Source organism: Rhagoletis zephyria, unplaced genomic scaffold (genome assembly GCF_001687245.7).
Source record: "Rhagoletis zephyria isolate East Lansing unplaced genomic scaffold, Rhagoletis_zephyria_1.1 Rzeph_scaffold_01430, whole genome shotgun sequence".
NCBI classification, from domain to species: domain Eukaryota; kingdom Metazoa; phylum Arthropoda; class Insecta; order Diptera; family Tephritidae; genus Rhagoletis; species Rhagoletis zephyria.
Window position 1 is genome coordinate 55284 of NW_016158514.1, and position 72089 is coordinate 127372.

The 72089-nt window shown below is 37.2% G+C and overlaps 1 protein-coding gene across 1 annotated transcript; it reads left to right on the forward strand.

Moving 5' to 3' along the window:
- The first annotated feature begins 31047 nt into the window (after positions 1–31047).
- On the forward strand, positions 31048–50640 carry tsh (teashirt). Its single transcript, XM_017617527.1, has 4 exons — positions 31048–31559; positions 31613–31692; positions 43787–47475; positions 49479–50640. Exons 2-3 carry the CDS (start codon positions 31640–31642, stop codon positions 46701–46703), a joined length of 2970 nt encoding a protein of 989 aa, XP_017473016.1. The 5' UTR covers positions 31048–31559; positions 31613–31639; the 3' UTR covers positions 46704–47475; positions 49479–50640.
- The last annotated feature ends 21449 nt before the right edge of the window (positions 50641–72089 follow it).

Consider the following 72089-nt stretch of genomic DNA (forward strand, 5'->3'; position numbering starts at 1 on the left):
TGTTTGTTACCATATTTGTTATGTTTCATTTAATATCAATATTTTTAGTTTTCACTGCTTAGAAAACATTATTGAAAATGTTTCTAAATCAAAGATTTCTCAAATAGCTTTCGTGTAATACCCATATTGTAATATATCATTTATTTTAGCAATTTAATTGAACTAAATTTTGCAATCAGGTGGAAATTCTCGTCAGAAATATTTTTGAAAGTGAAATTTCTTAATCCTCTTTAGTGTGATACACATATTGTAATATTTAGCTAATCTTATCACTTTAGTTGAAATAAGTTTTTCAAATAGGTGGCAATCCGCCTCAGAACTATTTTTGTCGATAGCAAACTTTCTTGAGCCTCCTTCGTGTGTTACCCATATTGTAATATTTCATTTTATTTATAAATTTAATTTAATTAAATTTTCAAACAGGTGGCAACTCTCCTCAGAATTTTTTTGGAATGCGAAATTTCCTAATCGTCTTTAGTTTGATACCCATATTGTAATATACATACATACGTACCTTTTGTTTTATCAGCTTGATTAAATTAAATTTTTGAAACAGTTGGTAACCCTCCTTAAACAATATTTTTAAATGTAAGCCTTGTCAAACCTCTTTCTTTTGACACCCATATTGTAATATTCACTTCATCTTATTAATTTGCTTAAACTAAAAGTTTCAAAAAGGTGGCAACGCTCCAATTTTTTCTTCTTAAACCACACCGTTATTGTAGCGTAGCGAATAAATCAAACAAGAAATCATCTAAATCAGTCAAAAAACTTCTATTTATAAATTCTAATTACACTTTTTAACTTTTCAGAAACAAAAGAAAATTACAATAAATGCAGCTTTTAGGAATATACCGATTCCAGCGCCACCTAGCGATTAAATTTTTTGAAGCTTTGAATTTTTTTATCGAAAAGCTTCCAGACAGAAGTTAAAAAAAGTACTTTTTACAGAATCGAAATCGTTTCAGCTGTTTGGTCAGGCATTGCGGTAATATTAAAGACATTTCATTTATATATATATATATATATAATATACACTGTATATACATATGTACGCCCTCCTTCCTCCGTTTTCCAAGGTTGTACATACACACCTAAATATGTACTTCTGGCTTGTGTGTACCTTCCAATTACACGATAATAAAAAATCCTACTAAATTATGCGATAAATCTGGATTTTGTTTACTTTCGACGGTTAGAAATATTCGTACATATACGTACGTATGTAAGTGTGAGCAACTAAAAACCAAAAAATGCTATTGGAAATTCAACAAAAATGTGACGAGTGATTGGTGGCTCCATGAAGCACGTAAACAACAAATACGAGCGAGTACAAGCGACAATAAATACCGCAAGCAAAAAAAAAGGGATGTGAAAAAATATTTCAATATAAACTAACAACTTTATTGAAAGTAATTTATTCCAGGGCACCCAATAAAATGGGTAACTTTATAATGATGCCCATAAATAATCCAATGGCAACACTAAGACGAAGACAAAAGCGATGCCACCGAGGCAAAGGCGGCGACAACGATGACGACGAAGCGGACGCACCAACTACGAGCCAACAGTGTTGCATTTGTTCGTTGCTGCTGTAGCAGCAGCAGCAGCAGCTTGCGGCACGTCACTATGTCACTGCGACACAAAAGTCAAAACAGCAACAACAACAACGAGAAAGGCAACTCAAGCCCGAAACAAAGCTGTGACACAAAATTCATGAAGCTGCAGATGTACGAAGAGGGCAGTGGCGCGGCGATTGATGACAGTGGAGCAGCAGCGCGCGGGCGCATTTTGTTTATTTGAAAACTCTTGTGGATGCCACATAAAGTACCAGAACATGAGCGAGAAGTTGTGCAACTATGTATGTATGTATGTACATACGAGTATGCATTTGAGCGCGCTGAAGCCATGCTTGAGAGCGAAGCGCACACGACCGAGAAGGGACGCTTGAATAGTTGTCGTTCTTGTCGCTTTTGGTGTGATTGAGGAGGTGGTTTTGTGCTTTGCAACACAAATTAAAAGAAAATATTGAATGGACGGACACAGGCGAGTTGATGTCGATGACGACGATGCGTCCGGTGTTGGAGCTTCGTTTATGGGTGGCGTGCCAATCAATTCACAATACATACACGCGCACACACACACACAAAAGTACTCGTCCAACAAACAAACAGCGCAGACGCAAATACGATTGAAAATAAAAATAAAGTTGGAGATATTGGTTGGCAAAGTCCACGACGTGTTGCTGCAAGCACTGACTTTATTGTCAACACTGCTGACGCTGTTATGCGATATATTATTGTTTGGGCTCTTGGTTACCAACCGCTCAGTTTTTTGTTGTCAAGTTAATAATTTATGCAAGTTTACGTGATTCCGATACATGCCACATTATTTGCATACACACATTCATACAACGATTGGCATGAGGAGAATATCTGTCACCAACAGCAACACCTGGGGTCTTGGACAAAAAGGTAGTTATGAAAAAACTTGGATTAGGGGCACCCTAGCCGGACTTAAAGGCACAAGAAATGGCTTACAGTGTGGGCAAAACATTTCTGAATGTATGATCTCTTGTCCCAATAATCATCAATTGTCCCCCATCGCAAGAAATTCGGCTCTTAACAATAAAGAAACTCCGTATGGCGGCAAGGATACCTAAAGATAATACATCACCGGGTTCAAATGGTGTACCTGCAGAAGTTCGAAGGATTATAGCCTCAAAGCGGCCGGAGCGCAGGATGTACAATTCATGGTACAGTCGACTTCAAAAGTCGACCGATCGACGAAGAAAAGTCTACTTTTTAGTGAATTAAGTTTACTTTACATTTAACTCATATATTCGATATAAATATAAGAGTTGGTATACGCCAAAAATATTTTGATTTACTAGTGGTCTTTCGAATAATCTGTAATTTAATGAAATTAAATGCTAGATAAAAAACAAGCAGACACTAAAGGATTTAAAAAAAAATTGAAAATTGTGCCAGTTATACAGCATGGCAATACTTTTTTTAAAAAATATATTTTTGAAAAATTATTTGAAAATTTTTAATTTTCACAAAAAAAAAAATAGAAATTTTCTTGAATCAATATATTGTAATTACGGACAACTCTTTGAAAATATTGCCTTTCCGATGGAACAGAGACGAGTATTGGTAGAAGTTTAAGTGCCACTTTATAAACATTGGATATTCTCAGTTTAAAGTAGCCCAGACAGCTAGTGGATTGGGATTACCAACACGCCTAATGTCGCATCTCAACTGGAATTCTACAAGCAACTAAAATTCGACTTTCAGGAGTAAGAAGTCGATTTCGTTCGAAAGTCAAAGTCGACTTTGCCATCCCTACTTTCAGTATTTTCAAACGCATAGTATGTACTATTAGTAAACCTATATGCTAGTAACGCTCGATCGAGTTACTGGAGAATCATACAAAATACCATCAATATTGTTCGGGGCGGATGAAAGATCTAGACCAGCGATGGTCAGAGAGAGCTTTTACTCTGCGCGCCTATACAAAATCTAAAGAGAGCTTAAAGAGCTTTGCCCGCGGGCAAGGCGGTTGCTATCACCGATCTAGACCCATAAAGCAAAACACTAAATTCTTTTCGCGTTCTCAGGTAATTTTATTTTTTTTATTTTAATGACCATATTAAAGGTAGCAATTTTTTGCAGAGTGCTTTTATTGAAAAAAAAACCTAAAATTCATATCGGACCGAAATATGTATATGTAGTTTGGGTATATATGTATCTATAGTAGAATTTCACGAGATGCCTTCGCGTTTTATGTATGTATGTATGTACATTGGAGTGCACTTTCCAAAAAAAAAAATTAACTTCAGAGATAGGATATGGAGCACATTCCAAAATGTTTACACTTGCCGAAAGAGGTGCGGCACTAAACTATACGTTTCTAAGTACAAATTTAGAGGATACTCATAAAATGTTAATATTTTCCTCCAGAAGTGTTTTGTATATACCTATGTATATTAACCAAACAATTGGTTAAGAACCCTAAGAAAAGTTCAAATATAAGTTAGCTAAAAAATATTACAAAATTCAGTTGACATGACAACACTAGCTTTTTATATAAATCACCAATATTTTTGTCAGCTTCAGAGGGATTCCGTAGCACATTTCAAGGTCATTGAGCACCCTGTATTGGTTGTAGTAAAAACTTGATGGTGGGGGTTGCTCCGATTTCTACGATTATATTTTTTCTCCCATACAAAATTTGGACCACTATAATGTATATACATACATATATAGTTAGATAGATATGACTTTTCAAATAATCAAATGTTTTTTTTTTTTAACTAAAGCTTTCATAGAACTTCTTCGCTTCCTTCTGCCATTGGGATACATATTTCAATTAACTGCTGAATTAATTTGAATTTGACTTTTCAAATATGTGGCAACCCTTCAAAATATAGGTTTGAAATAAAGCCTTTCCAAACCTATTTCGATTGATAAACAACTTTTAGTAATTCATTTAACTTATTAAATAATAATCTTTAACTTTTTAAATCGGTGGTAACCCTCTTCAAATACCTCGAAAATAGTCTAAAGATTGAAACTAAAGATTTCTTACCACTCTTTCGTTTGACAGCGATATTTTAATATTTTTTATAAAACTAGTGCATAATTTAATTAAATTCGACTTTTCGAACAGCTGGCAACCCTCTTCAAAATATTTTCAAACTTATAAAATTTTGATACATATCTCAATTACCTAATTTCCTTAGTTTAATTTGAATATAACTTTTTAAACAGTTGGCAACCGTACTCCATATAGTTAAGAAATTGACCATTTTCAAAAACATGTCGCTTGATCCATATTTTAATAATCAATTTAACTTATTAAATAATTTTAATTTAATTTTTTAACAAGTGGCACTGCGTTCAAAGAACACTTAATGACACTGACACTAAATTTTTGAAATATGTATTTGTTAGCTCTCTAGCTGATGCCAGCAAGCGACTTTATGACTTCGTTCAAGGTACACAACTTTTGAGAAGGCGAAATGGCTATAGAATGTGATTCCCAAGAACTTGCGGTGATTCAAAGTAGGTAGGTATTTTTTCTCATCGACGTACATGTCGAAGTCTAACGTAATGTCCTTGGTCCACATGGTGAAAAGTTCATCAGTGCATTTGGCGGCAAAAATGTTGAGGGTTTCTATAGTGACGTCGCGACGGTCTCTAACCGATGGGGAGTGTTTTTGTCTCCGAATTTGAAACTCTCCTACCCATGGATAGTTTGTAAGTACCGACTAATATTTCCTGAGTCTCCAACTTTGTATAAGATACTGTTCGAAAAAGCCTTATTAATGCATATACATATGTATGTGCCTTAGTATGTATGTATGTGCATATGTATATATTTAGCCATGTCATTAAACGCATATATGTGTATATCGCCTTCAGATCACATAAATCTTTTATTCAATGAAATTAGATGTTCGAAAAGCAGCTTAAGCACCGCTCAGTTTTCTTTATTTACATCACGCGAAATAATTTTCATTTTCCTGCTGTGAAAACGCGAAAAATGTATACCACTAGCAACAATAAAACCACGCATTAGCCTACTTACATACATATGTACATACAAATGTACATAGACGCGTGTATGTGTGTGTGTGTGTGCGCTAAAAACATGCTCAGCACCAGCATTGAGGATTTGTTTTCTGAGCGACTACAAATCAAAACATCTGTCATGCCAGAAATCCAAGTCACACGCGCTATGGTGCCGCCCGTCCCGTCCCGTCCCGCCTCGCCCCACCACGCCACTACCACCACTCCAACTCATTTGCAAGCATTGCTCCTCACCGCTCGCCAACAGAGCTAATCCAAACTAGCCTAGTCATTCTCGCGCATTCATTCGCGCCTTCGATTTTAATGCGCTTTTTGCCACTTGGGTGTTTCTTGCTATTAGCCTGCCTGTGCCACTTGCGTCGCTCGTTGATTGCTATGGCCCGTTGTCGAATGCTGAATGTTGATGTTGAGTTACAAATTATCTAAATTGTATCTGTGGCAAATTCGTCTTATGGATTTGTGGCTTGCCAACCACAGTATTTACTATTTAGTTTAAATGTTTATTTGTTTTTGTAAAGATCTATTAGTTTGTTTGTGTTGTTTGTTGGTTTTATGTGGGGGCTTTTATGTAAGTGGTTGCGCGTTTTCACGATTGCCTGCTGTTGCACGAAAGATGCGTGTGTCCTCTCCCCCATGCACTCGGCCACGATACACACCACATGCACTAAGAAAAATATTTATGGTTTCTCTAAAGCAGACCCTGCAGGAAATTAACTGCTTACCAATGAATTGTAGTAAGCACATCAGTGCCTAGGCAATTGTGTCACTGCTTCGAAACATTCATGTCTGCAGGGTATCCCTTCGAGCGCGTGTGTGTGGTTTCTAGGCCTCGCTGTTGTTGCTATTGTAAGATTTTTTGGCATTTGGCGGCGCCGTGGTGAGAGATTTCAATTTAAACATTAAACTGACAGATTTATCAGGTATTAAGCGAAATATGCGTTCTCACACGTCTCTCTCTCTCTCTCTCTCTCTCTCTCTCTCTCTCTCTCTCTCTCTCTCTTTCTATCGCAGTTGCAAGTAATAAGGAATGCTGAAGTGCAGCTGGAAAACTTGAATTGAATTGAATGTCACTAAACTACTAAACGGCTGGACCGATTTCGTTCATATTTGGAACATATTTCAGCGCCTTGAAGGGATATTTTTCGACTAAAAATTTAATCGCCAGGTGGCGCTGGGGTCCGGATATTCATAAAAATTGCAATTACTTGCTGATTTGGCTCATATTTAGAACACTTTTTAGCCAATTGAAAAGGCTTATTTGGACTTGAAACTTACACGATAGGTGGCCCTGTGGCCGCGACGTCCCCAACAATTATTTTTCGCTAAGAGAAGGATACATATCTACTATATATTTGTGGAAGTACGTATGTATGTATGTGTGTGCCAGGTTGCAGCCTAAACGGACGGATAGAATCGAACGAAACTTTGACAGAGTATTGCCATGACACCTAGGCCTATAATAGAGAGAAAAAAATTGGGATTCGACAAGGGGGCGCGGCACCTCCCATAGGCGTGAAATTTTTTATCGGCTATAACTTGGGAACCATTAGCCCCACAAACTTGAAATTTGGTATGCAGTCACAGCTATGGTAGGTGCTTTTAGTAAGGTGTATATGAATGAGTTTATAAAAGGAGGCGTGGCACATCCCGAAGGCGTGGAATATTTTATCAGCTATAACTTCGAAACCATAAGTCACATGAACTTTAAATTTGGTATACAGACATATCTATGGTAGGTGCTTATTATAAGGTATATATACTTCTGTGCTATTTTGGATCTTCTGCGTGGAAGGTTTTTCGATAAAAACCAAAAAAATTCAAAAGTTTTTGTTGTTGTTGCCAAAAAATTAAGAAAGCTGAGACGTCACGATTGCACAATTTCATAGAGTTTTCCACATTGATCGATCGTTACTTTCGCTTTAATTTTTGGGAAAGGGTAAAATTTGTTGTGAACATTTTGAAGAATTTTTTTAAATTTTGCACAAAGTATGAAATTATAATTTTTAAGGATTTCGTTATTGACTGTCCTATCTACATAAATATGTATCTATATAAATAAAATGGTAGCTGTTTTTGTTGTTCGGACTGAGTCCCAAAAACCACTGGATAGAGTTCAGTCAAATTGTCATGGGTTTGGCCATCTTTGGCCCTATGTTTATTTTATATGAATTTACTTTTCAGATGGCTAATTGAAATTGTGTACGTGCACCTTTGTTTGACGCCCGCATACACCCTTATTGCGATCTTGCCGTTATTGAATCAGTAAGACTCAAAGAAACCAGTTCATAAGTATTAAGAGGAATTGTAAAAGTAGCGAATTGACAAAGAAAGATTCGATCACATCCATCCAAGAAGGAACACGGTTGGTATATCAATGGCTTAATTAGAACGATACTCAAGAGATCACATCACTCATTTAGCCAATGTACGGGAAAACTTTTCATCCTGTGGGGCAGTGAGGATTCTTGGTCCTCCTATAACAGAAAATGCTCTTAGTGCGCTCTTAGGTTTCCTTATAAGGACCAAAGTTGAAGTTGCAAGTTCAAAGAAGATTATGCACGCTTTGCAGATTTCATAGGTGGAAATAAGACCATCGGCAAAGCTCATGACATCGAAAGGGATTAGTATTCTATACGGCATCAAAGCGCTACTATTTTTGGCCTATATATATGAGGAGCATTCTGCTCTCTAATCGTTTAAATTTTTTTACTTTACAGACCTTTTTTTTTCTTTTAAACGCTATTTTCGCATTGTCCCATGCAAAAGTTCTTATTAGACGCCGCGAAAGTTTGAAACTTTTATTTATATAGTTTTTGTTGTTGTTTGTTAGAAAAGGTAAAATTTTTTATTAGTTATTTGTTTTTGTTATTTTATGGCCTATTGTTGAATGTTTTTACAAAATTCTACTAAATTAAAAAAAAAAAGTGATGGTAAGGTTTGCTTGGCCAAAATTTAAAATTTTTTGTTGCATGCAGCGAAAGTAGGACAATAGCTGAATACCAAAAACGTCTATTTGATTTTATATATTTTTAAATATGCAGAGTATCAAGCAAAGAGCACTAGGGGAATTGGTTTCTTGGGCAGTTAGCTGCGAGCTCAACGTTAATTCCTCAAAGAACGAATGACTATTATTCACTACAAGGAAAAATATTCCTAATTTTAACGTACCTTCCTTAAATGGGCATACTTTCTCTCTTTCCCCTTATACTAAGTATTTTGGAGTTATTCTCACACCGAAGGTAAACTGGGAAAAAGGCTTATGGTATTCGAAAATGTATTTGAATGTCATGCGGATAGATCTCTTTATTAAGGAAAGTGCTTCATAGAATGCCCTGAAGTTGGGCGAGCTTAGGCTGCGGAAATATCGTACGTACGGACATGGACGTATCCTGTACTCCTTGAACGACCAAGGATTCGCGAAAAATCTCGATTACATTTGTCCTTCGCATCTCTTCAAGAGAAAACTTCTGCAGGATGTTTCCATCAAGAAATCAGTGGAAGGACCCTATTTCTACTGAACGCTTCGAAGTATCCAATTTTACGGACGACTAAAAAATGGATTGTCGGGGCGGTAATATTTTCAACCGACCTCTAAATCGAAGAGTCTATTAGACCACCGAATTCGGCCAGTTTTCAAGCAAATATCTTTGCCATCAAAAAGGCATGAAAAATAATTTTAGTTCCGAAGCTAGCAAGAACCAAAATTGCAGAATTCATGGCAATTAGATGGCTGACGGGCTAGTCAGGACCAGTACCGACCCGGATGTATTAAAGGCAGAGCCGGTACTTGTGCCTCTGAGCTATATCAAGGGTCGCATCTCTCAGCACTGGAAAAAGGTGGATAATAGTCACGATTGAGAGAATTCTATCATTCTTGGATAATAGTAAGTGGAAAGACCTACAATACAATGTAGGGTCTGCAGGAGTCTGTGGCCCACCTGCTGCACAAAACGCACTACATTTCTTACCAAACTAAAGAGGATGGATCTATTTCGACTAACTGCCGTTTACACAGGGCACTGGACCGTTGGAATCCATGCTGCAAGAATAGGACTGGAACACAACACTTCTTGTCGTAGCTGTAATTCACCAGATGCAGAAGAAAATGTGAAGCATCTACTCTGCGATTTTCCAGCACTATATAGGACTAGAATCAAGCTTTTAGGCAAACCCTGCTACTGCGGTTTCACAGACATATTTAAATGATATCAACCCACTGCAAGTTATTAAGGTCTTGGTGATGAAATGGTTAGATATGGTCGGCAAATGCATAGCAGCGAAGCTGATACGTACAACTGACGATCCATGATCGACTGAGGAAAATTGACGCGCATACCATAGCCGTAACAATTGGCTTATGAACCAACTAAGACGACTTTGCGTTCTCAAGGTCCGTATGGCCTAGGCTTGAAAAGAAACGAATTGAGAAAGTTTTGACGTTAAACAAATTCGTAGTAAGAGTTATTGCCGACGTGATCAAGGGAGCTATTGCACCAATGTTCCAACGAAGGCAAAGAGTTTTGTTTGCAAAGGTTGTCGGTGTGAAAAAGAGGACGGATGGACTTACCATTTTCAATGTCAATGTCTAGTTCTTTAGACAAGGCGACTCAGACACTTGCGATATAAGGACAAGTGTGATGTGCATAAATCCCAAATTGAGATAAGTCTGGGCAAATGGATACCCTCATTCCGATCCCAGATATGTCAACTGGGACACTGCGGGTGCACAAATGGAAGAAAGAAGGGTGTGTGATTATTTATAGGCCCAAAAGTATTTGAAATGCACCTTAATAGTATTTTTTTAGACAGATCACGTTCAACCTCGTGCAGGAGTATTGTGACAGTAATTAACTCTCGATATAGAGTAACACAGTAACACTATGTTGAGTACTAGGCTACTGCGTTATCGAAGAGAAAAAAGTCTTTCGCGAACTGGCGAGTGAAGGTTTATCATCTGTTCTTGCGGAACGCAGTTTACGTTTTTAGAATTGCCAATTTCAGAACACAGTAAGTACCAGACAGCGGAAGCTTTCCTCAGGCAGGCCAGAAGCATTATTTATTCATAATTTAAAAATGACTCTAATTGTCTTAATAAAGTTGGTATCAGGTTACTTGCAAGATATTTAACCGGCCATATTATTATTCATTCTCTTATGCTCTGCCTTTTCCACAGAGGCTAAATGAAAAGTTTTTCTTGAGGTTAATGAGGCTCAGAGCACATTCTGTGTGACTATGCCACGTTGACCACGTAAGGATTGATTCACTGCAATAGCCTTAGGGGTTAAATTGTTTACTCTTGGATCTGCTATAAAATTGACTAAATTTTATGCTTCACTGTGGTGAACGATATTTTACGAAACGTCTTAACTCTTTGTCTACCATGGAGAAAACTAGCATTACCTACCTGATTCGGGTCTATTGGAATTCTGTGTAAAAAATAATGTGGGACCAATGGACCAGGGCTGGTAGTTCCCACTAGATTTACAATAGCAACACTAATTATTAAAAAAAAAAGTTAACTTGATCAAAAGAGTATAGACTACATGAAAATAAGCAAAGTAAAGGAGTTACGGAGGTAAAAAGCATCAGATATGGATATGGGAACACAATAAAATCTCATTCGGATCCGATGGACCCGGCCGGTAAACAAAGGGTTAAAATACACACTTACATAAACAAGATAACTGTTTTGTCAGTGTCATATGAAGCTCTCTCAGTAACTGTTTACCCAAAGGTAATCTCATCTAACGCATACATAGGTAAGGCAGCGGAAAGCTTTGCTATGTATGTATGTATATTAGGGTGATCCAAAATAACTAACCTAACAAATTTATAACCCGTTTTCTGAGCAGAAAATTCCCATTTGGAAAAATTTATATTCCAATTTTAAAAGGTGTCGTTGGGCATTCGAAATTTTCCATTTAAACAAAATTTAACACAATTCGTTTTCTGTTTACTGATGGAATGAAAATTACGTATTTCTCAAAATTTTCGGGATTCTCGGAACTTATCGATATAATTATCGATATTCTTATCGGTTTTGTTATCGATACTTTTATCCATTTTGTTATCCAATTTTTTTTTTGATACTTTTATCGATATTGTTATCGATATAATGAGGCGTATTCTTGTTTTTGTACGAATCGAAAATTTGAAATTTTTGTACAGAAAATGATAGCAAAGTTTCATGATTTTCGATCCGTACGAAAACAAGAATATGCCCCAATAATCGATATTTTTATCGATATCGATATTTTTAATGATATTGTTATCGAATTTGCAATCTATATTTTTATCGAATTTGTTATCGATATTCTAATCGATTTTGTTATCGATATTCTTATGGATTTTATTACCGATATTCTAATCGATTTTGTTATCGATATTTTTAGCGATTTTGTTATCGTTATTTTTATCGATTTTATTATCGTCATTTTTATCGATTGTGTTATTGATTTTATTACCGGTATTTTTATCGATATGTTTATATTTTTTTTATCGATTTTGTTATCGATATTTTTATCGATTTTGTTACCGATTTAATTACCGATATTTTTATCGATTTTGGTATGTAGCGGTATGGCCAGTAGCCCTATTTTGATTAATAAGATTAAGTTTAATGTGCCTTCTAGACCTGAAGGCATTTCAAAACTTTTCTGCTAACTATTTGTAAATCCAATTACGAACTACACAACGCTTTTTGCTCATTATGCTGGGATTTTAACAAACATTCCAGCCACTTCAAATGGAGTAAGAACACCTCGGATAAGTATGTGCCGTTTTGCTTCCTTGGAATGGTCGGCGTGTCTCACTTTACTTTTACCTAGAGGTATCTTAAAAAATTGTCAGTCCAATGATGGTGCCATACATGGCTAACCCAATTTTTCTATCAAGATGTTCGTGGAAACATTGTCAAAAGCTCACAATAGACCACGCAAGACCCAGCTGGATTACTCTTCACAACACTATGCATTTTCTATAAGCACTTTGAAGCGAATTACTGACCCTACGAAAAACTTGTCAACATTTCACATTCGAAATACAAAGCTGCACATAAGTATTTTGTGATATCAAATCCAATACATTGAATACAAAATCTTCAAATTGACGAGCAGACGAAACGAAATCGTAAGCAAACGCTTTGATAACAACCGCCAAAGACACTTTTAAGACAACTTGACGCCCGGACACTTTGATGCCTACCGCATGCGTCTAAGCGCTTAAGACGCTAGACAAGCTGCAGCATGAAATTTCAAAGTGCTGCATAAGATCAAAAAGAAGTAGCAAATGTGCGCGGCCAGCAAAGCCACAAGCAACAATGGTGACAATTACATGCACAAACATACATACATACCTACTTACAAACTCGATGGACAATTGACGGTGTATAATGACAGCTGGTAGAGACGGATGACGTTTTGCTTTACGTACGCATATCAAATGGACAGCGGCGAGCGCACACGCAACACATCAATCAAAAAATCTTGAGAAATCCAATGGATCACATGCGATTGGCCAGTTTTTTTGTGATTTCACTTTTCTTGTTTGATTTGTGATTTTATGATTTTCAATCAGTTTAATTGTTTCTATGGGTTCTTTGATTTTTACAATTGTTTTCCTATGCTATCCGCGTCGTTTGCTGTTGTGCTGGGTGGTGCTTCACTAGCGCTACGTTTTATCCATTTGCTATTAGTTAGCCGACTTATGGCCAAGTTAAGACATTGTCTTGATCGATGTATGTAGCTGCCGTTTGCCGCCGCGCCTAGCGAAATCAAGTCATCTCACCGACTAAAATTGATCGACGTGCTGCGTTGACGGATTAATTTTCAATTTGGCCTAAACCACATTATGATGGATGGCCGGTGACAGCGCTAGGCAGTCGCTAGCCCGTTGGACTTACGCTGATGTGTTGTGGTATGCGCGTTATGTGCGGTAAATGTTTAGCGCCCAGCGGCAGGCGGCGTGGTATGAAATTACGTGTTCAATCATTTAAGTCGCGATTTCCACATGTCGCCGCCGCGCTACATTTGCGCTTCGATTTGCAGGCGTTTATGTACATAAATACATACGTACACACGCTTGTGTGACGGCGGCATTCTCAGCGTTCAATACATTTTCATTATTTTTTCGTGGCTTACGGCGCTCATGGCCGGCAGCCCATCATTCAAAATTCACTTGGCATGCAGTGACAAAAATACTAGCGCGCCCGCTTTATTATGAAAAATTGCGTCAAATGTTAAAAAATACGCCACGAAAATTGATGGAGGAATTCATAATTTCACATACTATTAAATAGTTGGTATAAAGCGCTAGCAGCTGAAATGTTTACATAAAACAACACACATATGTATCTACTTATGAATGTTTGTGTGACAAAAAAACAAAATAAATTCAATTCAATTCAATTCAAAGCAGTCACTAATGTGCTTAATTTTTGTTAAAAGTGATGGCTTTTTAAATCGTATCTATCGATATTAGACAATGGCATGAACTGAATGTTGCGCTTTCGTTGGTACAATGACGCCGACAGTCATGAATTACAAAGAGCGATTAGTTATTGTGCACCTAATTATCATTCATCATTGATTAATACGTACCAGCAGGTAGTAAGTAACTGTAAATCAAAGAAACTACTTGCTGACAAAAACAAAGTGTGTACCCTTAGGCTGGCATGAAATAATACTCATATATTAGGTAAGTAATTTAGTTTTCGGTAGCTCGACAGGGTAGAAATCGTCAGAGGAAGCTTTACGGATAGTCTGTATGATTTTATGCACAGGGATGAAACGATACCATGCAGGTATCGATACCTTTACTTGGAAGTAGTATCGTAAGAAAGTATCGACACGCGAAATATATCGGTTCTAAAGCGTCGATACCTATTCATGTCGGTACTTTTGGCTATGAAGGTATTCCGTATGAACTGGATTACATTTAATTTATTTTAAGAAATCAAAATAGTTTCATCAGTTTTATTCCGATAATGGTTTTTGTCATGGAATAAACTATGTTTTTTATTAGAAAAAAAAAAATAAAATAATAAAAAAAATTGTTAGAACATGTCAATATGTGGTGGGTGTCGTATAGTTATGATAAGCTGTCTAGTAAGCCCGAAGTTGGACTGTGGGATTCTCTGGCTTTTCTGCTGCGTTAGGAAATATTTTCTTCCGTGAAGCGCACTGCACGTATGAACCGCGATGTACTAGGGAAGCAAATTTTCGAAAATTTCCGCTTTTATATCCATAACGGTCATCGAACTTAGATAGTTAACTAATACCTATTTTGCTGATAAATAAATGCAATAAAATTAAAGCCAGGTGAAAACACCAACATGGCGATAGAAAAGTGGCTATCATTTCATTAGGAGACAGCTATTAGTGGATCAATTAAAATATTGTATGTAAATATGTACATATGTATTATTTCTTCAGTTGAGTTTTCAGTGTTTTATGGGCTTCACGCTCGGACGCAAGCCAACAAATGGACAAGCAGATGCTTGATTGGCTGCTGACCGGGCTGCGTCTATTTTTATTGATTTTCACTGCTGTGCTTATGTATAGAAATACTTTATACTTAAGTATGTACACCTATGTATATGTACATTTATACTTATATATGTAGGTATATATTAACTTACATATGGTACAGCTACAAGCTGTTAATGTTGTCGTGTCAGTTTTTCTTGTTATATTTTATTTAGTTTTTAATTTTTTTTTTTTTTTACAAATTCATCTAGCTATTGTTTTCGTTGTTGTCTTTCGTTATAGCCATAATGTTAATGTAAAGGATCGTAAAAGTTTTTACGATCCACCAATTAACCGATAATAATCAAATCACTTGTAGCGCGCGCGCGACTTGACTCCTCGTCTCGACTCGATTCGATTTGAGCGCTCATTTCGGGGCCGCATCGTGGTGGCACATGCTGCACACCACCGCGTGCACCACACCACCAACATCATAACAACCACGTACGTGAGCATGTTAACACTAGGGTGGTTCAAAAATGCATGAGAAAAAGTGAAGTCGACATTTGTATGCTCTCACTCGCCAGGAATTGCTCTATACCGAAAAAATATACCGCTATTCTTTTTTTTGAAGGCAAGAAATATTTAGAGGTCGTTCAAAGCGCTTAAAGTTTTCCATGTATTTTATATGGGGGAAAAAACCAATTTTCGTAGAAATGGTATAGAATTATTAACAATCAATATTTTTCGATTGGAAAACTCTGTTTTTATCTGCAGGAGATTCCCTACAATAATACCCGATTGGTCATTTAACCTTTTTTTATAGTAACTATATTGTATACGTCCGCCAAAAACCCCATAAATGCAATAGGGTCACCAATTAAAAATCGTTAGTATCGAAAAAATGTTAAATAAACAATTGGGTATTATTATTGGAAGTCTCTTGAAGAGAACCAGAGTTTTTCGATCGAAAATATTGATTTTCACGACTTCAATGCCATTTCTACGAAAAATTGTTTTTTATTTTCATATAAAATACGTGGAAAATTTTGAGCGCTTTGAACGACCTCTAAACATTTTTTTATTTAAAAAAAAATAGGAGTACTTTTTTTTCGACATAGAACAATCCCAGGGGGTGAGAGCATTAAAATTGCGACTTGACTCTTTTTGTACCACCCTAGTTAACACACACGCACACTAATGCAAAGGCAAGTGCCACAATCAGCTGCGTGGACGACACGCAGGCTTTTAGTGTGTGTGTTGTTGTTTTCTTTTTTTTTTTTTTGGTACTTGCTGGCTGGCTGGCTAGCTGTCGATTGTTGATTGCCGCCAATTGTTGTTGTTTTGATCGCTGTTGTCTGCCATTGCCATGGCTTTGGCTCAGCCGATTGTGTTTGTGGTTGTAGTTGTGGCTGTGTCGCTGTCAGATCATAAATATTTTTACGATTCTTTAATTTGATTTTGGCATTTTATTTAATATTTTCGCTGCATACTCCTCAGCCACATCGCGCCGCCGCCGCCATGCCAACGCGTCTTTCATTGCAGGCTTTTAGCGGGTGATTTCCAGCATTTACTTTTATGCGTTCGCTCGTAAAATTCGATTGATAAATTATTGTGTAGTTTTCGTGGGTGGCAGGGGGTGGCGAGACGGAGGGATTGAAGCTGATTGGCTATGGACAGGTGCGTAGCAAACGAACGAACGGGTGAAAAGGATGCTTAAAATTGCGGATGATGCAAGACTTTTTAAAATTTTAATTTCTTTTATAAAAATGTGGAAAGTATTAAAAAATAAATGTGTAGATAAGTGTATATGTTCGTAAGCACATACACACAAAAGTAAATCTGACATCCTTATGTGCACTTACATATTAATATCCTGCACTTTAAATATAATTGCTGCCTTTTCTTGCTTAAAATTTTAAATTTTCATCTCAGTGGCAGAAACTTCTCGCTGCTTAAACGCTGTATACGAAACCAATCTAATCTTTCTCATATCCAGCCTGGATACGGCCCCCGCCCCCTCTCTGCATACATTTGCTTGCGCTCTTTGCCCTTTTTTTGTGTATAAGTATATATTGTCTATCTAACTCAACGAGTCCTGACTGAATTATCGGATTACCATAAAAATGCGTAATAGCTGCATGCGCAGTAACAGAATCCCGAAGCCAGAACAGTAGCAGCACGGTAGCAGCAGTAACTGCCAACATCGACTGATGACTGGCTTCTGCATTGGCAAAGCGGAAGTTAAAATCAAGAATACACACTCATACTTGCTTATATGCGGCAGCGCTGCTTTTATGAGGCTAGCGTTGAGTTGCAAATTTAATAAGACATTTGAAATTGCTCATTAAAGTCAGCCATCTGTCAATCAGTCAACGGAGGTTGTGTGTATACACATTTTTATACATACATACATACATAATAAGGGCGTGAACCATCCTCAAAGCGGTAAACGGAGCTGCTGATATCGATGGCTGAGTGGAAGATTGACCTATCTCGGTAGTCACTTCGAAAACGGCCTTATCTCAGAAATCTTTTCAAAAACGACCGACTTTAGTATTTGATTGAAGAACGCCTTAGCTCGGAATTTGTTTGAAGAACGTCCGACCTCAGAATTCGGTTCAAAAACGCCCTATGTCAGCACATTTTCTATATATTTTCCGCTGAGAAAGGGTGTTTTTCAATAAAATTCTTAAATCCGAAGTAGGTCGTTCTTGAAAAGTTTTCTGAGATAGATCGACCTATCTTCCACTCAGCCAGCGATGTATGCTAAATTTCCTAAAACTAAAATTTTGATGAGAAATTATATTTAATGGGTTGAAGTCCATAAAACAGAAAACAACAACGGGTATATTAACTTTCTTCATACCCACACATGTACATTAGGATGTCCCTGAATTTTCGATAGTCAAAGAGAAATCAACGGATTCGGCCCTACAGTATCTGGTTAGTAGGATCGAAAGTGCCATCGAGGCCAAGGAGATCGTTCTTTGTACCTGCTTGGATATCGAGGGGGCCTTCGGCAATGCCACCTATGGATCTATCACCAGGGCATTGATTCAAAAAGGCTTAGACCCTACTACAGTTGGTTGGATCGACGCTATGCTATTCGTTAGCGTGAAATTACATCGTCTAGAGCTCAAGGTTGATAGAGTGGCTCTACCGTATGATCGTCCAACCCATTGTGTCTCATACATCCATAGCATGGTGGCAGAAGACACTGCAAAAACTGCACCTTAACAAACTGTAAAGATTGGCATGCCTATCCGTCAGTGGCTCTATAAGAACGTGATCAACTGCGGCTCTAGTGTTCCTTCTGGGATGAACGCCTCTCCATATTTGTATCCAGGAAACAGCAGCCACTAGGGAACTGCAACTTCGACTATCTAACGGACGACTCGTTTACAAAGAAGCTGCATGCAGGTATTCCTGCGAATATACCAGGGTTGGAAATACGCGCAAACTTTGACTCCATGACTAAAGAGGTCTGCTTTGGCAGAAAATTCCACGTCGCGAATATTGGGCAAATGGGCTCCCTGCACCTGATCTCAGATACGTACACTGGTACACAGATGGTTCAAGGATGGTGGACAGAGCAGGTGCAGCTATTTTTGGACCTAGCAGCAAACTTGCAATTTCCATGGGCAAATGACAATTTTAAACTGACTATGAAATCTAAGCTGGTTATAGACTGCTTTGACATGCTACAAATTTTGGTAGCCGAAAACAGGTTACACTGTACTGGGTACCAGGTCACTGTGGAATCGAAGGCAATTAGATCACCGACGAGTTGGCACGAGAAGGATCGCTACCTGTCATGTCTATGATCTCAGTTGGTCCTTTCGAGAGCCATACTTACTGAGTCGGTACACTCTGAACATAGTATGTGAGTACTGTGAAGCGGTGGGTTTAGGCAGACCAGGCAGGCACTTCGGCTACCCTTTCAACAGAAACGATATTATTTTAGAAAATAGGAATGATATCAGACTAATTTCTGGGTATCTGACTGGTCGCAATCAATTGCAATTCCACTTGCACGGAATAGGTGTGATCTCAGAGTCGGAATGCCGGATCTACTTTCGGTAAGTCGTCTTACTTTCCGTTTCTGATAAGATTTTTTGGGGTGAGAATTGTTCTTCTTCGTTGGCGGTAAGTAATGACAGGAAAATGTCGGTCTACTGATCGCATGCGTCGGTTTTTTTGAAGAGTGCTTCTCTTAGAGTAGATGTGAGAGTCGAGTGGCGAAGATACTGGTAGTCTGTTATGATTGCAGCTTTTAGGCGTTGAACTTTCCTTGTGTTGCACGATGCACATTTCCTGTCCAATAAGCATTTGCATGGTCGATTTTTGGCCCTCCATCCAAAACACTGGAAGCGTGCCTTCTGTCTGTCACAAGATTATCGATTTGAAACGTAGTTCTATTAACTACCATGTTCCAGCCCCCTTCGTGGACGATCAGCCTCAGTCCGTTATCGGTTGTTTCATCATGAAAGCTGAAGGCCCCGATAGTAGGGCCAAAGATTTTATACTTCCTCATGCCGACATTTTAATTGCCTATAACGTTTTTGATGTGGTATCGCGGGCAGCCATCGCAAGTACCTTTTAAACGCTGACAAACTCGTTTTGTCAAGGTGCAGGCGCAAATTAGCCATATGTTGCATAAACTCGCTCTCATGCGGATTGCGGCGAGCTACTCATCTACTTGGTTGAACAGCAGTACTCGTACTTTCACCACAAATCCAACTTTTAATTCGCGCTTCTATACATAAAAGCAAAGCTGTAGTAGGCATCGCAAGGTCCCATGTTTTTGTCTACGTTGCCCCGTTTGATCGTATTCCTAGGATTCGGTGACATGAACCTTAGTCTTATTGCCGCGCATACCCTTAAATTAAAGCCTTTAAACGTTCGCCGCGCACAACCAGACGCAGGCATACTTTTTTTTGAGTTAATATTTTTTTGGAGTTAATAGTTAATATTTATTAATAGCGTGTCAATTGCTCCAAGACAGATAACCGCTTGCAGCTGCACCTCATGAAGCCGACTGCAGTGGGACCTTAAAACGAATACGCAGAAGTGGCCACACTAAACTTTGTTGTCTTTCGGTCGTAATCCAAGGATATATGCAGGCATGGGCTGCCCACGCTGCTGTAAGTACTTAACCTGACACCCTACACCTAAAAAGTCTAAGGTACTGATTTCGCGCAAAAAAGAAAAATCTGGCAACTTTAGACGTGATTCATGTAACGCACTTTCATGTTACCAAAATCTTCAGTGGCTCACGATCGCGGAGGTTTCGTGTTCTCTATCATAAAGCTATTTGAATAGTATCTTTATTTAAGAAATATGTATGTATGTATGTAGCCTCTGGCTCAAATCCGCGTATAGTCGAGACGAAACGTGCTGGTGAACTTCCGACAAATGAGTATTTGCATCAGGGCTAATGAACCTACGATTGCCATTGCTGCCAGGCACGCCGCTGACCTCGTTTTCTCTAATGCCCCATATTTCTGTCTTAAGGTTTCTCCGAACGAAGATCATCCCAAAAAAATATTACGAATTTCAGGAGAACAAAATGTTTAGGCTCTCAGACAAAGTGAAACCATACCGGCGGGATAATGGAGACATCCGTACTGAAGGCGTAAAGCACACGCATTTTCGATAGAACTGGGCACCTATAAGTTCGATATAATAAAGACCAAATGAAAAGGAGAAATTGTGTAGTCTTGGGACATTTAAAATATTAGCTGGTTTAACAAATCCTCAATCGTGTGAATCTACCAGAATTGGCCAAATGGACTGCTCTGTTTCTTCTGCTAAACTGTTGGCTGAAACGGCGCCAGTTCCATGCAATTAAATACCTTTAAGCTCTCCAAGTATACCGAATATAGTTATACCGAAGACTTAGAGGATTGTGAGCCTAAGTTTTCGTAGAAAAAAGCTATCACTTAAATCCGAAAATAGTTTAACAAAATACACCTTAACATTTGTCTATTGTCCTTACCAACTGCGACTTCGGCTCACTTCGCTACGGCAGCAAAACAAAATGAATGCGCTGATGTCTGTATCGATTTTCTGGCAAATAGATTATCTCTAGACAACAACATATTTTTACGCCATCAATTCATTTGTCGCACATTTGAACGCCAGCAAGCTGAGAGTGAGCAGCAACGACGAAGGATTGCATGAAAGAAATTGTTCACGCAAACAAAAAAAAAGCAGAATACGCAGTGCCACACCAACAACCGGCAACAGCTGAAAAAGCGCACACATACAGCAGATGGGGAAAGTAAAAAAATCGTCTGCGATTTTAGGTGGCAAACCCAAGCCAAAAGCGCAGGCAGCGGCGTGCACCTCTGACCCAAGCAGAGAAACATTCACCAGTTAAATATGTAAGTAGCTTGCAATCCGTATTTGTGCGCCACATTTAATTGGGAAGTTTAAATAATTTGGATGCGTTGAGGACGAAGGCAACGCCGGCAGCAGCGACTGGGAACGTGGCGGTGGCGACGCCTAACTTCATTCAATCTTGGTGAGTTAAATGAGCAACGCAGCGTCTACGACGAGCGTAAAACAAAAAACAAAATCACTCTTAATTATATGATTACTTCACAAGCGAAGTGAAGGGCTGGCGCAAAGGGTGCAGCATCAAAATTGATAGCGTAAAGCAAAAATCACACAAAAAAGCTGAAATCCACAAAATGTACCTTGCGCACTTAACCCGCCATCACGCTTACCCTAGCGCGCTCCTCCTTTGCCGCTGCCAAACAGCAACCCTTGAGTTGAGCATTTCACTGTCGCATTGAAAGTAAACGGCGAGACGAGCAACAAAAGGTTGCCCCAACACATCAACGTTGGCAGCTGAAGTAGTCAAATCCAACAGAAACGTCAACAACAACAAACTTAATAACCAATGCCGCTGCCCAGTCAAAGGAAGAGCGAATGACGAAGAAGAGCGCACACGAGAACAATGACGACGATGACGACGACGACGACGACGATATACAATATATCCACAGTGACGAAGAGTGTTGGAAGGACGAAGGACGGCTAACGTTTGTGATGCTGTTGACAGAAAACCACCACCATTGTGCGGGGCGCGCATCAAATTGACAAAAGGAATTTAAAATTTGCAATGCAACAACAATCAACTTAGCAGCGGAAGCAAGCAGATAAAGCATCACGAGCGCAACCAACCAAACAGCTCAGCTTAAAAAGTGTGGAACAACACCAACAACTACTCCAATAGCAATACAACGCTAAACATGAAAAAAAAGAATGTGACGCGTTGCGAAAGGTGAGCACACAGGGGAGGTGGAGCACAGCCAGAAAATAAACAGCGGTGTAGGAGCCTAGCTGAGAAAGAGCATGCCAGCTAATGCGGGAACACGATTGCTCAAAGGGCGAAAGAGAGAGAGAGAGAGCGCGCGCGCGCTCGCAAACTAGAAGAGGGAGAGAAAGCAGCGGCGCGCAACAGTGGCACCTCCAAATTGTGTGCGGCAAGTGGAGCGCGCTAGGCGCTGAGGCAGCAGTGGCAACATACACAAAGCGAGAGTGCGCGCAACGCCGCGCTGCAACCAAAAAACGCTTCAAATGAAATAATAAATATTACGCAGCATTTCACATTCGTTGCTCATTTGCTTTGGCATTCGCATTTCAGTACAAATTTCTGTGCGCGTCTCATTTCATTTGTGCGGCGTGGCGCGCGGAAAGAATTACTAACAACAAAGCGCGCGCGTTGAAAACAGCAGCTGTTGCGCTTGTATTAGTAGCGGTGGGGGCGCGCGCTTCCAACCAGCGCTCAGCTAAAGCACCAAAATAACAACAACACGTAATGAGTTGCAATGCAACGGATGGATGGATGGATAGACAGAGAGACAAAGCATGTCAGTGCAGTAGCGCTGAGGCGCACTGAGTGGCAGTTGATGTTGGCGAGAAAAGGAGCGCGCGAAATTTGCTTGAAACTGTCATAAATCTTAGGAGCTGTGATGGAACGCTGACTCGTCGCCGATGGTGAGCGACGAGTAACGAGACGCTGTCGCGCTCGTACAATGGTTGACGAAGACGAACCAGATTTGAAGAAAAGGTAAATGAAAGATGCCTGCAAAAGGAGGAGCGCAAATGGGTGGCGGAGTAGCGGCGGCGGTTGAAAGAGCAAAGATACATGAGCGCATATGAAGCGTGTAAATGCAGACAAGCATACGCACAAACAAGAAAGGATATACATATGTAGATATGTACATGCATGTGTGCATATCCATAAAAGGGTTGAGCGCAAAAGAGCAGCTATCAAAGCAAACGCGGTACTTTGGCTTCCCAGGCTGCGCGTGCATCAAATTGAGATTATCTGACACTGAGGTGAAAGCATTTCAAAAATTGAGAGCACAAACACAAAATTAGAAAATGCAAAAAAAAAGCTAAACAGAAAAAAAATGACGTACAAAAATGATGGAGGTTGGAGGAAGCTACAAAACGCTTCAATTGGCATCCGCGCGCCATTAGTGTAAGCGAGCGCACACGAGACTACATGTTGCTGGCGCTCTCGCTTTTGCCAATAACGCGTGCAAAATTTGTGCGAAATAAACAAAATAACAACAATACAATAACAACAGTAGTAAGCCGGCGTACAGCAGACAGACAGACAGCGCGCAAGGTTGTGCATTTCGTCAGCGGCATGTCAAAAGTGCAATCGTTTGTTGTGCATGTGTGTACATACACACATACGAATATTTGCGACGAGCGCGCTCTCACTGCACATCCACTAAACATAAGTACACACACGTGCGCGCTCATACCGCGCTCGAAATCCGGTTATGTACGAGCACACAGCGCGCTTTGATGGACATGACGAAATTGATGAGAAAATTAATTTATTGAGTGACGCATGTGGAGGAGTTGGAGCGCGCGAGCGCCACTGCAGCGGGTAAATTCGAGCGCGCTTTAGAGCGCTAACTACACTTAAGAGCGCGCGTGTGTATCGCGCATTCGGCAGGCAGCAAAAATTTCATAATCACTGCTATTTTTGCTGGGCGCGCGCTATGCGGCATGAGCGCGCTCTTAAAATTTCTGCAAAACGCTATACGCTGCATACTCTTAACACTTGGGGGCGCTCGAGTGAGAGCATAAGCACATGCATTTCTTTTGTCTTTTTCCAAGCGTTTGGTGCGCTCCCCCTGAGTACTAGTATCTATGTGTTGTGTCGGTCAGTCAATTGGCATTGCGGTGAGCGATCATGCCAAATGTATGGAACTGTCAGTGTTCGATGGGAGCAGTCAGCGACGCACCATTTGTGAGAGTAGAGCGTTTTCGATTTTTTTGTTGCTGTATTGTGTCGTGAAATGCCGTCGTCGTGTTGTCCGTGCTATGCGCCGCGACGTATTTGAAAAGTGCTTTGGCTGAAATAAAATTTGTGCAAATGCCGTCGCTATTTCGTAGCTCGGAATATAAATTACGGTAATTTGCAAAAATCGCTGTGCAATTGAATGAGTGTGTGAAAAATGTTTGAATTGAAAAAAATAATAAAATTAAATTAAATTTAATTGCTGCTGTTTTATTAAATGCCGAATGCGCTCGTAGTGTTTGCGGAAAGAAAAATTAACAAAAAGACAGGGAAAAATTAATTGGATAATGAATTGAAAATGAGTTGGAAAAATTTTCAATAATGCGGTAGCCTCACAAATACATAAATGAAAATAGAAATGGAAATGAAATAAAAACTAAATTAAATTAATTTGAATTGTTTCAATTTTAATTAAATTAAGAAAATGAGATACATTTAAAAATTAATGAATCTAATAAATATGCAGTGAAATGGGCCTCGAGAATAAGAAAGAAAATTAAAGAAATTAGAAAAATAAAAAAAGGAATGAAATCAAATGAAATGAAACGAGATCAGTATAAATGAAATAAATTAAATAAACAAATATTAATTGAAATGATATGAAAAGAAACGAAACGAAATTAAATGAAGTGAATGGAAAGGAAATTTTATCAAATGGAATGGAAATGAAACGAAATGACCGAATTAATATGAAATAATAAAAATGCGATGAAGTAAATTGGAACAAAATGATATAATAAATGCGCAGAAATTAAATTTGCTGAATTGAAATTGCATAATCTCAACGATAATAAGAAATGAGCTGAAATGAAACGAGATCAATTAAAATAAAATGACCTTAAATGAAATGAAATTGATACAATTGAATGTAAATGAAATGAAGTGAACGATTTCATATTAAATGAAATGAAATGAAATCAGATAAATCAGATGAAGTTAATTTGAAATAAATGATGTAAGAAACGAAATGGGCTGAATGCATTATATGAAGTTAAATGAACTGAAATAAACTGAAATGAAATGGAATCAAATAAACGGATTGAAATAAATTAGTACGAAATGAATTAAGAAATAAGCTGAAATGAAATGAAACGAAACAGAATGAGCTGAAATGAAACATGCTGAAGACAAAAGAGAATGAAAATTAAAAGTAGATGAAGCGAAATTAAATGTAATGGTACGAAAAGAGAAAAATGAAATGAATTAGAACAAAATAAGACAACAAATGAATTCAATGGAGTGAAATAGAATAGTTAACGCTGTCAGATAAATTTTAATGAATTTCAGGCCACATTTACGTATATTCGGCCACTGACTAATCATTCAACCGTCTCTTTGAGCTATTAGTAGTTGTTCGCGAATAAAGGAAGGGCCAGGGTTACTTTACAAAATAATCTTTATTCGGTCGTACTCGTTTTCCAGAGCAAAGCTTAACAGAACAGAAAAAAATGGATTTGGCGTTGTCAGAAAGATTAGAGTAAAATCAATGAAGTTATCGGAACTGTCAGGCTATCGCCAGGGTTACCGATTTGTATGTTGCACAAATCTCAAACAGTAGTTTCAATAGTTTTAATGATGTATTAACAAAACCAATATAAATAAGTTTATGGAGAATTAAAATAAAAAAAAAATAAAAAAAAAAGAAATTTAAACTTATTTCGGATCATGGACTTGCACCCAAATTCATAAAAATAAAAGAAGAAAATTTGTACGAAAATTTCACTGTTTAAATCTATTTTATTTTTATGAAAAAGGCCATAAGTATGTAAAAATATAAAACAAGCGAATTCTTAAATTTTTTTAAATTAGAATTGTATTTATGTTCCCATAAAAATTTAAACTGAACTGAAATTTTACTGAAAATTTTTTTAAGAAAAACATTAGAGAAATTTCGGAGTTTATACCTATTTCTATTAAAATTTATATAGCATTTCAAGACTACATATTTAAAAAAAAAAATAAATTAATTTTTTATATTGATACAATTTTTTTATAAGGCAAAATATAAACGAAAATTTAGGAATTATGAATTTTTTTATACACATTTCATAGCACCTTTAACCATAAAGAGAATTAAAACAATTTAAGACTTTAGTTTATTGAGGCAAGCCTTTTTTCAAGAAAAATAAGAGATGTTTTATGATTAAAAATTAAAAAAAAAAAATTAGTTTAGAATCGTATTTAATCGTTCCCATAAAATTTTAGACTACAACTGTCAAAAAAAAGGAAATTTTAGAGGCATTTCCAAGTTATACATTTTTTAATAAAATTTGTATAATATTCCCATATTCTAAAAAAAAACAAATTAAAATTTTTTATTGTTTGCAATTCTTTTCAATAAAAGTATAGCTAAATTTAAGAATTATAATTTTTTTTTTCGAAAATTTTTGTGGAACTTTCAAACATTAAAAAAAATAAGCATATCTAAGACTGTTGGCTTTTAAAGCCGTTTTTCAAGAAAAATAAAACATTTTGTAAAATTGAAATTGAAAATTTAAAGTTTTGTTATATTTAGGATTTTTTATTTCAAGAAAATTTAGTAACCAGTAGATATAAATATTATTTTATTTTACTAAAAGTTTTATAGACATTTCAACTATTCTCAAAAAAATTAAGCAAATAACAGATATTTTTATTTTAAAATATTTTTTTTTATCTAGTTAAATTCTTCTCAAAAAGAAGCAAAATTAAGTACTCAAATTAGATTTTTTATAAGACTTTTTATATGTAAGCGCTAGAGTAGTCGCTCTTACTTTGTTCTATAGAATTTTAAACTAAACTAAATAAAATTTTACTAAAATATTTGATAAAATTTTTTCGACCTCCGTTTAATGGATGCGGTAATGCCGCTGTAGCCGAGTGTTAGAGGTCGGTTACTACCACTCTGCTGAGCCTGGGTTTGATCCCTAGTTCGAGCACCATCTAAAATTACAAAAAACTTGTTTCTAGTTAACAACGGTCGCCCCTCGATCCGAGTGTATTTCTGTCATAAAAAAGCTTCTCATAAAACCATTTGCCGTTCGGAGGCGGCGCAAAATCGTTGGTTGGTCCCTCCATTTGTGTTATAACATAAGGACGCACATCATAATCGGAGAAGAAGCGCGAATACTCAGCAAAGTCTAAGCGCAAAATGTTTGAAAATTTTTTTATTTGGAAATCTGCAAAAAAAAAATTTAACACATACATGTTTAAAAAATAGTAAAAAATTCAAAAAGAAATAATGAAATTTTAGCCTGGAACTTATAATTTAGATGAAAGGTAAAACTTACATTTTTATTTTAATTTTTTGTTAAAAAAAAAATATTTTTTATTTTGGTACCAAAAATTTAAAACAATATATTTTTTTTAAATATTTTAAAAACATAAGTAAAAGGAAGGAATGAAATACAATTAAAATAAATATCCTAAAACATAAATTAATATTTTTTAAGAAATCAGATTTATGAATATGATGAGATTAACTAAAAAATTTATATAAATATTAAAAATGTGTTAAATTAACTTTATATAAAATTAAATAAAAACTAAAACCTTTTTTCAGAAATTATTAAAAATAAATGAAAACAAGAATTAATTAGGCAAAACAAAATTTGCAAGTCAAATATTTAAACGAGTAAATTTTTTTTTATGAAATTGAAACTAAAAAAAAAAAATGTATTTCATAATTAAAATAAATAAATTTTGAAAGTAACTTAGAACTGCTCAAACTAAAAAGCATAATTAATTAAAATATAATAATTTTATAACTTGAAATGCAAAAAAAGAAAAGTATACAAAACAAATTAAAAAATCACGCAAAAATATCTTCATACATAACTGAGACCAATAAATAAGAAATATATATATATATATATAAACTCTTAAACGACAGCTAACCAGGCTACTTACTGGCTCCTGCCTGTTTGTTCTGCCAAAAATCTCAATCCGCGAGACCTACCCGCCTTCTATTTGAATGCGCGCTGACCTCCAACCAAATAGTCACCTTTTTTGCGCACCTACTAACTTTGACGCCAAAAACAATAGCAACAACACACACACACAACCGCTGAGCGCTGCCTGCTTTGATTAGCAGCAAATTCGCTGGCGCTCAAGCAGCAATGCTTGCACGGAAGTAGCTTACCCTAAAAAAGCCACTAAATGGCAAAAACAACGACAAACCAGCAGTCAAAAGTGCAAATTCATTGCTGGCTAGGCAATTGTTTGATTCGTTTGTTAGAGTTGATGTTGCTGTTGTTGCTGTTGCTGCTGTTATATTTTGTTGTTTGTTGAAGCATTTCAATATACACACATACACTGACATAGGTATTCAAAGTTACACACATTCTACGCTAGTAGCGGCAAAATTTTCACGCATCCAACTGGTCTCATTTGTATGAAAATTCCCACAAAACAAAAAATAATAATAAAACTGAAAAAAAGACTTTGGCTCTCCTATTGCGCTCTATGTGTACCTTCATTTAAAACGCAACAAACTTTGCAGGCAGCAAATGCTGCACTAGGCGCTCACTTCCCCAGCAAAGATGCACCAACAAACAAACAAACGACCAAAAAAAAAACACGCGCTACTACCAGATATTTCTTTCATCAACTCATTTTGCTCGTTTGTTGCTTGTTTTTGTTGCGCCTTCTGCTTTGCTTGGATCAATCAGTAATTCTCGCTGTTTATTGTTCTACCCAGCTATGCTGCGCGCTGCTGCTGTTGCTGTCTCCACCACCGATTCTGAGTGAATCAATTTGACAGTTGTGTTCACACACGCAAACTTCTCAAACAAAAAAGGGGGGCGCGCGGTAGCGTCATTAAATGAAATGAGCGAGCGCGTGAGCTTCACCAGGCGATGTCGACTGTAACAGCGACATTTACGGCGACAATGACAATCGGATTTCGGATCCATAACCGGCTGCATTGACGACAACGACGACGACGACCACGACACCGATGAGCTAAATCAATTGAGCCACGAGTATTCTTTGGCTGCTATCACTCGCACAGCGGCGGCGGCTCTCCATCAAGCATTGTTGATGATGAGAAGACGACCAACTGACGCATGTATGCGCCACCCCGCGCAGCAACGCGCTGTGCTGCGCGCAACATTACGCACACCACACGCAGTGTAAGCGCAGTCATCTGAGTAGTCAGTCGTCGTAGACGATTCGCATCATTTTACTCGGCCAAGCGGCAGTAGCAGTGGTAGTACAAGTAGTAGTAGTGGCAGCAGCAACAGTCGTAACAACACAACCGCCACTCTGTTAGTAGTAGCTGACACAATCAGACAAGTAGTAGAGGCACGGAGCGTAGCGTGAAGACGACGTGACGACATTCGCTGTTCGACTCTCAAACGGGCAACGACACAAAATAGGCAGTAGCGCTTGAACGCGATACGCGGCGGACATAGAAAGAATTTTTCGTTGAATCAAAAAAGTTATAAAAAAATATACCTATATAAGACTACACAAAACAAGTTAAAACTGTAGAGTTAAAAAAGCAACGGTATACTACACGCGCCACTGCCGCGTCAAAGGGAACCCGCAAAGTGTGATAAGAAATTTTAGTAAGAAAAAAAATAATAATTTTTTGATTAAAAAAAACTGAAGCCAATTAGCAAAGCGCAGCATACGCATAGCGCGCGCGCTCGACATTTAAAACAGCAGCAACGTTTTCAAAGTAAAAGCAAAAACTACAAAAACAACAATAAAAGTGCAAATTTGTATCTAGTCAAGCGGCGCGCGTAGTTAAAGTGTGCAAAAATTTTAATTTTTTTTCGTTGAATTTTTTTTTTATTTTTTTGAAGAAAGGGGAAAATATACTGGATGTCAAACCACATGCGCCAACAGCAACAACCAGCGCTGCTAATTGCTATACACGCACATGTGAATTAAGCAGCATGCGAACACTAAAGACTGATAAATGCAAAACTAACTAAGAACAAAGCAAAAAATTCAAAAAAAAATTTAAAAAATTTAAATTTACAAAATTTGTACTAAGTCGCCTCGCGTTGAGTGCGTTTAAAGCGGCAAGCAGCAGCGCAACACGCCTACAAAATCAAGTAGTTCATAAAAGCAAGCGGTAAAGCAAATTTTGAAAACGAAAAATAAACTACAAAAAAACTTAAAAAACCTGTTCAACAAAGTATACGTAAATGCAACAACAATAATAATAAAACAAAATTTGAAAAAAAAAAATCAAAACGAAAATTTTTAAATATTAAAAAGAATTACGAAACAAATTATTTTCGAGTCAGAGCAAAAATATTTCTTTAAAAATAGTGCAAAAAAAAAATAACATGTATGCAAAAATAAAATATTGATACATAACCCAAAAAATATATATATGTATAAAAATTTGCTCATCAAACGCCAAATAGAGCGTCACTTGCGGGCAAATACATAAAAACATACATAAATGTAGTACATACAAAAAAAAAATAAATCCTTAAAACAACAAACTTACCCAATGTATACGAATCCATGCAATTAACTAATTTAATTAACTAAAAATACAAAATATTAAAAATTTACGCTAAGCTAATTCAAATCTACATTTACTACAACAAAAAAATTAAAAGCGTTGTAGAAAACAAACCCAAAACTATTTTAAATATATTAAAGAAAAAGCAAAAACAATTTAAGTAAAATAGAAAACCGCGTAAAATGCAAAGTTTTAAGCAAATTAAAAATATTTCTCAACTTTAAAAAATAAATAAATATACTACAAAACAACAAATATTAGCTGCAGATAAATTATAAAGCAACTAAAATTTATTACAAAACAAAAATAAACACTACAAAATCAAAAGCGTATACGTTTAAAGTGAAATAAGAAAGTAGCTACAGCTCAACACACACAAACAACCAACAACAACAAAATTTCTTAAAACAATAAAATATAGGCGAAAAGTAGTCCAAAATCCTAACCATTTACGTGCTAATTAGTGTAGTTAAAAAGAACAAAAACAAAACGAATTAAAACTCCACAAAATCAATTGTTGCGTTACTAATTTCCAGCAAAAAAATACAAATTTCGCCACAACAACAAAAACAACGTAACCACAAAAATTCTCTGTCAAGCGCCAAATTGTTAAATTTCGTTTATCAAAAAGCTGAAAAAAAAACAGATAACAGGAAAATCTTCAGTCGGAAAAGTTCAGGAATTTCATCGAAAAACGCTTAGAAAGTGTGCGCGTTTATCTGCGTCTTGCAACTTGTCAACTTGATATACCGCCAAAATTCAGCAAAATATAAATATGTTGCACGAAGCGCTCATGCTTGAGATCTACCGGCAGGCGTTAAATGCGGGGTAAGTGAAAAAAAAAAAACATTTATTTTATTTTTTTGCTGCAATGAAAACAGTTTTATTAGCAAATGGAAACTTTTTTCAAGTAGCGGAATTAAAAAATTAATAATTTTCTAAAATTAATAAATTTTGCTATGTTCAGAAACAATTGTCCCTGTGAATGAAGTATATTCCTACGTTATAGAGAAGTTCATGTTCTAAGCACTCTCGGCCGCTTTATTGAGCTGGGTACGAAGATATGAGAGCCCTGACGGCAGTGAGTAGGCCGGTCGCTTAGAAAAATCCGTATTTCATGATACAAAATCCGGCTGGATATTCTAAATGCCTTCTTTTTGTCTGCCACTACAACCGTTTGTCGGTATGGACTGAGACTAAGAAAATTCGACAATTATCTCTCACAGTGTATACAGGTCCTCCTGCACCTGTGCCCGTCCATTGTATAAACGCACGAATGTGGTTAGTTTTCCTGCATTGAAATTTGAATCCTTCCAACCAAATAGGTCTTGACTAGGTACTGGCATAGCAAATCATAGTTAAGAGTTCGTTAGAAGCAAATAACAGTCGTCCCTAAATTGACGTGCCAAGCATCAGAGAACTGTAAAAGTAATTTTGACTAAGTGAGGCATATCATCTTAAAAAAAAAAAACTGAAATCAGGGCCACCATAAGTTCGCTAATTTTTCCTACTGAGATTGTAATAACTGATGAGCTCGATATTTTGTATTTTGTCTAAAAAGTTCATCATTATTTATTTGTATTTGGCCGTTAATTGAAGATTATATAAATTTTTTGAGCTCATGTTCCCGATGATGACTTCAGGTAACAACAACAGTTTGTTTTATTTCAACCTGGCCGCGAGCTCAAAAAATTAATATAAAAAGTTCATCAGAAACTGGATTAAAGATTTCTTTAATCAAATGGAACTTGAATTTCTTGTTCTAAGCTATGCAAAAACTCAGCTAAGATGGATACAGTGACTCAAACAAGTGAACACGTGCTGATTTTTTTTTTTAATATTAACAATGGTTTTCGAGTTAAATTTGTTTTGGTATTTTTCTATAAAAATATTGTGCAAGCTTTAACTAAAACCATATAAATCCATGTTTCAAACCTTATACAAAATTTAGGAAAATGCTACAAATTTTCATTAAAGCTTCAAATATTTTCAACTGAATCTTCAGACTATTATTTTCGGGTATGCAAGCTTATAGCCCATACAGTTTTAGTCTAACGGTGTGCAAGTTTCAAGCGGCCAAAAAAATTGCGTTGATTTTTAATAATTTTTTTTTTTTTCTAACGGATTTTTGCACTTTCTTCTCATATAAGCATGATATGAATTTCTTATGAAATAAAATGCGGATGACCGTTCGCAACAATATTCAAAAAAATCGACGCCATTTTTTTTAAATTTCAAAAGGCACCAGCAAAAAAAAATATGAAAAATCAGCTCATTTCTCAATTCTCACGAGCTCACAACGTGCTGTTGTCTTATAAATTTTGACCCCAGCTCGCAAAGAAGTTTTAGAGGGACTTTTGAAATGCGTGCTACCACCTGGTAGCACCTAGGTACCATTCCTGGTTCGAGCAACATCTAAAAAAAAAAAAGCGATAACAGCGGTCGCCCCGCGGCAGGCAATGGCAAACCTCCAAGTGTATTTTGACGGCTGAATGGAAGATCACTCTATCTCGGTAGTCGGTTAAAAAACGCCCTATCTCAACAAACGGTTGAAAAACAACCTGTTTTGGATTTTGGTTGAAGAACCGCCTTATCTCAGCAAATAATTCAAGAACGTCCTATCTCTATCTCAGCAAATGGTTCAGAAATACCCCCTATCTCTGCTGCCCCGATATATTGATTTTGTATTGAGATAGGGTGTTTTCGAAGCGGCAGCTGAAATAGGTCCTCAAGTAGGCGTTTGTTTCCGGGCTGAATTTATCATACGATCCAAATTTCTTACTGCCGTCCAACCTCTTGAGATTTGGAATTAGTAGGTCGTATGAGGAGGCTATTGATAGCTGGAGCATATACCAAGTTAGGGAGCATTTCGTAGGCCAATTTCTGCAATTTTGCTTTGCGATAGGTACCTGGGCATTATCTTGAACAATTAAACTGCATTCACCTTGGTCTCTGGAGTATTGTGATGTATGCATGTTGCAATCGGTTTACGAAGCGGCATAAAAACTCGTTCGGTTTTGCGGTTGAATATCGCCAAATAATCTTTTGAAGTGGTCACTTGTGCAGTTTGCCCCTTGTATCGGCCAAGCCTTTCTTTTTTACGAAAACGATTAAGCTCAATACTCACTTTTTACTATCAAAATTGTCTACATTAAATGCGTTTTGTACCCAGTATAGTTTCTTATCCAACATGAGTGCCAGATATTTCGCAGATCGTAATTTCCCTATTCGCCATAGTTGGTGCCTTTCATTCTATGGAACTTTGGACATACCTTCTGATTACGAATTACAGGGCAATTCTAGCCGAAACTTACTTTTTATTTTTTTCCAATTTTATTTTTATATTTTATTGTTTTCAATAGAAAAAACATATTTGTTTTTAATTTCATTTAATATTTAGGAAAGTCCTATATTCTATTTTTCTATTGCCCCTCGGCGGGCAATGGCAGACCCCCGTGTGAAAAACAGCTTCTCATAAAAATACAATCGCCGTTCGGAGACATTTAGAGAATATTGAATTTATACAAAATTTATTTTTTCGTTAATTTAATTTCTTTAAACAAGATTTTCTTTTTAATTATAGATTTCGTATTAAAAAGTAACATGTATATTTTTAATTCATTTATGTAATTTTTAGGAACTTTTTTTCTTTCATTTAGTTTTCTTTATATTTTTAGATTTTGTATTAAAAAGAAAAGTATTTTTTGAATTTCATTTATGTAATTTTAAGGAATTTAGTTTATTTTGCTATTTTATTTTTATTTTTAGATTTTGTATAGAAAAAATAATTTGTTAACTTTATTTATATAATTTTTAGGAACACATTTTCGTTCTTATTTAATTTTCTTTTTATTTTTTAGATTTTGTATTAAAAATAAAAATATTTTTGAATTGCATTTATGTAATTTTAAGGAATCTAGTTTCTTTCTAATTAATTTTTTGTATTTTTAGATTTTGCATAAAAAAAACAACTTGTGTAAATTTATGTAATTTTTAGGAACACATTTTCGTTTTTATTTAATTTTATTTTTATTTTTAGATTTTGTATTAAAAATAAAAAAAAATTTTAATTTCATTTATGTAATTTTTAGGAACCTATTCTCTTTCTTATTTCATTTTTTTCTTTTTTAAAGTTTCATATACATTTAATTTTCTATGACGAAACCTTTTGTCTGTGGTCAGTTGAAAGAGAGTTACCCGAACTGCCCTATTAGTTTACTCCTAGCGCTTTTTATATGGGAATATTAGGCCCCTCTGCCTCGGTACATATGTACTTTTGTATGAAGATTTAATCGGAGCGGTGCAATAACACCATAAGCAATAAGGCCATATGGTCTTATTTAAATTTTTTTTTTGTGGAAATAAAACCATATGAAGTTATTTCCTAATCCAAAAGGGAAATAAAGTCATAATGGAAATTACAACCGCTTCAACTAAAAATGCATGTCAGGCCACTCTATTTGTGGATCACATTTTTCCTATTAATTGACCGTGGGCGTGTTTCTTTATTATTCAGTTCGGATTTAGAAGAGATTAGTCGTGTAGTTTATCAGGAACAATGGTTACAAAGAAACAGAAGAGAATGAAACAAACAAAAAAATTAAAAAAGGGCAATAAAACCATAATGGCTTTATTTCCATTTTTAGTTGGAAATAAGGCCGTATAGAAATTATGGTTTTATTTCCAATTGCCAAGCGAAATAAAGCTAATAAAACTAATAAAGCTAATAAAACTAATTTTTATTAGTAAACTTTAAATTATGTATAATAAAAAAGTTAAAAAAAAAAATTTATGGGGGCAGCACATATGTATGTATGTGTGTGTATAAGAAATTCGGTATAAAAGTATAATTCCCAGAATTAAATTGTTAAACAAAACGGCAGGAGAACTACATACTACATACATATCTACATACCTATGTATGTATACGCATGCATAACCATGAATTTGTATGACTAAACAGCAAATGAGAGGCCTTTAGTGAGTTAATAAATTAAATAAAAATTGAGAACTGGCAAATAATTATCTTCGCCTAAGAAAAAGTGCACTTGGTGCGTTGGTGCACACTTGAGAACTTGCAAAAACAATTAACTGCAACTGGGCAGCAAGTATTTATCTGCATCTAAAACATGCATGCACATACATACAAACATATTACGATTTTAATTAATTGACTAGAATATTGAAAATATGTATAGCAATTACTTGAACTTGAAGCGAAATAATAAATCTACGCCAACGGTAGCTTAGTTTTTAAGATCAAACCAATAATCGAGCATTCGAAGCGAAGGAAATAGAAAAACTCAAAAACATCAGATATATGTATCTACATACTATATAGAAATTTACATTGTAAGTATCACTAAACATTAAATGTCAACTATAATATTTTTATTTTTTTTTTGTGTACATACATTCAGGCATGATTTGCGAGTAGATCACAATGTGCTGATAAATAATTGATTAGAAGCAAAAAGAAATGACAGAGGGAGAATCGTACTCGTGTAGAAAACATTTAACGATTGTTCGGTCATTGGGTGTTGAATAGACATAAAAATAGATGTGTCCGGTGGATGTAATGAATTACTTGAGACAATTTAATGTGACGCTGCGATGCGGGCAATGTCGCATGAATAGCACAGCATGTCAATGAATGAAGTTGGACGGATGTGTTATGAGTAAAGAGACCAAAAAAAAAAAACAAAAACAAGAACAAAACGGGAACGCTTTTTCATAATTTTAGAATATTACTATGTTATGTAGCATGCCAATAAATATACATATGTAAGATTTACTTCGGAATGTGACTTTTTGCTTTTGCAAAAAGTTTTCTAGCATTTTCAATGTAACCATTAATTTTGTGCTGGAAGGAAATGCGTTGAATAAATTCTACATTTTCAAATTAAAAATATATTAGCATTTTCATGTATGTATTTAGCTATGCATAGCTTCCTCTATAAATTGTTACCTTTGATTGGAATTCTTAGTAAGTATCTAAAGCAAGGTTTTTTTTTTTTTTTAATTACATTGAAACGTCGAGATCAACAACAGCTTGTTTAATGAGGTCGACTTACACTTCGTTACATTTTTAATAGCGTAGAAAATCCTTCTACAATACCTCATATACCTAGGGTTGGAAACGAAAACTAGCAAAACGATTTTATAGTCAGTACAACAAGTGAAAATATGAATGACCTTTAACTGATCCATTTTGAACGATCACAAGCGATCTTTTAATACCTGTATTCACAAGAAAATCTCATTCGAAAAATGAAATTCCCAAAGCGAAAGAGAGGCAATGGTTCTGCCAGTCTTCGGGGTTAGTTTTGAACTGAAAGCTGAAGGCAATCGTTTCGCATCTTTCCGACACTTTCTGATACACGAATGGATTTGATTTCTCAACATGGTCTTCCTTTAGCTCAATACATTTAGTCTAGCGTTTTCGAATTATTTTATCCCTTCCAAATAACAGGTTTCCTCAAGGTCCAAAATAGATGATTGTTTCAGTGCTGATCTGATCAATAAAATAGTCTAATGTGTATACGCTGGTTGGGGTTACAGTTCATAGCCCAGGTATTGGATTATGGCTACGATGACTATCGGTAGTTTATGTCAAAAGACAGTCATTTTTCACTTGATGCTGGCTTTGTCTTTATTATTATTATTATTTTTATCTTTGAAAGTACTTTTCTTAGTACTGTGTCCGTCATTAATGAATTTCATATATTACAGCCTAGTAGAAAAAAAAATGTTCAGGAAGATCTGAGAATACAAAAAAGAAAGGAAAACTCTTCCTTGTACTCAATTTATCTTACCAAAGCCAGTGCAATCACCATTTTTATTAATGTAATAAAAAATGGGATATGAAGATTGTGCAAAGTTTATTTTGCTCTACGGGTATTTAGTACTTCGAGGTAGGGATTCACAACAGCTTATGTTAAGTTACGTTGGCCTACACTCTGTAGAAAGTTCATTGTTATATCACTAGCGTGACCTTCTGTATCCCATATCAACATTCCCATGTAAACGGTCGACTTGTTTGCCCGAACATAGCGGAGAAACTGTGAATACTCAAGGCTTCTTAGTGCGCTAACCAATCGTTTAGGGTATGCTTAAGATTACGTGGTCCTATTTAGGATAAGCCATGGCGGTGGCAAAGAAAGTGTTCGACTCTCTTTTCTTCGTTCCTGCAACTGTGGTAAAAGTCATTAGAGGCGAGGCTTTAAGTTAATCCTATATTCATATTGAAAGGCGCCCCTTGACAAGACCAACAAGACTCTGATTTGTTTCCATTAATTAGCTGACAACTTGCTTGTGGTTTTCTAGCTAAGTAAAAACAGATCTGAGCCATAGGTTAGGTTAGGTTAGAGTGACTGTCCCGCACAGAGCGCGGAGCACACGTGGGCTGGAAAAGCCCGTCATGATACCACTGGCCGAAGCCATTTGTTTCTTTCCCTCTTTTAGTAATATTGGTTGCGCGTGTTGGTCAGGGCGGGACAATGGCAGAGATAGTTTTCGATGGTCTCCACCTCTTCCTCGTCTCTGCAACTGTGACAAAAATCATTGGTGAGGAATCCTAACCTTTTTCCGTGTGTGACCATCAGGCAGTGTCCGGTGATTACCCCGACTACTAATCTGAGAGAGTAGCGGCCCAGCCGGGTGAGAGCTAAGGATCTCTTTACATCAATCTTTGGTAAAATTTGCCTGGTAGTATGGCAGGTGGTTTCCACAGCCGACCTTATCTTAGTCTGTGTTTGCAGGAGGTTAGAGGTATGCCCGCATTCCGCAGCAGAATTGACTTCAGATATTTCCGTCCCCCTCCTTGTCAGCTCGTCGGCTAGGCAGTTGCCAGGAATGTCACTATGTCAAGGGACCCATACAACAATCAAGGAGCATTTTTATGCCAGAAGGTTGAGAGTCTTCCTGCATTCTATGGCTACTATGGACGTTGTTCCGTTAGAATTGAAAGATTTGATAGCAGCCTGGTTGTTAGAATAGATAGCAATAGGCCGCCCGAGGGGCGGACGTTATAAGTCACCGAGCCGCCTCCATTATGGCGTTTAAATAGTTCTGCTTGAAAAACGCTACAACGGTCCGGTAAGCGAAAACTGAGGTTTAGCGTGAGTTCGTCTGAGTAGATCCCGCTATCCACTCTTTTTTTGGCCGTAGACCCTGGGTTCAGGTCTGTGGCCCTTTTCCACTCGTTCCTCTCTGGGATTCTTGTGCAGAATTGGTTGTCTAAACAGAGTAGAGGAGTGGTATAATCTATCTGTCGTAGATTATCCGGTAGAGTTTCAAGTACTTTTGCGTGTCCGAATCTGTGATCTGTCCAAGGCTGGATTGTATTTAACCTGGTCTGAGCCTTAGTTCGTTTACTAGACGGCATTTTGGGCAGAATTGAGTGACAACAGATTAAATAGTTCTGTTCCCGGGAACCCCGACTACCACCTTTAGGCATCATTTATCCAATTCGCTTAGAACCATTATTCCTTGAATTGCTACTTTCGAAGAGGTATTTATGCACACTAGATATTAAATCGGAGCCTGGTTTTCAGGGTAGACGGTGGTGGAGTATTCTATTACAAGATAATCGCTTTCTTTAAATCTCTTAATTCAGCTTGCAAGACACCACAGTAGTCTGGTAGATACAGGCTAATGCTTAGAAGTAAATAATCACCAAATGTTAGCCTCATTATACCAAATGGAAAACGAGTTTAACAAAATTTAAATTTAGAAAAATACTATACCACATTTGGTAGAATTCCACCAAAACGGAAACACTGTACGCAAACCAAACGATGATAGGTATTTAGATATATGCAATTCGCACTGGCGTAGCCAGGAATGCAGGAGCCAAACAAACTTTGGAACACCTTCTTTGCTCATGACCGTCGCTATCATGAATTCGACTGAAATATGTATATGCTTGGGTGCTATTCAGATGGAAAAACTGGAGAATGTCTACAAAATTAGATACCAGACGCCTTCAACTGGTGCTTTTTCAATATTTAATATTTTATTGATTACCGGGAGAAAAATTGTACGAAATAATAGTAAATTTTGACTAATTCGGTGCTCCTTCCCATATGTCCTAAATACATATATGTATGTACATATATATGCACATAAATTCTTATTTAATATGTATCTATGCATGTCTGTTTATTTATACATATGTATGTAAATTCTTCAGTATTCATTTCTCCATGCTCATACATAGTAGTTCGTTTTCATAATTTATGCAAAGCAATTAAAAAGCAAGAAAATACCAGCTGCGACGCGTACGATGCTGCTGAAAGCTGCGCAGCTTCACTGCAACGCGCTGCTTTTGAATTCATTGATTTGATCGAGTTCAAATTGACACAGAAAAAAATGTATGCCACATCGAACGAGAGCAAGTGAAAGAATTAAAGACATTTGAGAGACATACATGTACGTACATATGTATGTATGCATTCGTGTATGTATGTATGTATCTATGCATACTCAGCACAACTAAAGAGCACAAATGGCTGGTTGAATGGGGGCGGACGAGCTAATGAAATGGAAGGGAAGCGGTGGTAAGCCACATCCATAACCAGCAGCTAACCGCAGTAAATAACGCAGCCATTCTTCAACGCCAAGCGAATCAAGGCAATCAGCTAAATGTTGGAGAGTACATACATTATATGAAATGGTGACAGTTAATCACTTAAAGGGTTGCCACTGACGAAAAAAAAGACTTACCATCCACTTGAAAAAAAATCGACTAAATATGTAGAATATCTGTGTTCTATTTATTTATTTTTTTGAGTTATTTCAATAGATATTAAATTTTTTATTAAGAAATTCTTTACTTAAGCAATGATATGATATTTGAGATCATATTAATGGCATCTTCTTGGTTTCCTTCAACCGAAAACCGAAAATGATGAAACTAAAGGCAACAACGAAACTTCATTATTTGAAAAAAAAAAAACTACAAATACAGTGACTCAAAAAATCGCTTTTAATTTTTTAATATTCACAATTTTTTTATATAAATTTTTTTTTTTACTTTTCTTTTGTAAAAGAATATTGTTTGCGATTAAATCAAAATCATAAAAATCAAGTATTAAAGCTATATACCACATCTAGAAGAATTCAACAAATTTGCGCCAAAATTTCGAACTTTTTTCTCTGAATTTTTAGAACTTTTTATGGTATACAGTTTTATTGCCCATTGAAAAATTTCCGCTAACTTAAAATTTTTTTGGCACCAGACTTTTGTATTTTTTTTTTTTAAATTTAACAATTGCCATTTATAATTTGAATGTGCAATAAAACACAATATGTTGCCTTTTATGTAGACTATACTTTTAGAAAGAACTTTATAATTAGCCTTATCATGAGTTTCATTTTCCCCGAACCAGTTCACTTTCACTTTTGCTTTCCATGTATTTACTATGGGCGAATGAAAAATTTTCGGGGTGAAACAGAATATAAAGATAACAACGAAAAATAAAGCCAGAACGAAAAGTATTGAAGTTCGCACAAATTACTTTAACAAAAATCTATCAAATTGAAAACAAAGGTAACTTTTTACCAACCCAATTTTTTTTCTACCAATGTTGGTAATAATTTACCAAAGTGGCAACCCTGGTTAATTATGTAGTTAGTTGCCTGGTTTTCGGACGCGCCAAGTGGATGGTGGCTGTATGTGTATAGGTATGTTAGTGGCACGCACGCTCAAACAAAACGCCGGAACAACCGAGCACATGCCATCCGTATACGAATGCAATGCAACGCAACGAATAACAAAAGGCCTATCAAAGCTTTTAGAGCATTTTATTATGAACCGTTAGATGCGTAGATATCAAATACTACATCTGTACATAATACATATTTCGATTGTGATTTTATGCTTTGACAATTCATACATACATACATACATACATACATACATACATACATACATACATATGGCTAACAGTGAGCTGCATGACTGCCCAGCCAGCCCACAAATTTGTTATCATCTTCACGGATTTCTGTGTGTTGGTGGTGCGTAATCACTCGCCTATGTATGTATGTACCGTTGTCTCAACACTCCAGCTACTATTAGCGACTAGGTATGCATCACATGTGTATGCCATTTGATTTGTGACTCTTTGATTTGTTTGCTCGTGAAAGCGCGAAATGCTGACAGGCGGTTAATAAATTTCAATAAAATGTTGTTGAAATCAACTAAATGATTTCGGTGCGCTTATCGCAACGAAATAAACGATTACACCAGATTTAAATAAACACTTTACTAATAAACTCAGATTGATTAGTATAAAGTCATGCGAAATTTTAGTATCGGTGGACAAAGCTTTTGATTTTTAAATTTCCATTTTATATTATATGTATAATATAATTTAAATTTTATTTTTTAGTTAAATAAGTACAAGTATTTAAGTGTATCTCAAATTTGTTTTTACGAAAATATTCTAATTACGTTCTAGAACGTTATATACTTAATTTTTTTTATAAAAAAAATATATAAGTAATATCGTTTCATTTTGACTTACCTATTTTAAACGCGGTGACGAATTTTCTTTTATAAACTGGTAACCCTGCAAGAGAAATAATCTTTAAAATATCTAGTCTGTGAAATGTTTTAAAAAGTAGTTCAATTTCCTTTTAATTTTGCTTTACTTTTTTTATTAAATTAAATATACATATTTAGAAATTTTATTTAAAAAATTGTTTTATCAAGGTCATTTTAAAAATCTGCAAATAAATATTTTTTATAAAAAATTTTTCTTAAACTTGTTTGACAAAATTAATTCAAATTTTTTACTTAAATTTTAATGAACTAATTAAATATGCAAATTTGAAAATTATAAAAAAAAAATTATAATTGTATCAAAAAAATTAAAAAAAACCTGGAAAAATATTTGTTTTAATATTTGGACATTTAAGAAGAAAGAATTCAAAATAATTAAATTTTAAATCTTTCTTCATGTTATGTTATTTACCTAAATCTAGAAATTATATTATTAAAAATCATTGTATCAAAGGCATTTTGAAATGCACCATGCGGTTACTTGCAAAAATTTTTAAAAATATTGCTATAAACTTTTCATGGCAACTCTGCTGGGAAGAGTGATACATTTTTTCGCCTAAAACGTCGTTGCGAATTGAAAACATAAGCAGAAGTTAATTTAATTTATAAAATTGTTTATATGCATGTAAATTAGGGTGGGTCAATTATTTTTGGCTATGCGCGTTTAGCATAGGAGAATTCTACGTGTAGTTCTAAGCAAATTTTCCATAGAAACCATGGGTCTGCAATCAATTTGGAATTTGCCCAATTTCGAAAATAGGTTTTGAAGGAAATGTGAAAATTGTCACTGTTGTGCCCTCTGTCGGAAGTTTTAAGAAAGAGATAAGTGCAAAAATTGATTCCTCATATCAAAAAAAAACAACCTTTATAGCATGTTTTTGTACAAAATTTAAGCACTTATTTACAACACTACAGCAAAATTCTAAGAATGCTTTTTCGCAAATTANAAAGTATTTTTTCATATTGCTAAAAAAAAATACCTTGGTAACGCTATCAATAAAAGATCCAATTCCTGTCATGAGATTCCAAAAACACAAAGCGGACTTAAAACAAATATAAACAAATTTTACCAAGTTTGATTTTTTTCTTAATTGGCAGCCCTCTGAATTGTAGAACGCTTATTGTAAAGCGTAGTATGTATTTTTCAAGAAAACTAATTAAAAAATTCCCAAAACTTAGCTTGAAAGTAATTTTATATAGGTAATTTCGAATAATTATATGTACATGGCAACCCTGCTTGAACAAATTTTTTAGTTTTTATGCATAAATATTTTTTGTATATGTATTAAATTATTCAGTTAAATTTTTATAGCCATTTATCTAACGTAAAACGCTTTTCCCCTCTCCTCTTTGCAGCGCCTTGCCGACCGCGCGTCCACGTTCGACAGAGTCGGCCAACTCAAGCGAGCGTTGTCCGTCGCATGATTCCAACTCGTCGGAAAATGGTCGCGAGAGCCGGGAAAATGCCAACGCAGCCGCCAATGCTGCCGCAGCCGCTGCTGCGAGCGCCGGCATGCTACCGCTTCCACCGTCGATGACCGCTACATTCCCAGCTGCACCACAGAATTTGCCCGCACAGCCATCTTCGATGGAGGCTTATCTGCAAATGGTGGCCGCCGCCGCACAGCAGTATGGCTTTCCGTTGGGTCCAGCCGCTCCAGGCCATCGCTTTCAGCTACCAATGCCCACAGATGCGCCAGCACCATTCAAATTACCTCCGCAAGCATCACCCAATGCCTCGAACAACAATTCGGAGGCACTAGACTTTCGCACGAATCTCTTTGCGCGTGCTGCATCCGCCGAACCCGCACCCTCTGAGGAGGAGGAGGACGACGATGAAGCCAACGATGCTAATAATCCACTGGATCTATCGGTTGGCACGCGTAAGCGTTCAGCCGATGGCGATCGTGAGCCCGACTCCACCATCGGACAGATTCAGGTGAAGAAAATTTTCAAAACCGATAGCCCACCACTGGCAGCACCCCCAACGGTGCAAGCCGCACCGCTCTTGCCCGGAGTAAATCCCTACTTGGCAGCAGTGGCAGCAGCAAATATATTCCGCACCGGTCAGTTTCCCGATTGGAATGGCAAGAATGACTTGGTTGTCGATCCATTGGAGAAAATGTCGGATATCGTGAAGGGACCACGGAAGGAGAAATCTTCGCGCTCTTCAGCGGGCAACACACCAACAGCACCGCCAACTGCTGGGCCACCACCTAATTCTGGTGCTTCTGCTGGCACACAAAATTCGGCAACCACACTGACCGCCTCCACGGAGGGCATGTCCAAGGCCAGACACAACATCTGGCAGTCGCACTGGCAGAATAAAGGCGTAGCCAGCTCGGTTTTCCGCTGCGTGTGGTGCAAGCAGAGTTTCTCCACGCTGGAAGCGCTCACCACGCACATGAAGGACAGCAAACACTGTGGCGTAAATGTGCCGCCATTCGGCAACCTACCCAACACCGATCGCCACCACCAACCACCGCCACCACAAGCGCAGGGTCCGCAGCACTCGCACAGCCACCGCAAACAGCCGAATAGTGGCGGCGGCTCGCAATCGAACTCGTCTTCCGGACCATCAGCGGCGGCCAAAAACGCCTTTCAGTATCGGGGCGATCCACCAACACCACTGCCGCGCAAATTGGTGCGCGGCCAGAACGTATGGCTGGGCAAAGGCGTGGAGCAGGCCATGCAGATCTTGAAGTGCATGCGTTGCGGCGAAAGCTTCCGTTCGCTCGGCGAGATGACCAAGCACATGCAGGAGACGCAGCACTACACCAACATTTTATCGCAAGAACAAACGATCTCAATGAAGTCTTCTGGCGGCGGTGATGCCAAGGATGGACACAACAGCTTGAGCTCCGAAGAGAGTCGCACGCTAAGCGCTGTGCTAACGTGCAAAGTTTGCGACAAGGCCTTCAATTCGCTGGGCGATCTGAGCAACCACATGGCCAAGAATAACCACTACGCCGAGCCGCTGATGCAATCCATGGCAGGTGGCGCTGGCAGCCGCAAGCGCCCGGCACCCAAGAAGCGCGAGAAGTCATTGCCGGTGCGTAAGCTGCTCGAGATGAAGGGCGCACAGAATGAGGCGGAAAGTATGGAGGCCAAGATGCAGCGCAACTATGAAAATGCCAAGCGCATGCCACTCGAGGGCACCGGCATCGGACCGGGCAATGACAAGTCAGATGCTGCACTGTTCGCCGAACGCATGCGTCAATACATAACGGGCGTAAAAGCGGACGACGAGGCGGCCAAGGCAGCGCTAGGCGTTGGCAGTTTATTGAACAAAACCAAGTCACCTGATTTGGAGCCGAAAAACGGCGCCACTAAGTCAACAGCAGGCTCATCGTCTGTGCTCAGCGCCATCGAGCAGATGTTCACCACCAGTTTTGATACGCCACCGCGTCACGCCAGCTTGCCGGCGACCAGCCCATCCAATTCGTCGACCAAGAATACATCGCCCGTGGCCTCGAGCATACTGAAGCGGCTGGGCATCGACGAAACTGTCGACTACAATAAGCCATTAATAGACACTTCGGATCCATACTATCAGCATTACCGTTATACGAGCAGCGAGCGCAGTGGCAGTGAGTGCAGCGCTGAAACGCATGTCGAGGCTAGGAAAATGGATGTAAATACGCCGGAGAAGTTGCAGCCAACAGAGGTGATGTCCATGGAGCAGAAATCGGCTGAGATGAGGCGCGAGTTGGAGGCACTCAAGCAGAAGTCCGAGCAGGCAGATGCACTCATGGAACAAGCGCCACAAATCAAAATGGAGATCAAGTCTGAGGTGGAGGAGGAGGAGCGTGGCGATGAGAGTCCACAAAACGGTCGAGATGGCAATGAAAAGTCGCAGCATGTTGCCAATGGCGCTGAATTCTCTATATCCAACAACAACAATAACAACAACAAAGAGCGTAGCGTTACACCACCCAAATCGGCTGGTCCCGTTAGCCCGGTATTGCACAAAGCGCTTACACCGCGCAGTCCCACCGACAGCCACCGTTCCGCTACACCCAAATCGCCAGCATCCAGCATTAAGTCCTACGATGGTGAGAAGAAATATCCAAGCGATTCGCTAAATGCACTCTCCTCCATGTTCGACTCGCTAGGCAGTTCCAGCAACACCACCACGCCCAGCAGTCGCGCACAGGCACCGATAATGCCGTCGTCGTTAAGCAATAAAATCGATTCACCCGAAAATCTCACCACTTCCAATTCGCTTGCTGCTTTACGTCAATTTTGCATAAAAAAAGAGAAAACCGCTTAAATCGCAGCTTTTTGTTTTTCGTCTCGCGAGAGAGAAACAGATTTCAAAAATTTTTTGTTTGCCACCTGACGCCCTGGGTGTTGGGCTTTTTTGTGTACGAGTGGGGCGCGCGCGCGCGCTGCGGACGCGTCGTGTCCGCCGAATGCATTTAACAGGCCGCACTCTGCCGTCGCCGCACAAGGCTTTGTGAGTTGCGGAAGCCGGATTAGAAAAAAATATAAAATTAAAAAAAAAAAATCAGAAAAAAACTATAAAAAATACGTATAAAAAAAGAACACAAAAAACTTTTTGAGTGTGTGACTTTCGACCGCAGTGCTTCACAAAGAAAATGATGAAGCGTCATTACAAAGGTGAGATAACTAAGACTCCAAGAAAGTCAAAATAAATGCGATGCTTCAAAGTGCGGAAAGCAAGCAGCTTTGAGGAGAGCGAACGAGCGAGCGAGCAAGGAAAATGTACGAAAATGAGTCCAACCGCGTGGAATGGGCTCCTGAGTGGGCGAACAAAAATTAACAGCTGCGAACGGCTTTGCGGCTAAGTGTGGGAATACTCAACGTCTGCGCCAGGGCCACTGGCGGTTTTCCCCAACACAGAGAGCTTGTACGGGCAGGAAGACAACAACAGTACGGAAGCAGCAGCAAACATTTTTTAATAGAAGTGGAAAAAAAAAAATATTACGACGATGATGACGAGGAACAATGAGGAACCTATATATTCACTAAATGACCGAGGCAAATGCAATAATCAAGCAGCTTCGCCAACACAACGCGAGGTGAGTGATTATTTACAAATATTTTTGAAAAACTAAAAAAAGAGAAGTTTAATAAATAATAAGAAAACTAAGGCAAATGGCTGTATTTACACAGAGATTGGTGTAGAGATCGGAATTCAAATAATGACATATTTTTACATACCCAAAAAAAACGCTATACAAACCCTGAGCTCTGGGAAGCTCTGCATTTAGTTGCTGCAAAACAAAATAACAAAATCAGTCAGGTGGCTGTGCCATGAGAAGTGACCAGTAAGCTATCGCACATAAGTTTTAGACAGTCCAATCTTCCGAGGTTGAGGGCAACATGAGTTTCGGCCCACCTAAAGACTTTCGCAGCTATTTTGGTTAGACATTCGAAGAATTCTGAGCTCAAGAACGTTTGCCTTTTTTTTTTTGCAAAGTGCGGGATATTCGCATAACAGGTGCCGTTAGGTTTCTGGCTCCGCTTCTCTGGCAGCTTCTGCAGAAGTCGTTGCGGGGAATCCCTTGCCGCTCCGCAGGTCCACACAGCCACAGTGCTTTGAGACTCGAAAGTAATTTTTTTGATTGAGTATACGAAAAAGAGTTAAGCCATTAACGCAGCATCCTACGCTACCAGTTTTGCATAATTTCAGATAAGCAATTAAGGAATAAAGAACGGGCAATACTGACTGACCGTTGTGTTGCTTAATCACGTCAACGCTTCTACGAATTATCTCGAAAACTAAAGGAGAAATCCAAAAACTGCTAACACCAATCGAAAGATTTTATTTTAAAATATGTAATTGCATCTATAATTTATAATTGTCAAAATGGCTCTTGCGAGAATCTTTTATCCTGGCGACAATATCTATTAGGAAAGCGCAGGATTTCGAAAAATCCTCTTTTAAATTATTTAAATCCGGTGAGACATTTAGAAACATGCCTTGAAATGATGGTCCAGGCGTTTGGGGTTCGATTGCAAATAGAGGTGTCTTCATTTTATTTCGAATTTTTTATTTTTTTTTTGTAAACTAATTTACTGCAACTGTTTTTTAACTTTCATTCACGCATTTCAAATCTAACCTTAAAATATTACAAGCATTTTTAAATTATGTTGCACGTAAATTGAAGAGGATTGCTCTTTCAAATCCGAACTTGAAATCTCGTTCAGCGCTTTAAACCAATTTCATATATAATCCTATCCCCCCATAAAAATTAAAATTTTGAATTAAAAAAGTTATTTCGATTCTGGCTATAAAAAATGTATTATTATTTTTTTTTTTGAGACTTCAAGAAAGAATGTATTAGAGAAACACCAACAATGAAAATTCAAGAAAAAAATTTGCAAAATTTATTACGAAGATCGAGGAGAATGCAGCCAATACGATATATGTAAATATACAGTCTCTATAAGTATAAAAAAAAAACTATTTGTTCACCGAACCTCATATACATATGATCGGTCGCTGAGCGAAGAATTCAAAAATTGGTTAATTTTTCTACTTAACCTCAAAAGGTCTTTCTGTTGTATATATCCTAGACCTGATCCTAGACCTGATAGTCCCGTCCAACCGTTACAAAATGGAGGAAAATATTTTTTATTGAAAAACAAAAAAATATGTACATATGTATTTAAAAAATGGACTTCTGATCAGTTTAACCCATGGAAACCCGTAGACGTTAATACGACCAAAAGATGGAGCATGCCCGACTTGATATTTAGTTCATATTCTTGCGGTTTGAAATAAAAAATATATTCCTCCATTTTAGAAGGGGTGGACGGGTGGTCTTGGACACCCTAAATATTTATAGAAAATACCTAGAAAGAAAACACTTTCAAACATTTGAATTTTGAACTCATAAGCGGCTTCAGTGGCCGTTAATTATAATCTGTATATTCATACATATGTACATATATCGATATGTATAAGCATTATTCGCCGGATAATTTTATTCTGTGGGGTACTCTGTTTAGTCGTTCTAAAAAAAATACATAACATATATTTTCAATAAAACTCTTTATTCTTTTCTTCTACTTACAGGTGTTAACAGTTGCGAGATCTACAGGAGAAAAAAAAACACCAGCCGACTGTATATCGTAGTTTGTGTATGAGCGTCAAATACTCCCGATATTACAAAAATAAAATAATCACCAATCCTTGACGCTCTATGTCAGCATTTAAGACAGCGATGCGCAGATAGAGCTTTTACTCTGAACGCGCCTATGGAAAATGTATAGATAGTTTAAAAGAGCTTTACCCGCGGGCAAAGAAGTGCCCATCAGTGATTTAAGATGAACTCTTCGAGAACGCGCACTAGAAAGCTATATAAAAGGGCGATGCATGTATGAAATCCCTAGAAAGCTTCAAAGAGCTACTTTGCGAGATATCTTTGGTCGCGACTGCTGACTGGCGGAAGCTATGGTTTAGAGAGAGGTGGATGCCAAAAGAACTGAGTAGGTATGCCGCTATTACCGATATAGCCAACCACTTTTACCGAGAGAAATCCCCGCCAACCAACGATGGCCGCTGTGAATCAATGGATATGGATACAGACAGAGGTTCAGCTTTGTGCGCGTCCATACATACAAAATCTAAATAAAGCATTAAAAAGCTTTTATCTTGAGCCCTGCGAAACAGCGCAGAACAGAAAAAACTTGTACTCTCTGCTCGTCCATACAAAATCTACAGAAAGCTTAAAACATATTCTCCCGCCGAGTTTTTTTCTTTTGTCGTGAAGGCACCAGCTGACAGTGCAAAACCCGGCGTTTTAACTTATCTGAAGTTTTATGAAAGCTGTGAAAGCTCGTACTCGAATACTGTAAGTCAGTGATGCTCAGAGAGGGCTCTTTATTCTGTGCGCATGTGAAAGCCTGCAGAAAGACTGCCGCTAACTTCCAAGAACGCTGTAAAAAAAAGCTCAACAGGATTATCTATGGAAATGAAGGGCGATCTCAACCTCTTCATGCCCACATCGAATCTAAATAAAGCTTTAAAAAGATTTGAATGCCGGCTACGTTCTGGTCCCTATTGGCTTATGAAGTGACCAGCTCTGCTGCAGTTGGACAACAAACCGTGGATAGCGGAAGCACGCTTTAATTGAGACAAACGCGCGGGTGAAAGCAACCTCTAGAAGTGAAAGCGTTTCATGACAATCACAAGCGGCAAAAGCTAAGAACCAAGAGGGGATGGAGCAGCAGCAGCATCAGCAAAAAACAAAAACAACAAAAACAAAGCCCTTTTAAGGGCTACAAGCAAATAAACAAAGAGATCGAAAAATGTGTTCAGTTTCTTGGGTGGGACTCAAAAAGAACGCTTTTTTAGGTGCGTAAATTTGCCGACGGCAAAACCGCGCCACAGCAATGTAGCAAGCAAGTAGCCAACTATTTAAGTTGGGCCAGCCTGTGAGTGTATGAGCGAATGAATGAATGAATGAATGAATGAATGAGTGTTTATGTATTTGAATGTGTATGTGCGTGTGTGTTGGTTGCGCTCAATTGGCAAACATGTACAATAATCTGTTGCTAAGCCAGCTGCTGTTTGCCATATGTGGCACAATACTCGTAGTTAAATTATTGGATAGAAAATAACAATGCCATTTAGCGTAAGTAAATATAGAGATGTACATATGTTTGTACACGAATTAAGCTACTAAAAGTTTGTGTGTTTGTGGAGATTGCTTTTGCTCATGAATTTCATGTTGGCTATTGTCGTTTGCGGTATGCGCCGGCGCAAGTGCATATCTATGTACTAACAAATAAACAACACTTGTATGCATATGTGCAATACATACATACAAATGTGCAAATATTCATATACAATTGCCTAGTGATAATTCCAATCACAGTTGTTTGACCATAAGTTGCGCTTGTAATTTGCCCCGAATGTCCCATGCCATGTGCCATGAGTGTCGGCGCGATTATGTGTCGTCGGTCAGTCGTTCCGATGCTGGGCTGTCATGCAAATGGTGTGCGAGCATAATCCAGTGGCATCAATGTCGTCATTATTGGCAGTTGCGGCAGTTGCCAGTTGATTTAACGTTACTCCGCTGCCATCTTCTAGCCACACTACATTTCAGTCAAATGCACATGCACTTACTTACATACATATGTATGTATATACATATAGGCATACATACGCACTACCCCATATCATGTGGCAACAGTTGTTGGAGAAGAAGTTCCTGTTTGTAAGATATGCGCACGAAAGAGCGGGTTGTTGTGGTGTGGCAATGGCGGCGCGCGAGGTGTGTACAGTTGCATTTGATTATTTGTGTGTGTGTGTGTGTGTGTGTGAATGCACGAGTGAGTGAGCGAGTGAGCGAAAGGGAGAACTTGTTGCGGCAAGCATTAAGATAGGCGTTAAACTACTAATGAGTAATTTTTGAATTTATATATAGCATAACTACAAAGTGGTGTATGTATGTTTGTGCATTTCCTTGTATACATACATACATTTGTACTAAACTCAGGTGTAAACACAATTAGCAGCGTTGGAAATGAGTAACCATCAAGGCTGGTGGGATTTTGGACTACGGTTGCCACTTACGTACGTAAAAAATGTACCATTACAAATACACATTGGTGATATAGTTAATAAATCGAATGTACTTTTTAAGCGACTTCAAAAAAATGAAAGAGGTTATCATTTCGTCGGAATATTTTATTTTTATTTTTAACTTTTGACCACGTTAACCGATTTCTATGACGCTGTTTTTGCATGAAATGTGGCATCTACGAGCAGGGGGCGGGGGCTATACTTCCGAATATACATATATCACCACAAAATACTGAAAATTCGCTTCAGGTAATATGCTCTTTAAAATACATTTATGCAAGTTTGATGTAGATACAGCACCTATGTGATATATAAAAAGATTTTTTAAAGTTTCATAAATTGCCTTTTATTTACAATAAACTAACAAAGAACTCAAACAAGGAGCTTATCAATTCGTCGGAATATTTGTTCTTCTTTTTTTATGTTACCGCATAACTTTGGACCACGTGAACCGATTTAAATAGTTCTTTTTTTATCGGAAAGACGGTACTCCTAAATTTGCATAAGAGAATTGAAGTCGCTTGTGTTTTTTGCTTAAAAGTTACTTATTTAATAAAAAGCTCTATAAATATAAGATGCGCTTAACCTTCAAAGTAATAAAAAATGTTAAAAAATAGTTTTAAAGTTCATTTTCCTCGATATCTGGTTTCTGGTTTTCGACAGAGATGGTGATTTTGCACGACTACCTCATTTTTTTTAATATTTCGAATACCGAAAAAATTACCGGATATTGTATTTTTATTATAGTATATGTAGCTCATTTTGGTGGAACGAAGTCGAAGTTGGCAAATTAAATTTTAGAATACTTGTTAAGTACATATCAGGGGTAAACTCTTTTAGGCTGTAAAGTGTAAAGAAACAACAGTAAGTGAGTTTTCCGATCTAAAAATATTGATTTGCAAGAATTCTACACCATTTCCACGAAAAGTTGATTTTTTCCCATATAAAATACATGAAAAACTTTGAGCACTTTGAGAACTCCCAAAATTTTTTTTTTATATCAAAATAAAATAAAAAGTATTAGTCCAGCGTCTTCGTCTTGACCTGGCTAAACTTAAACGTAGAATACGTGATATTATTAAGATCAAATTCAAGTTAAAAAACGTTACATGAAATATTCATTTTGATTGGAATTGATTTTTGAATGGAATTTAATAAATCAATATGAATTGCAAAATATTAATAATTAGCAATAGAGAAGCAGATCCACATTAACTTCAATCATATGCACCATCAGCTTATAAATAGGCATATGCCATGATGTGTATTATTATTTCCATTAATTTCCATTTTCTTTCATACTTCAGAAATTTGTATTACTTTTTATATTAGCCTAGGCCCCGTATTTAGTATTCTTCTTTGTCTTCGTGCTCGCCTTCTCATTATCCTCGTCTTCGAATTTGTGCATAAGTTAGCTAAGGCTTCTCAAACAGCTGGCAACCCTTCTAAATATAGTTAAGAAATAAAAAAATCTCGTGCGTCTGATATTGTGATACATACCTACAAATATCATGTGGCCGATGAATTAAGTTAAATTTGATTTTGTAAATACGTGTCAACGCTCCTAAATACAGTTCAGAAGAAAGCCTTTTTAAACCCATTTCATTTGATGCGCATATTTTTTTTTTGTTTTTGGTTTTCGTAAGGGAACTTTGTAAACATTTATAAGCAGCATTTCATGACAGTTAAAACCATAAATTATGGACGTTAAAATTTTATAGCAGTTCATATTTAAGGATTAACCAACAATAATTTGCAGTAAAAAACTTGTTAGACCACCCAACCTAATTCGGTCTTAAAGGGTTAATTTAATAGGGGGCTCCCTACTGGTAGTAATTTCGTTATCACAAAGAACATATTATATGAAATTTGCACATTATCAGACCAAAAAATTGAAGGGGCTAAACAACTGTGTACTCAAAAAAATTCTAAAACTTCCGAGAGAAAAGTTTGAAATTTAGGTGAAAATTTGTTGCACTTTGTTGTAGTTTTCTACAAATATAGATACGACCTCTTACAAAATTGAGGGGTCAAATGACAGGGCTTGGCCTGTAGACGTCCAATAAAGTTTTATTTTTTGAAACAGGTTGCCACCTGTTACTAATTTTATTAAAATTATTTAATAACTTAAATGAATTAGATATTATAATATGGGTATCAATTGAAATGGTTTTGAAAATGCTTTACCTCTAAACGACACGTAGCAGGGTTGCCACATGTTTAAAAAATTTAATTCACTTTAATTAAGGCAATAAGGTAACTGAAATATGTATATCAATATGGGTTCAGACAGAAGAAAACATTGGACATATTAAGCAAGAAATAAGTGAAGAGTAAAAACATTCCTGACACTAATTTAAGAGTCCAGTAATTTAAAAGGAATGCAATCAGAACAAATCACTGATTGACAATGTATGTATTTGAATTAAAATAACAAATACTATGTCGTAAACGAAATTATTAATTTAGTTTAACCAAATTTGAATTTACAAACAGATGGCAACCCTCTTCGTAATATTTGATAGCTAAAACCTCTTTCGTCTGACTCACATATGGTGATACCTATCTATTTCAATTACCCTTTTATTAATGCCTTTAATTAAAATGGAATTTGATTTTTAAACAGGTGGCAACCCTCTACGTGTAGTTAAGAAATAAACCCTTTTCATACACATTTCGATTGATGCCCATCTTTTAATGGTTCATTTAACTTAATAATTTGATTTTTTTTTAACATGTGGCAACTCTTTAAAAAATAATAAACCTGTATTGCCTACAGGTCAAGCTTTTTAATCTGAAACATCCTTTTTGAAAATAGAACGAATCGTGCAGATCTGATGGCACTGACAAAAAATTAAAAAATGATTTTATGCATTAGCAAAAAAAAGTATTACTTCAAAAAGTTCAAAAAATGAGCTGGTTTTTACTTCTTCTTGCGAAAGCTAAAAATCCGTACTATTTAATAAATTAATAAAAAATAACATATTTTTTTATTGATTCCATTAAAATTTACCATTTTTTGAAAATTAAAATTAAATTAAAAAAAAAAATGTTTTTCAGGACTACCGCAGTGACACCCTGTGTTTAGCATTATTCCAAAATTTGTAATCTTGTAGCTCTCTACTATCGATATGGAAATAAAAAACGTCAAATCAACATTTTGTTTCAAAGAATGTATTTACATATTTTGAACATTTGTTTCCGTGAAGAGCTTACGCACAGCTATGCTCATATGAAAATTCTTGGTATGAAATTTGCCGACTTTAGTGGCTTCCTGGCGGCATATAATTGATTTTATAGAGAAATTTATATTTAATTCTTTTTAAATTAAGATAGATAGGATAAATTACCTTTGCAAAAATACCAAACACGCTCACATTGCAGAAAACGAATTTTTAGATTTTTGTCCACTTAGGTGGCACTGTGTGACGTGTTAAAAACTTTTTCAAATACTTTTTTTTTTTTGTAATTTACATAAAAATTTCGTTCTTTCAATCACATTGAAATTCTTTTCTTGGATTAATGAATGTCGTGAAAATGAACACAATGCTCATTTAATTCAATACTGTAATGAATCAGAAAACCATAAACTCGAGGAAAACGGCTTTAAAGTTCTAAATATACATATAGTATGTACATATGTATGTACTTACTCCCACAGTAAAAATTAATACATACATACATATTTTATTCTAGTGAACTACTGATACAGCTATGCAATTTTTACACAACATAGCAATGAGGTAGCGGTCATTTCAATATTGAGCTCGGTTAAAAATCCTTAAATAATTGGAAAACGAAACTTGCCTCACCATCGACAAAGAATGGGGGGAAAAGGATGGTCTTCGTATCGATAACTTGGCAGCAATTCTCCAGTATAACGGAGCCTTCGTTATCCAATGTATTCTACCTTCATTATAAATTCGAAATCAAGGCAATTCTCGAAGAAAATTTTTCTAAAATAGAGCAAATCTTTCCGTTCCGAGAATGGGCTTCACCACATGTGTTTCTCGTTTTCTACATTTGCATTTCATTTTCAAAGCAAAGTGATTTATAAATATATTATTATTAAGCTTATTGCAAGTTTATTTGAAAAACTCCTTTGGAAATGCTTGTTAATCAGATTTCAACTCTTTTAATAGTGTCTATTCAATTTACAACTAGGCAGAAGTCATAAAAGCAAAGCATTCTGATTTTTATTAACTTTTGTCGTTTGCTTTAAAAATACTTGGAAGTACGAGTGTTATCGATACTTTGTTGCAAATATGAGTACAGGCAAGTGCAGACTGGTGGTCCCTCAGCACTTGGACTCCGTACATTGTGTCCTTCGGCGTCATATCTTTCGTTTTTCATCCATAAGCGCCGAATCGAAGGATCTTTTCACTAAAGCATCGTCTTCCATGCAATACAATATGCCAAATGCAGCGCAATCCTTTCCCTTACAGTATGTCCATTCCTTCATGTCTAATACACCCCGCTCTCGCGAACAGGGTAATATGTAGATCTTGCTTAGAATAGTTCTCTCGACATGAACGATGTCGAACAGCTTGGCTGGTATTGGTGTTCAATTGAGAAGTGTATGGGTGCCAGCTTCCAATAATTTTTTCTTCTTGTGGAAATTTATGTCAAAAATATTTCTTTCAGGAAGTACATAGCTTTGGTTATTCGTGCATGCATACAAAAACTACTACTCACAACTTCAACACTGTCCCTACTCATAAAAAAAAGTGCTTAGCGCACAAATCAGGCAAGCGAAAAATAAGAATGGCAAATCACAATACACCAGTAAAGTTTGCGACAATATTCATTTCATTTCAAATGTATGTAAATATCTACATACCTCCTTTCGATCGCAGATTTGTCTCAAATCAAGCAACCAACTAGCTAACCCTTCCCTTGCTCCCTTAAATAATTCCACGGAATAAAGTCAATCGCGATCGCTGCCATCGCAATGCAAGATTTGTGGCTCCGAATATGCATTATCGAAAAACAATGGCCCATTTAATGTTGGCAGCTCGTCTGTCCGTGCGCGCCCTTTTGCATAAGATTCCAGGGTTTCATCCAAAACGATCGTACGTGCTCCAATGGCATTTTGAAATTTGCTGGCGTTGTTGATAATATTGAATGACGAGAACCTGGGCTGCTCCGAAATGCGTAGCCAAGTGTGGATATATATATATATATATATATATGTGTGTGTGTGTTTTGAGAAAAGGTAGACAAGCTCGAGCAGCTATGAGGACCACGCTCGCGCGCCTTTGAGTGATTTATGTAGTTTGTGACAATATTTGTTTTGGAAACAAGCATGTTATGCTCGTACTCGTACTTGGATATTTTTTTTTTTCTTTAATTTTCTTATGCGCCACATGCGCAGGTATATTATCCTTGACCACGTCCGCATAACTTAACACATTGCAGGATTCTTTTGAAATTCAAATTCATAGAATTCCCTAAAATATTGTGGTGGAATGAGAAATGTTCGTTGATTTGGTTTTGAATAAAATTCTGGTACATACATACATACGTATGCATGCAGATTCTTAGCGAAGAATGCCGATATGTTCTCGGTGTCATTGGGAGAATGTGTGTGGAGTTTCGGAAGAAGAATTATTTAAAAGAGACACGGCGACAACGTCCAACTGACAAATGGTGGCGATTTGATGGCTTATTGTTCAAGTTCCATCAGTTGTTTTGAATAAATAGTATTAAGTAAAATATTTATTCAAAACAAGGACTCGTTTTTTTATTAATAAACAATGGCGTTAAGGATGATTTTTAAAATCTTTTTATTATTTTTTTTTTATTTATAAGCCCTTAACAGATGTACAATAAGTTCGCAGAAGACAAATTTTTCTTCGGAGGAGCGCTGGTTTTTTACGAATGAGAATATCTACGAATAAGGAAATATACAAACACACATCCGTATGCATATCGCTACAATTAATAATATATTGATGACCACAACAATGAAATCGAAAAAATATCTATAAATTAATGGATTATTTAGAAACGAATACGATTGTGAGGGGCATAAATAAGCTCTGCATTAGAAATTAAAAATGAGTTTAGATAGATCGATAACAACAACGACTGAAACGAAAGCATATCGATAAATATAATTAAATCGATATCACTTTCGATGAAATTATCGAGGGCACTATGGATAAAAATATGTATAACAATAACGAATACGATTTGGGGCATCCCAAAACGAAAAATTATGAGTCCGAAATGATAACTAATGTTCGCAGCACTCAAGTCGTAGTACAAAACTCAATAACATTGCTAAGAAGTAAATATCATTATGTCACAACAATAATAACGACAAATAACAAGTTCAAGTAAATCGATAACAATACCGATTAAGTCGAAAATATATCGATATATAAATAGAATTAAATCGATCAAAATATCGCGAAGGCTATCGATAAATTTATTTACAATGTCAAAGAATGGCACTACAAATGATATAAGCGAGCTGCGAACTAAAACTGAAAATAATTAGTTAAGATAAATCAATAACAACATCGATTAAAGGCCGTTTTCTCAAGTAACCTGTAACTTTAAAGCTCACTTTATATTTAAAGGTTGCATTAAAATTTATGATTGTGTCTAAAGTAAAGCATTTTATTATCGGTTTTGAATTGATTTACAACAATTTTTACTTCATCCAACAGTTGTCCGTTCTAGCCCTTGCATAAATTAGCCACCATTCATTGAGTCGCAACATTTTTTGCTAGAACTTTTTGGCGCTACCCAGCATCTCCAGTTCTTCCAAATCACGTATGTATTACGGTTTCTTATCCTTCGAGTAACTCGTGTCTATTCCATGCTCAGCCCTCCACAACGCTGCCACATAGCATGCGTTGTGCCTGTTTCCATATTTCAGCGCCAACGTGGTATGTATTTCAAGATCATACCAGTCGTTTTTCTGTGCTCGCCGATATCCTCTAACTTTCTCGGTGGCGGCAGGTCGAAGCTAGCCCCTCAGATTGTTTGAGTTTGTTAACTGTCTATCACAACATAATCGAACTGGTTTCTTGTCTTTCAGTCCTTGTTGATTCCTTTTATGAATATTCGAACTGTTGAACCAATGATACCTTTCCTGCCCACTCTGGCATTGAAGTTGACTAACATCGATTTTATTTATGTCGTTGCGGAGGCAGCACAAATGTCGATAGAAACGATCTTTGGTCGCGTCATCTTTCTGTTGATTGCAGTGAGCGACATCACTTAGCAAAGAAGAACAGAAAAGAAAAAAAATCGAACTTACGATGCATTAAATTACAGCAAACCTCGTAATAAATAGACGTGGAAAAATCCGATGGCCCTGATGCTTTGCCCCGTTTCCTGAAATTTTCCTTTGCCCCCCACGAAGACATCCATCAGAGTATAGTTATGCAACATTTACATACGGCGATTTTATAAGCGATTCAACATCGCTTTCAACAAAATCGCCTGCGCCAATTGTGTTTAAATTTTGTAAAAGGCGATGAAAAGAACACATGTAATCTTTCAGGTGATGTTGAACCGCTTACAAAATCGCCACTTGTGTGTACGTTTGTGTATATGTATGTATGTGTATCCATAAGTTTCTCGGCAACGGCTCTAACGTAGCAAAATGAAAAATCGTTTTAAAAAGACTTTCGAAGTTGTATTTCTTCCAATTGTCAAAAACTTTTTATTTGTCAAGGAAAATACCGTAAAAATTATTTGTATCATGCGAATATTTATCTATAGAAATTATCAGGGTTTGAAAAACTGTTAGCACAGCGACAACAGCCAAGCATTTGCTTTTTTATAAGTTGTTGTTGCTTTGCTAGCCGGCAATTACAAGTACCTGATGAAGATCTTGCAGAAGCAATGAGCTTAACCGACGACGCTTTAAAGTAATTTGAAGAAATGTGACAAGATGCAGAAAAAAACTTTCATTTGCTTTACGAACACGTAGAAGAAGTATGCCTAAGTAACCTAGGTACCGAAATCGCTTTAATGTGAAATATTATTCTTTGTCCAACAGCGTAGCGCTTTTAATTCAAACTATCCTTTAAGCTAAATAGCTGCGCACCTACTCAACGTCCAAGAATATTTGATAATCAAACTTTCAGCCAAGACTGCGAAAACTCTATTTTTCCGTACGGCCTTCCGTGGCAATTTCCTTGCGGCCCGGTCTGAGTAATTAAGAAATGACAAAATATGAATTCCATAAAACAACAATGCAACGCATATAGCGGCGGCGATATAATAAATTCTCAAGCGAGCGAGCGAGATTTACCCAGCAAAGTGATTGTAACTAATTGCAATTACCGTTGGTAGTCATGCAATCGAATTGGCGCATACATACATACATAGATACATACACACATAGATAGTATATTTAAGCGCGTACAAAGCGAAAAATATTCAAGTAGCAGTGAAGAAATTAACCCACGATTGCTGCGCACAAATGTGATAAACTGATCACATAAAGCTAAGTAATCGGTTTTGGTTGTTGTAGTGCACAAACAACACTGCGCTATGGTGAGCTTAAAGATATGCTCGATAAATGTATGTATGTATGTAGAGGATCGAAAGCGGGCAAAGTGAGAGTAGGGAGGGGGCACTGCTAAAGGCGGCGTGTCCAGTAGTGGAGACGTGAGCTAGCCGCTGGTGTAGTGAACAACGGAAGCGACGACTACCAACCACGGCAGCGGACGACCAGCCAGCCGACTTACCAACCGAGCGACCCGCCGACCGTACATTACATATAGAAATGTAAGCGTTTCATTTTTATCCCAAAAGTAAATCTAAATCGAAAGCTATGGAATATGAATGCATGAACAGTTGGAATAGCGAGCGAGCGAGCGGCAGTTGTTTGCTATTGCTATTGTTATTGTAGTTGTAGTAACATTTGTTGCAACTGAATTAATAGCGATATTTTTAGTGCACCCGGTAGCAGGGTTATTTGAGTTGTTGTTGTGGGTTATTTTTTTTACACAGTGGCAACCAGTGGACGCCCTAATGCCATTAGGAAAACAACAACAAAAGCAACAACAACTCTAGCAATACGCTTGTTGGGGCAAGGCAGCAATTGCCGCGGCAACAGTGGCCTCCTATAAACACACAGCAGCGGCAGCAGCAGCAGCAGCAGCAGCAGCACAATCGCCATCGCCACCACTTGCCACTTGCCGCGCGCTACTTGCATCGCCAACCGGGCAGCTATAGCTAGCATATTTAACAAACATTATTGCCAAATCGTGACCACAGTTGCATGCAACTGATATGAGAGCCAAGCGAAATTGCCAAACGGCAGTTGCGGCAACGACACTGACTGGAGCTTTGGCTGCGGCTGGGGCTGGGGCTGGGGCTGGGGCTGCGGCTGGTGTCGGCGCGGCTATGGCATTGAAGTTGGGAGCTATGCGAATTTGCTTTTGTTTGCTGTACAACAACAACTACCTCCTGGCCCGTGATGAGGCTGTTGATGATGATGATGATGATGATTGTGCAAAGCGTAAAGCGGCAAGGGGTAGCAGGCAATTTAGTAGCATATGGGCGCATCAAAGCTTTGTTGTTGCATGTTCCATTTAGCGATTTTTGTTTTTCACATTCTCACCCCTCAACAGAAGGCATTTGCGACTTCGATTTTTCAAGTATGAAATTTGTTACGCTACCGCCACTGCCACTGCTTTTGCTGCTGTTGCTGACAATGTGTTGCTTGCCTTCCTGCTGCCAAGCTCCAATCCCCCACTAAGCCCTTCTTCAATGGCATTTCATCTGCATGCCACACTTGTTGAGTAGCGCATCAACGGCCTCCAAAATGGCTGCCATTTTATTGTGATTCCGTTCGAGCGATTTAACAAATCCAACCACAAAAGCATTCGCTCCAATTGAATCAGCGCTATCGGTACTTCTAGTACCTGTGTCGTTGTGCGCTACTGTACTGCCAGCCGCTTATTACAGCGCATTTGGGAGATTTTTTGTTTTGTTGTTTTTTTTTTTGCTTTGGCTTTCAAAGCTTGCTCACTGCTGCAGTTGGGGCTGGCTAGCTGGCTATGTTAGAATTTTATGATTTTCCTTCGTTATCTGCATTTTCGCATACAGTTAAGTTAACTTCAAATCGATCGATCGTAAATTTTCCGCGACGATTCGTTGTAACATTTTTTTTCGACAATTTTCTCCATTCTTTACCTTCAGCTGTTCTGCATTCTCCCAAGGAACAATAAAATTTGCAATGCGATTTTTGGTTCATTTACATTTATGGACATCTACGAATAGCTGAAATCGCCTAATAGTCGAAAAGAATAATGGCTACTGCATTGAGATGGGCCAGTGATGTGTTGCATTCTGAGACCACGAGCGCTTGTTATACCCAAGTCACCATAAAAGTGGGTGTGAGTGATTTGTAATAGTTGACCAAGTAACAACTACTTAAAAGTTTATCCAAAGGTAAGATCGTTAGCTGTAAGGAACTACAGGTCTCAAAACTGGCACAACCGCCAAGAGGACTATTGGTATTACGGAGCCATAGCGGTGAAATAAAACTAGCCATGGGCTTGCTGCCTGCTTAAATAAACTTAAGATTAGACAAGAGTGCAATGGCTTTACTCAATCCCGAAAGAGAGAGAGCTTCTGTGGGTCCACTTCGACTTATTCGGTTAAAGTGCTCACTGAAGTCTGCAGCGTATGTTCATTGCGGCTGCGATCGGGAGTCTGTCTTGGAGGAAGCGGCTCGCTATATAAACGTGCATTCGGTTAAGAAACCACCCCCGTACCAGCAATGGGTTGTGCGCTGGGTTTGGGACCCGTCACGTAAAAACTCCTTTCAGTGAAGAAGCGAAATAAAGCCTCGGATGAGACCCCTCGCAACGACAAACGATTAAAGGTCTACGATTTGAGGTGCATACCGCACTGGAATGTCCGGACCCTTAATGGGGAAGGTGCCTCTGCCCGGCTGTATGATTTCCTCGTTGGGACAAAAGCTAGCATTAGCTAGCAAGGTAAGAGATGCCAGGTGCCTTGCGACGTCTACTACAGCTGCCATTTAGAGGAGCACCAGTGTTGGATTTGTGGTGGGAGAGAGACTCCAACGCCATGATATCAAAAGCGTGCTTTGCGGACTCAATGCGAAGGTGGACAAGGAAGGGATCTTTGGAAATGCAGTTGGAAAATTCAGCCTCCACGACGAAACGTCCTATAACGGACTGAAGCTGATCGACTTCGACGAGGCCCGAAACATAGTAGTATGCAATACTAGGTTCAAGCATAAAAGATCCGTAAAGCTACGTGTCTGTCTCCCGATCGAAAACCGAAACCAAATCAATCATGTTGTGATAGAGAGAAGGCACACATCCATTGTTTTAGACGAACGTACACTCCGAGGCCCAAACATCGACTCAGGCCACTATCTTGTTGCGGCCAAGGTACGCGCCCGCATCTGTGCAGTAAAAAATGTCCGACCAAAATTGCAAGGAAAACTAAACGTCAAAAAGCTGCAGTCACAACAGACTACCAACACATTCGCAACTTACGGAAGGTTTCATGACCCCTAGTGTCCGATGTCTAGAACATACTTAAATTATAGAAGGAACACTTTTTGAAAATATTGAATGGCAGCCGCACTGAAAGTAGTGGAGACGACGAACCCCAGCGCCCAGTCGATGACGATGGAGCCGATGTTTCTGACTACAACGAGGTACGAATAGCAATTATGCAGCTGAAAAATAACAAAGTTGCTGGAGTTGACGGCCTTTCGGCGGCGCTATTCAAGTACGGTGGCGAGGACCTGATAAGATGCATGCCCGACGACTGGAATTCAAGTGTGCTCTGCGCAATCCACAAGAGAAGCGATCCCACCATAAGCGCCAACTGTCTTATTGAACGTGATGTGTGAAAGACTCAAGCCCATCGTCAACGAATTAATTGCGCCGTATCAGTGTGGCTTTAGATTTGGCAAATCCAGCATAGATCAGGTATTCACAATATGACATACACCTTCTATTTGTCGATTTCAGAGCCGCTGTTGACAGCACGAAAACAATTTGTCTTTATTTCGTGATGTCTGAGTTTCGTATTCCCGCTAAACGAATACGGCTGTGTTAAATGCCGAGCAATACCATCAGTGGTAAGCGAGACAAAACGAAGTATTTCCTCTCATCCCACAAATAGTCAGAGCATAAGCGTCTTGGCACTCTCATCAGTTACAAGTTTGAAAAGTAGACGGCCTTTGTTTATTTATTATGGAACCAGCATTAACACCAATAATAATGTCAGCATCGAAATCCAACGGAGAGCAACCCTTGCCAACAAGTACTACTTTGGAATGAGTCGGAAATTCCGGAGTAAAGTCCTCTCTCTCGACGTACGAAAACGAAACTCTATAAGTCACTCATCCATGACTGTGCTGGTATACATATGTCGCAGAAGCATTTTGCGAAAGATTTACGGACAAGGATGACTGAAGACGATGGAACGATGAGCTGTGTGAACTTTACAAAGCCATGAATATAGTGCAGCGAACTAAAATACAGCGGCTCCGCTGGCTTGGTCATTTTGTTCGAATGGACACCGACGCACCAGCTCAGAATGTATTCAACTCGGAGCCCTATGAAAACTGGCTGCCAGTTCGCCGGCTGCCGGGTGGTGTAGAAGGGCTCTTATGAGTACATGATCATGCTCCATATCGATATGAATTTGTGTATAATGGAGCATGTTTACTGCGACCTTCGGTCTATTGAAGCCTCAAAAACTATGACAAGATCTCGCCTAGCGCTAAAGTTCTAATGAAGCCCAGCAGTTTCAGAGGCGGCAGAGATTGAATGTGCTTAGCCTCTACCTACCGGGAAAGACGTTTCTTCACTCCCTTTCTGATTCTAGAAAAAAAGTGTAGTGGTGTTTCAGCCGCCGCACAGTGTCATATTTTAGAAAAATTTTGGCAAAATCAAATATCTCGAGAACAACAAGAGATAGCGAAGTAAATGTAAACGTATTTTAATTTTTTGATTTTTTTCTTTTTTCCTAAAAATAGCTTTTAATATACATACTTACGAAAAAATTTAAATGCGTTTTCGGTTCTTACGACTATGGAAATAGATTCTCTGACGAAATAGCAGCAAAAATATCTGTTTAATATCATTTTCCAACGGCATCCTGAATTGCTTTGTTCGCTCCCCCAATTACGATCGCGAGTTACTCCATTCTCGCGGGCACATCCCTAATTCGATTTGACAGTTCTCTGTCTCTGTGTTTTGTTTTTGTTTTTCTTCGCTGCAAAATGTATGCAAAATATAAGTTCTTCCTAAAAATGTATAAGTTTCCGTACGAAATTAGGGATATACACATTGATAAACTTCACTTTCCATACTCACAAAAAATGCATGTTTTGATTTCTGAGCTAGTTGCGATAAATTTTCAATATAAATTGGATCTGAATTACCAACAAATGTGGTAATTCGCTCTCAATATTTAGTATGACGAATTACGTAATTCGAAGGGTAATTCGAGTGCGAATTACGAATGAGAGAGCGAACTACGCAATTGGGGTGCCGTGAGAAAGCCGCATAAGACTTTTAAAACTTGCATTTCATACTGGTTTCGGATAAAAAAAAACTTAAACCTTCTATATTTGTAGATCATTTGGGAAGTCGATGTAGATCATTTGGGAAGTCGATGTAATTCTTTTACCGAATGACACTATTTTTGAAGTGAAACTTCTTTAGCGGCTTCTTTAGTATGCACATGGTATTAATTAAAAAAAAAAACTTTGCAAATAAAAGCTTAAAGAATAACACTTAGAAAAAGACCAATACAAGAATGAAAGCAAAGGTGAGTACGTATGTACATAGATAAAGAAAAGGATAAAGGTAAAAGTAAAAATAAAAACAAAAACAAAGATGCGTAAAGGTAAATGCAAAATTTAAGATCCAGGTAAATTTAAGCTCTTTACTTATATAAGGGTGAAGAAAATGATAAACAGTAAAAGTAAAAACACAGATAAATATAAAGAAGAAGATCAGGATGAGGATGAGGATGAGGATGAGGACACCTATAGTAGTTAAGATGCAGATAAAGGAAGAGAGATTAAAATAAAGGTAATTATAGAGAAAAGAATATCTCTATCTATATACACAGAGACTCAATATAGGAACTATTTTTGTTTTGTTGTATTTTGTTATCGATTTTGTTATAAATTATTTATTGATTTTGTAATCGATATTTTTATCGAATTTGCTGTGGATATTTTTTTCGATTTTGTTATCGATTATTTATCGATTTTGTTGCCGATTTTGTTGCCGATTTCCTGATCGATTTTGTAATCGACTTTGCTACCAATGGTATTATCGATTTTTCTACCTAAATTTTTATAGATTTTTTTATCGGTTTTGTTATCGATATTTTGTTGGATGATACCATCGATTTTGTTATCGGTAGAGTATAAAGATATAAATGAAGATAAAGGAAAGCAGAATAAAATAAATGTCATTAGAACGAACAGGGGTAGAGGTAGGGATCTAGATAGAAAAAATTATAGTTTAAAAAACTAAAACCTCGCTTTTATAATTTCTATTCGTACTGTCATCAGGTATGTAACTTGAGAATAGAAACCGCTGCATCTTTTATTCGCATCAATATTACATAGATACATCCCGAGCTAATAAAAGAGAGATAAAAAAGAGAAAAAATATAACCTTAACTAGCTGATGTATGTATGTATGCATGTATATTGGTCATGAGACAAAATAGATATGTAGCGTAAGTTTCACTTCTCCAGTGTGGCCCAGGCGCACTTACTTTTTTGTGAAGAAGTGATGTAATCTAAAATGCCCACATCTATCGGCAATTCGACGAACATTTGGCTTACTTGGCAATTTATATTGCAATCGCAACAACAACAAATTGGACGTCGACAACAACAACAACAGCAACAAAAATAAAATTTCTGCACAGATCATCCTGAGCACGCGCTCACATAAACTACACTACAAATGATAGTTTGTGGCAATTTTGGGTTGAGGGTCGACAGTGAAGGCGCGCGCCGCCATGAGCGGGGTCCACGACGATACAGCAACTCAAACGATTTGCAAACACGGCGCTTCTTATATGGAGCGCTGCTAATGAAACGAGTGTGTTGCTGCCATGATGGCCAGTATTGCTGGAATTTTTTGTTGTGCGCGACAATGCCACTGGCGGGCGCCGCAGCACAGCAATGCCAAGCGTTGTCGTCTCCGCTATGCCTATGTTGAATTGAGTATGGCTATGTGAGCGTTGTTAGTGTTGTGCCTGTCAGCGCAACAGACGACATCACACGTTGCCAATGAAAATTTAGTGCCTCCCCATTAAATGGAACAAATACACAACACTGAGTGGAAGAAACCAGCAGCAAAAAAGGAAAAATGGCAACCAAGAAAAAATTAAAAAAAAAATATATGTATAAAAAAATAGAAAAACAATGGCCGAGTACAGCCGAAGAAGTAAGAAAAAAATAAATAAAAATCTGAAAGGCACAGCCACAGCAACATTTCACCGCATTCTGATGCATTCACGCAGCGCTTGTCCCTGCCATGGCCAGGCACAGGTCAGCTAGCAGCTAACAGCCAACAGTCAGCGCTCGAGCTTCGAGGTTCCATGGCTGTGGCTGTGACAATGGCTTAGGCTTCATTATTTTGACTATTTGACCGCTCCTATTTTGGCTATTGTTGCGAAAATGCTAATTTTGATATTTCGTATTTAAATACAAAGCTGCGCAAAGTCGCATAGGCCCATTTTGCTATTCGCCGCATATCCACCAGCAAACGGGTGGCACATGCGCACACAATCAATGCGGTCAATGGCCGTCAAGCACTTGCCGTTGGCGAATGGTGGTGCGGCGGCGGCGGCGGCGGCGGCGTCTGTTTGCGGACAGCTTGTTGCCTGTTGTTTTCGTCCATACGCCAGCCATCATCAATGTTTTCTAGATCAAGCAACAATTGTTTCAATAAATGCGCGCGTTGTTGTTGTTACTACTTACTATCTTTGTTGTCATTGAAATCCATATCGCGCGCGCGTTCTTTTCGCTCAATTCCTTCAGCAATCTGATTTTTTATTTATTTTTTTTTCATTACATTCACGTGCGATTAAAAGATCAGCCTCTGGTTAAGTTTGTATGCATGCGCTGCCCCGTGTGTTCGAGCAGTTGGCCGGGATGTTGAACTATTCGCCTTGACAAGCGCACGAATTTTAGACGCAAACATTCCAACAGCAGGAGCAGCAAGAGCAGCAGCAACAGCAGCAAAAATATTGCCCCCAAAACAATTGTCTTGCGATCGGGAATGTAATCAATAAAGCCATGTCGTTGTGCCTGCAGCTTGTAAATGTTGGCTGTACGAGTACAGAACGTCGCCTCGATCGTTTCGATTGCATACACTGGGCGCGCGGCGTAGCGTGATGACCAGCTTGCTAGCCAGCTAACTTGCGTTGTACGCGCGCAGCAGATTACGGAATGGATAATGATCCATTGTTTAAATGTGAACTTGCATTAAATGCCTGTTTGCTGCTGCTGCTGCTCGCATTCCTTATCAGGAGTTGACAACAAATGGTGATTCATAGCATTGAAGTGATCGTTGCGTTGGTGGTGAAGGTGGCGGTGATCGAGCAGCAGCTACAGCCGTGAAGCTGGCGACATTTTTTACTCCCACATGAATGTCCTTAAAAAGTTGGCATTATTTATTCAGACTGCGAAAGTCAGTGACACCATTATCGATGATGAAATGTTTTAAGTTTACGCAAAAATAATGCTCCAGGAAAATGAGGAGAGACATGGCAGCTTGCTAAGCAAAATTCAGGAAAAAAAAAATTGAAAATTTTAATATCTAGAGTAATTGAACAAAGCTTAATGATTTTTTCAAATGGAAAATTTTTTGGTTGCGCTTATACCAGAGACTTTATAAAAATTTATTTTTTAAATTCGAAATCAAGAGACCCTTCTAATGCTCCCTCATTTAAAATTCTGTTTTCCTCAGAAATAAAATAAAACTTAATTTTTTTTTATTTAGAGCAGGAAATCGTAATTTGTTATTCCCTAGGATTTTTAAGCAATAATAATATCTATTACTACAAATTTCGCGATTTTTCCAGACATTTCGCAATTTTCTCGGAATTCTCCGAAATATAACTTTTCTTAATTTTCGAGATATTTCGGGTCTCATCGGGAGTTTTTTTTTTTTAATTCTTATAGTCTTACTTGTATTAGGGCAAAAGTCAAAGGAAAATGTTAAAACTTTATTAAAAATCTAAATACTTCATGGTTTTTTTGAGATTTTTTGAAAATTTTCTCGGCATTTTTTGGGATTTTTAGAATATTTTCTTCTTTTATTTTCGGGACTTTTCGTTAATTTTGGTTATTTTCGGGACTGTTTTATTTTAAAGGGACTTATCAGGAATTTTTCTAAATTCTTGTGGTTTTTAAGACACTAGAAACGGCCTCGAACTCAATACAAAAATTTATCCGTGATTTTTCGGAATTTTTTCGAGAATATTTTAAGATTTTGTCGGGATTTTTCGAAGACTTTGCTGTTTCATTATCGAGATATTTCAATAATTTTGGTTTTATTTTATCGGGACTTACCGGGACTTTTCGGAACTTATCGGGATCCTTTTAAGATTCTTGTAGATTTTTTTTTAGAGCACTAGAAACGCCTAAGTTCTATAAAACTGTTAGATATATTTGTTATGACAAAAGTAAGGCCCAATTTCAGATGGCCTACTTAAGTAGAGACTGCTGATTAACTTCCACTATTCATTTTCAGATCATACATTTAATCTGCACTTAAATGGCCAATATTGGCTATTTAAATATGAGATATGCAACCCTGTGTTTGTACCAAACAACCAAGATTGATTGGTAGGTTGTTTTATCAATCCCACCAAATCCCACCAAAAAACAATCAGCTGTTCAGCGCAAAATGTAAACAAACAAGCAATTGCAACAACAATTTCAAGGAACAAGCAGCAGCGCTGCCAATTGTTTGGTATATTCAAACAAAGTTGATCTGAAACCCAACAAAAGTTAAATGGCATTTAAACAACAATCCACAATTAAACTTAGTGCCGTATTATTTTGAAATTGGCCCTACAAGGCATAATTTTTAGGCATCAATAATAAGACTCAGGGCTGATTTCTGAAGCAAACTTTAACCTTAAAGCTGACTTCATGTTTAAAGGTTGGATTTGAAATAAAGCCATGTCTAAGGTAAAGCATTTCTATTGTCGGTTTTTGACGTATGTATATTTCTTGGTTGTAAACTAATTTAAAACCGATAATAAAATGCTTTACTTTAGACCAGGGACCGAACATAACAGTTATTGATAAAAAGTGTCATCGAAAAATTCACTATGAAAGAAATGTTCTACAACTAAGTGACAGATACCAATCGATTTCGTTTTTCACTCAAAATCTAATTAGAAAATAAATTTTATTTGTAATTTTTATGCAAACTTAAAAATAAAAATAACAATTAGTTTTGATTTTTATTTTATAAATACAAAATAAAAATTATATTAGACTTTTATCTAAAAAGTCTAAAAATAACAGTTATTTTTTGATTTTTGTATTATATGTCTTAGATAACAGTTATTGAAGACTTTTATATATAAAAATCATCAGTAAAAATCAGTCAGTGGCCTTTTATTTTAAAAGTCATCAATATAAATCAGTCACCGACTTTTATTTTTGAAGTCGTACGTATAAAAGTCATTATCATTTTTCGCAATTAAAAAAGTGTTGTGGAACAAAACTTTACTACGACTTATACAAATGAATTTTATAAGTTTGATTTTAAAAATAAAAGTCGGTGACTGATTTATATTTATGACTTTTTTATTAAATAAAAATCAGAAATAACTGTTATTTAAGTAGTAATTAAATAAAAGTAAAAAAATAACTGTTAAGCAGCGGGTTTTTTAACAAAACTTGTAATTGTTACGGTCTCTGCTTTAGACACAATCATAGATTTTAATGCAGGCTTTAAATATAAATAAATAAAAAATAAACAAAAATAGCTTTAAACTTACAGGTTACTTGATAAATGTTTTGTAACTTTTCGGGTTTTTTCGAGACTTCGAAAATTTCTCGGAATTTTATTTTGGACTTATCGAAATTTTTCTGGTTTTTCCTTTTCGGGATTTCTAAAAAAATTTTGGTATTTTGTGTGAACGATTTTACTTTTTTCGGTGTCTTTCAGGACATGCCAGCATTCTTTCAAGATTCTACTATCTATATTTTGTAAAGCAAAAATAAAAGTAAGGTTCTTTAGGCATCAATAACTAAGCGTTCAGGGATTCCCGATAGTTTTTGAGATTTTTTGAGCTCTTTTTTGGGATTTTTAGAGATTTGTTTTATTATATTTTTATCGGGATTTAAGTTGTTCTGGCATTAGTATTACAACAAAATATTTGGAAATTTTTGGAGTCGTTTAAAATTTTTTTCCGCATTTTACTGGCCTTTCTGAATTTTTTCTTGTTGCAATTTTCGCCATTTTTCGGGAATCTTGGTTAATTTTCGGCAATATATATTTTTTTTGGGACTTAGTGAGATTTTTGCTTTTAATTCTTAAAGTTTTATTTTTAAAGCAAAAATAAGAGATCAAGTTTTTTTAAGCATTATCTAGTTTAAATATTTTGTGAATTTTAAGGTTTTTTGAGAACTTCGAAAAATTTTGGGAATTTTATTTTGGACTTATCGAAATTTTTCTTGTTTTGCTTTCCCGCATTTTTGGTAACTTTTCGTTTTTCACGGGACTGTTTTATTTGTTTGGGATTTTCTAGCAATTTTATTTTGGACTTTTCAAAATTTGTTTGCTTTACTTTTCGGAATTTTTCGAGAACATTTTCTTTTTGCATGGGACCGTTTTGTTTTTTTTTTTAGGATTTTCTCGAAATTTCATATGAAATTTTCGATATTATTTCTTGTCTTTTGTTTTTTGCAACTCTTCGTTTTTCACGGTTCTTTTATCGGAATATTTTAAAGAGACTACCAGTTGTGCGTTTTTAACACAAGAAGAAGAAGGTAAGGTTACTTAGGCTTAACAAAAAACTAAGTACTTTCTAATTTTTCGGGACTTTTCGATTTTTTTTTTATGTGTTTCA

Coding starts and splice junctions, on each gene's coding strand:
- tsh (XM_017617527.1), top strand. CDS start 31,640: ATGTTGCACGAAGCGCTCATGCTTGAGATCTACCGGCAGGCGTTAAAT. Junction 31,693..43,786: donor CGGCAGGCGTTAAATGCGGG/GTAAGTGAAAAA, acceptor TCCTCTTTGCAG/CGCCTTGCCGACCGCGCGTC.